Source organism: Sus scrofa, chromosome X (assembly GCF_000003025.6).
Source record: "Sus scrofa isolate TJ Tabasco breed Duroc chromosome X, Sscrofa11.1, whole genome shotgun sequence".
NCBI lineage: Eukaryota > Metazoa > Chordata > Mammalia > Artiodactyla > Suidae > Sus > Sus scrofa.
In genome coordinates, this window is record NC_010461.5 from 12884882 (window position 1) to 12938637 (window position 53756).

The window sequence follows — 53756 nt, forward strand, 5'->3', positions numbered from 1 at the left end:
TGGAAGTATCAAGGATTTACAATGTTGGGCTATCACCTGCTGTACAACAAAGTGGTTCAGTTATACATATACACACGTGCTTTCTCTTTCAGATTCTTTTCCCATATAGATTCTTGCAGAATACTGAGTAGAGTTCCTGGTGCTCTGCAGCAGGTCCCTGTACTTTCCTTTGTTCCTTTACAGTGTATACACCAGCTCCAGCCATGGCCACACCCTATTGCCATCTTCACGTCTGGGGTATGAGTTCCCTAGGAACACAGATGTCATGTCAAGCATCTTTGAATTCCCAGAGTCTTCCCCATAGCCACTGCCCAATGCATGCTGGGTAAAGAAACTCAAGTGTAATTACGGCTGTTGATGCCTTGCCATAGCCCCTTGGCTCTTACTTTTCAGTGCACACAGGCTCAAACGCCACCAGTGAATGCCTATAGCCTTTTGCTCAGGGACTTTCTCTAGCTGCTGAAGCTTGCTCTGCCCATGCCCAGGCTGAAGGTATGGCAGGCTAGAGATACAGGAGCAGCCTTCAACCATTGACTCACATGAGCTGGTGGACAAGGACTTGTCCTCTTGTTCCCTGGGTGGGATGACTCTTGAGTTGCATGATCTACATTGGCGACCAGAAGCCCCTAGACTGAGATAAGCTCCAATTGCCCTTAGTTTAATGTCTTGCTAACACATTGCTCTCTGCAATGACTACCCTCCCTTTCCTGTCTTACTTCCCCATTCCCCTCATGGGTGTTTCCTGGGACCCCCTCACACATCAGCCACTAGCACTCAATCCTTGTCTCTGGGTCTACTTGCTGGGGAACCCAAATTTAAAAAAACAAAATACTGAATTGAATGTGGCACAAAGTTTCAAGGGCATATCAGTCAAGGTGAGTATCCCTTTAGACACTGCTTGCTTTAACTTGCCTTTAGATCAAATGCACCCTTTCAGAGATCACCTGCCTGAACAGTGGAAATCTTGAGGTATTCCTTGAAGCAAGAGAAAGTTTTTACAGTTTTTTGAGCACAAGGAGAACATAATATATGCAGTATTTTAGGAAAGTTATTCTGGCAGTGGTAGGTGGGTGTGTAGATGGATGATGGATAAATAGACGAATGGATGAATGGATGGATGGATAATTAAGAGAAGACATCAAGAAAGCTAAATAAACAGCTGAAATGTGGCAGAGGGCCTTCACCCAAACCTGACTATGCTGGCACTCTAATCTCAGACTTCCACCCTCCAGAGCTATCAGAAATAAATTTTTGTTTATAAGCCATACATACCGCAGCCTGGAAGGACTAAGACATGCAAGATGTGATCGTGGGAAGAAAAGGGTTTTTTAAAGGGGTTACCACAAGGGGTAAAAAAAAAAAAGGTAACCCCTTTTTTTTTTTGTCTTTTTGCTATTTCTTGGGCCGCTCCCGCGGCATATGGAGGTTCCCAGGCTAGGGGTCGAATCGGAGCTGTAGCCACCGGCCTACGCCAGACCCACAGCAACGAGGGATCCAAGCTGCGTCTGAGATCTACACCACAGCTCACGGCAACGGCGGATCGTTAACCCACTGAGCAAGGGCAGGGACCGAACCCTCAACCTCATGGTTCCTAGTCTGATTCGTTAACCACTGTGCCACGACGGGAACTCCGAAATTACTTTTTAAATCCGTTGTTGTACACTAGAACTTGACGAACCATTGTAAATCAACTATACTTTAGTAATAAGAATTATACAAAAAAAAAGAAAACAAATAAATAACTCATTTGGAGCAAGGTCTGGACCCCTTTACCAAGTGGGTAAATCCCAACCACTATGTCCCTTTACTCAGGGATCTAAAACTTTCAAGTCCAGTCTGTGTCATCTGCTGACAGTTCCCCATACAACCTTCCTTTCCCCTGCGCTTCTTGTCTACCCTCTGCCATTTGGCTTCTGCAGCAAAATCATTTTCCATTTGAGCCCCAATCCCTTCTACTTGGATCACATCGCTGTAAAAGCCCACCCACCACAGAGCTCGGGGTTGTCTCCCCAACTCTGCCCACCAGCCTCCAAGTCCTGTGTGCTAACCCTGGTCAGGGGACTCTCCCGCCACCCTACACACTGGATCAGCCACTCCTGCAGCCGTCTTACCTTCCCAGGTAAGGTGAGAAGGGGGTTCCCATTTTGCGTCCTCTCATTGCCTCCCACATGGATCGACCCCGTAGCCAGTCTGGAGGGGAGCTTCCCTCCTTTATGCAGGCTTTTCCTTTTCCTAAGGATGTGTGCTAGCACTTCAACTACAATCATTCTTAACCCACATTTCCCCTTCACATTGGGCACCCACGGCCAGCAGCCCAAAGCCAGGGTACCCGGTTGACTTTGGCTGATGTGCTTCCCTCCCCCACTCAGCATACGAGCATGGCTCAGAGCAAGAGCGCTCAGGTAATAGACAAATCATACTCTTCCTTTCCAACAGTAAAGCACATAACACCCAAATTCTACTTTTAATCTCACTGTTCTCTTCCCCCTCTCTAGAGTTAGCCCTTAACTCACAATTTTATTTTCAGAGGCACTTTAGCAAAAGCTGGCATTGCTTAGGCTTTGAAAAACCAACATGGCGCCATCACGCATACAGTAAAATTAGTGGAAGTGGACGTGACCATCGAGAGCCAAGGTTCTGGTTAGTCAAGCCAATTGCTATAATGTCCATCTAGAAACTGTCATCAGGTGCAGGATGGAGCATTTCAGAGGCACAGACATTGGAAACTGGTCTATCAAGGTCCAAAGGTTTGTGGTGTCAGAATACTGTAGCATCAGTTTGACAGCAGGGTTACAAATACCTACAGGCATTCATGTTATGCTGATGTTTTTTTCTGGCCCCAGGCCTTCCTGCTGCCATCAGGCATCAAGATGTTTTCTGGCTGGGATTCTCTGTAATGTGACACTCCCTGGTGCTGTCACTGGAACTTCAGAGAGTTCTACTTCCTTTTTTTTTTTTTTTCCAGTCTTTTTAGGGCCACACCCACAGCATATGGAGGTTCCCAGGCTAGGGGTCTAATCAGAGCCATAGCTGCTGGCCTACAGAACAGCCACAGCAGCGCCGGATTCAAGCCACATCCTCAACCGACTCTGTAGCTTGTGGCAACACCGAATCCTTAACCCAGTGAGTAAGGCCAGGGATCAAACCTGCATCCTCATGGACACTATGTTGGGTTCTTAACTACTGAGCCACAATAGGGACTCCACCTACTTCTTTTGATGAGCAACTTTGACTCCAAGTCCCTAGAGCTGTTAGGATTATTTTTATTTTCTGTATTTACATATTTATATATTTACACATTTTAAATATTTATACTTTATTTATTTATTTTTTGGTCTTTTTAGGGCCTCACCCTCAGCATATGGAGGTTCCCAGGCTAGGGATCTAATCAGAGATACAGACACTGGCCTACACCACAGCTCACGGCAACGCCAGATCCTTAACCCACTGAGCGAGGCCAGGGATCGAACTCACAACCCCATGGTTCCTAGTCGGATTCGTTTCCGCTGCGACATGACAGGAACTCCAAAATATTTATATTTTATATTATGCATATTTGGCTTCAGCAGCAACAATCTCAGAGTAAATTTTTTCCTTAAATCTCAAATTTCCAGTAAGTAGATAGCCTTTTTATGCTTAAATCTAAGTTTTGTAGAGCAAGTTCTCTCCTGAAATGTGAAATAGGAGTAAATAAAATCAGTTTCTATAATCCAACTATAACTTATGTTAAGCCAAACAGTAAGAAATCTAAATTCTGCTACTAATTCTCTCCCATCTCAGTTCTTAAGATAAATTGGAACATGGTTAGAGTAATTTTGTCACCCAGATCAGCTACCTAATTTGTGAGGCCCAGTGAAAATGAACCCTTTGTTCAAGAATTAAGAATTCTGAAGTTCCGATTGTGTCTCAGCGGGTTAAGGACCTGACGCTATCTCTGTGAGGATTCAAGTCTGATCCCTGCCTCACTCAGTGGGTTAAGGATCCAGAGTTGTTGTGAGCTGCAGTGTAGGTCACAGACACGGCTCAGATCTGGCGTTGCTGTGGCTGTGACATAGGCTGGCAGCTGCAGCTCTGATTCAACCCCTAGCCTGGGACCTTCCATATGCCACAAGTGCAGCCCTAAAAAAAAAATAAAGTATATTTTAAGATAGCAACAGCAGAACATTCGACCAAACATAAAGCCCTCCTGAGCCTGGGAGCCTGCACAACTGCACTGGTTTGCTTCTCACCACTAAGCCCCACTGCTTCTTTGGAAATGGCTTGGAGCCTCAAGGCTAAAAGCCAGCCCGGTTTATTTTCTGAGTTAAGAAACAAATTTTGGAGTTCCCATCATGGCACAGCGCAAGCGAATCCAACTAATATCCCTGAGGATCCGAGTTCAATCCCTGGCCTTGCTTAGTGGGTCAGGGATCTGGCATTGCCCTGAGCTACAGTGTAGATTGCAGACTCAGTCGGATCCTGCATTGCTATAGCTGCGGTGTAGGCCAGTGGCTAAAACTCTGATTAGACCCCTAGCCTGGGAACCTCCACATGCCATGAGTGTGGCCCTAAAAAGCAAAGGAAGAAAGAAAGCAAGAAAGAAACAAAGAAACTGAAGTTTCAACATGTTTCAGAAGGGCTTTGCTACTTAATCAGATAACCTGAAGAAGCCATGCCTGGGAAGCCACTGGCTGTACTTCACCCAAATAGAGATGTGTTTATTTCAGGTACCGAAAATTCTGGGAGTTGGAGCCAGGGCTGGTTCAGCAGCTCATAGATGGCAAGGGAAACAAGGCTCCTTCTGTTTCTCTCATTCTTAGCAAGCGGGCTGACACCCTAAGCATCAGAGGTGTTCCCAGTAGGAAGGAGGAGACAGAAGCAGCAGCAGAGCAGATTCTGTGTGTGTCTCACTCAGCCAAGACTGAAGCATGCGTCCAACATGAGTTGGAAACGAGGCTGCAGATAGGAGTTCTTAGCTTTCCAGCCTCCCGAAGTAGACTCTAAGGTTGGAACAGTTGATGCAGAGCTTAGCAGACATAGGTTGGAATGTAAATAGGCTGCATACAAGATCTGCCAAGCCCTAACTTATGTGCTCCTTTAGAGCAGTGCTTCTCAAAGTGCAGATAAATCACCTGAGGTTTTTGTTAAACTGTAGATTCTGAGCAAGTAGATCTGGAGTGAGGCCCGAGAGGCTGCCTTTCCCAGGTGATGCCAATGCTTCTGATTCATGTACCACACTTGAAGCCTTGAGTCCCCAGGATCCTCAGAGCCGAGATAAAAAGCAATAATCCTAAAAGTAGAGGAATAGACATTGCCATGCCCTCAGGGGAAAGAGGAACCTCCATTCTCTGTAACTCAGGCAGGGCCATATGGAAGCTTCCCGACCAGGATGCCCAGATGAACTTGCCAACCAAAGGGATACCTTGCACCTGGTACAGTACTTGCATCCTGCAGCAAATAATGGGACACGTAGGAAAGATTCAGTTCTTTGATAACACTGATGGTTTGGAAAAGAAAGCTCAGCCTACCTGTGAATTGATAACCACAGTGAGTTTCAAGGCCTGAGTCCATACGTAGAGGCATAAAACTAAAAGAGAGAGAATGGAAGAAGCCAGAAAGTAGAGGTTAATTCTCCAAGCTGAGACTGTCTGAGCAATTATCTTAAGAGTATAAAATTAAATTGACAGCGTGAAATGAACAGCGTGCTTCCAGAGAAGTAGAGTTTTGTTTTGTTAATTTCAGGTGATGATGTCACAGTTACCCAGGGTCAGCAGTAATAATGAACCATCCAGGATGGTCTATCAGGATTCTATATGTGCAAGCAACAGAAACCAACTCTGGCTGGCTTAAACCTAAGGCAACTTACTGGGTGACTACTAATGCTTACAGAAATGACGGGTCTTAGGGATGGACAGGAACCTTAATAATACTGGAGGATTAGGAAGCAGAAACCACAGCCATAGTCCTAGATCAAAGTCGGTTTAGCACACCATTCCTTCCCGCCCTTGAGTTAAAGTCCCAGGAGAGAGCTTCCAATCAGCCAAGCTTAGGTTATACACTGGTGTGGCCTCTTGACTTCTGAAAAAGTTATTGGCACCTGGAATTGCTCTCCTACCATGACTAAACTGCATGAAAAAGTACCCTCCAAAAGAAATCCAAACGACAGCAGACAGGGTGAGACAGATGCTGAGAAATAAAAAACAGTAACTAATGCTTGCTCTAAGTGGAAAATATGGTTTAGCTCAAGTATAAATTCCAATTAATTGGTGGTGGCTGCCTGGAGTGTATGTTGAGAAAGTTTCGGCAACCATGTCCAGGCATGATGGGAAAAGATGCCCTGATTGATGAGTGGAGTTTGCTATTGCCACATAAAGAGTAAGTAGTGGAATCTATGCCAGCTCTTTGCCATGTTTTGCACAGCATCAATCCCCCTCCTTCATAAAAGTTTTGTCTTGCCCTTCCTGAGAAAAATAAACCCTCCTTCTTTGGCTCAAATTATTTTCCACCCTTGAATAGCTGAGCAACCATAAGCAACCATCGGAACCCCGCTATGCCTCCATTTTTCTTGGTTAATGAAATATGAGTACCCAATTTATAGAGTAGTTTTGAATGTTCTCACATTAAAGAATGGCAAACTGCTTGCATAATGCCTGGCAAAAAATCAGCACTCAATAAATGGGTACCAATGTCCCCGGTATGTACTGCTTTATGACCAACAAGACATTCTTCTTTGTGTCCCGGCTATTTGTGTGTACGGGCACAGAGGTGGAATCAAGGACCCTGGACTTGGAAACCTCATACCTTTTCCACTCACTCGCTGTGTAGCCTGGTCCCATTTATCACCGTATTTCTACAACCCAGTGCAAGATGTAATGCTTAAAGCAAGAGCTCAAGGAACAGTCATTGAAAGAATGGAAAAGTTACCCTCTCCGAGCCTCGGTGCTCTCGGCTATAAATTGGAACCCAAGCTGCTTCACTAGATCAAGATGTTTCTAACTGAAAACATATGAACATCGCCTGGTACTGTCCCTAACACTGTATTTGCTGTTCCAGAAATGTTAGTCTCCTTCCTTTCTCAGAAACTGGTATTCTCAATGAATTTTAAAATGGTGCTACTAACAAGGACCTACTGTATAGCGCAGGGAGGTCTGCCTAATGTTCTGTGATATGTTATATGAGAAAAAAAGAGTGGATACATGTCTATGTATACCTGATTCACTCTGCTGTAAACCTGAAGATGATAACAACACTGTAAATCAACTATACCCCCAGAAAAAGCAGTTTGTAATGGCCCTGGAATGTGATCCATTTTGTATGCTCAGATTAAACCAAATCAATAGTTGTATTCAATTAGATTTGAACACGTGTTTGAAAAACATAAATATGAGCCATAAAACAACCTATTTCAATTTTAACAGCAGGTAATTGAAATATACATTTCTACAAGGACAAAAAGGCCAGGCCAAAAATACCTTTTCTTTGTTCCTTCCCGCTTTGCTATTCTAAGAGGTGTCAAATTATTGACAGACACCTAGCAAGTGGCTTTGATGGGCTTCAGAGGAAGAGGCACAAAAGGACACTATTAAAACAAAGCAAAGGCTTGCTCTGATTTTTAGCTCCAAAACTAGAATGGATAAAAAATGAACACTGCTTATTTCTGCAAGCTCTAAAAGACTGGACGTTCTGAAAACAAATTTATACTTCAAGACACACTTGGAAAATGGAATCGCTATAATAAGTTGGAATTCAACATGGGCTCCTTTCGCAATAGGACTTAACTAGAGCAAGCAATTTCCTACCAATCTGTGTTTCTGTACAGACACAGCACATGAAAGAATAGCTTAGGAACCTGGTTTGCTCCACAGTAAAAAATAAAAGCTGCTCTTTTCATTTAAAAATGTTTCAATTACCTTTTGCTTCACTCCTTCTATCTTAGAGATGATTTCTTTTCTTCTTTCATGTTTTCCATCTCACTTATGGAAGAGGAAGCCGACTGCATAATTCTTACGGTGGATCTATACCCTGTTGATGACACAGCTCTCTTAATTTTCCAACTGTGGGTTTTAGCTACATTAGGCCAGAACTCTGTGGGTTTTGTCCTCCCTAAAGAATACTGATGGAAATTGAACCATAGTAAAACACCTCTGTGAGAGTGTGTGTGTGTGTGTGTGTGTGTCAATATGTCTGTATGGGCATATACAAAACAAAGAGGAAGCTATGGGTTAATTTAAATATTTAAATGATGATTGTTTTTAACAAAACTTTCTTTTCATTCATTGTTAGTTCTTTTTTTTTTTTTTTTTTTTTTGCTTTTTAGGGATGCATCTGCAGCATATGGAAGTTCCCAGGCTAGGGGCTGAATCAGAGCTGCAGCTGGCGGCCTACACCACAGCAACAACAGATCTGAGCTGCGTCTGCGACCTACAACCTACAGCACAGCTCATCGCAACATGGGATCCTTAACCCACAGAACAAGGCCAGGGATCGAACCTGAGTCCTCATGGATACTAGTCAGGTTCGTTACCACTGTGCCACAATGGGAACTCCCCTAACTTTTAAAACAATACAAAAAATGAACAGTGTCACATGGATTACCAGTTGATCATCAGATAAGCTAGGCTTTCAGTTCCCATTTCATTGCTAAAGAGCTCTGTGAGTGTGGTAGGCAGCCTCCAAGGTGGAGTTCGATGACCTCTTCCTTCTGGTATTCCTGCCCTTGTGTAGTCCCCGCCCACGTGCTATCAGGGTAGCTCTTCATAACTGATAGAATATGGTGGAAGGAATGTTCATCACTGCTGGGGCTAGATTATAAAAGACATGGCAGCTTCTCTACCTGGCTCTCTCTTGCATCACTCATTCTAAAGGAAGTCAGTTGCTCTGTCCTAATAACACTCAAACAGCCCAATGGCAGGGCTCTGAGGAGTTTCAGCAGAAGCCACCCCAGGACGTGCCACTTTGGCCTATGTATTGTCTTGAACTGAAGACGGTCAAGGTCCAACAGACTAAAGGAGAGCTTTTTAGCTCCCCCTTAACTGCATTTAAGAATTCAGATAGAGGGCCTGGTCTGGGAACAGCGTTCTCATCAGTGCTAACTACCAAGAGTACAGCCTGGGTGTGGTGAGCTGGGAGGAGGTGAGCAGGCCAGGTTTGCTCAAAGCCCTCTGCATGTCCCATTGTCACTGCACAGCATGACTAACATTTTTTTATCAATCATCTTCTCTTTTCATCTTCCTGTGTTTTCAGCCCCAAACCCCTACCTACTTCTCCTTAGCTCAGGATGGCCTATCAGTTTTATTTACCTGTCTTTGACCCGCCTCATGTCTATATGAGGCTCACATACAAAGATAAATTTGTTTTTCTCCTATTCATGTGTCTTAGGTCAATGTAATTATTATACCAGTCAGAGAACCTAGGAAGGAAGATGGGAAAAGTTTGTCTCCCCTTTGGCCCATGTGGTGAGGAACAGAGGTCTGTGACCAACAATCATTTCAGTGAGTCTGGAAGGAGATCTTCCAGCCCCAGTCAAGCCTTCTGATGTCTGGTGTCAGCAGACAATTTGACTGCAACCTCATAAGAGATCCTGAGCCAGAACCACCGCTTAAGTAGTTCTTAAATTCCTGACCCACAAAAACTAGGATATAATACAGTCATCCTTTGGTAGCCAGTGGGGATTGGATTCAGGATCCACCATAAATAATAAAAATCCATGGATGCTCAAGACCCATAGTCGGTCCTCCATATTCATGGGTTCTGCATCTGCACATTCAACCAACCACAGATAACACAAATGTACTATATGATCTGCGGTTGGGTGAATCGCCCCTAGGTGCAAAAGGCCAAATATATTGAAAAAACTCTGTATCTTAGTGGACCCGTGCAGTTCAAACCTGTGTTATTCAAAGGTCAACTGCTTTCAAATGTACTATATGCCAAACACAACACCTTACAGACTAACAATGCAAAAATATGTCACCAGTTTAACTTCTGCATAGTCCTTTGAATAAAATCTGCTATTCTTTTGCATATTAAAGAAGTCAACTCTACGTATTTATTCTCTGAAGCCACTAAATTGTGGGATAACTTGCTACGCAGTAATAGATAACTAATGCAATTACCTAGTAGGAAGAACCATTTTACGTTTCCATTTCTCAGGTTATTTTTAGTCAATAAATATTTACTGCCTAATGTGCCAGATATTATTAAAATGAGAGTTGGAATAAGTGCTCCTCCTAGAAATAACGTTGTGGTTTTCAATCATCAGAGAATCTGTCAGACTATTCTTACAATAGAATCCGTAGTTTTCTAGATCAAATGTTCACTTTTAGAAAGGTCCAAACACTACCCGAAACCAACACCATTACTCGGATGACCCAACAATCAAACCCATATCACTTCTTGCTTTCCCAGCTCTCCTTGCCACCAATGGTGGCATGTAACGTAATGCTGGTCAATGAGACAGAATAGCCATTTGTTTAAAGGGTTTCCATAAAAGGTTTTAATTTCCTGATAAAATAGGCAAATAAGGCCAGTACCACTCTTCCCTCCTGTCTGCCCTCACTAGAGCCCAATGCCTGGAGCTATGGCAACCACCTTGTGGCCATGAGGGAAAGGCTAGAGGATTAAGACATATCAGGCCTTGATATAGTTGAGCTGCCAAACCAATGCCAGGAGCTTCCTGCCTGCAGAGATATAGAACGTTATTTAAGACATAAACGTTGCACCTTCCATCCTAACAGCCAAATTCAATCTTAATTAACACAATACCACAGGAAGTGATGAATTTCAAAAGAAATAAGCAAGTTTCCCCACTATCTCCTTTGCTCTGAATTCAGTGAATTGTTGGGATATATTTTTGTTAACGTCAACACTACCAATGACAAAGCCACGCTCCTGCCTTCCTAAGCCATAGTCAACAGTATAGTCATAAGACAACATTTCTTGAATGCTCACCATGAAAAAAGCACTTTTAAAAGCACTAATTCACTTAATCTTCACTATCATATCTTGAGGTCAATGCTATTGTTTTCTACATTTTGTAGATAAGAAAACACAGAGGTCGGAGTTCCCATGGTGGCGCAGCAGAAACGAATCCAACTAGGAACCATGAGGTTGAGGGTTCGATCCCTGGCCTCACTCAGTGGGTTAAGGATCCAACATTGCCATGAGCTGTGGTGTAGGTCACAGACATGGCTCGGATCTGACATTGCTGTGGCGTAGGCCGGTGGCTACAGCTCCAATTAGACCCTTAGCCTGGGAACATCCATAAGCTATAGAAGTGGCCCAAAGAAAGATAGAAAGAAAGAAGGAAAGAAGGAAAGAAGGAAAGAAAGAAAGAAAGAAAGAGAGAAAGAAAGAAAGAAAGAAAGAAAGAAAGAAAGAAAGAAAGAAAGAGAAAAAAGAAAGAACGAATATAGAGGTTAAGGAAACTTGCAAGGTTCCATAATGAATTAAATAGTAAACCTGATTATTTAGTCTTTATCTTCTTCACCATTTTGCTTGCTCATCTGACAGAATCAGATAAAGCAATAAACACAAGAAAAAATGGCATCCGTGCCACCCGCCAAATGCATAAGATGTTCCATGTTTTGAACGTTTAAAGCTCCTTTAATATTTTCTAATTCTGTAACTTTAAACTCTATGTATTGTCAGCTGGTAGAGATGAGCTGGACTAAGTAAGAGCATAAGATGTTAGATACATGAGTTTGGATGAAGGAAAAACAACACTAACAGCCGTTATCATTGCCTTGTACTATGCACTACACTGGTAGGTACGAAATCATCTCTATATTTAAAACATTTAGGGATGTTTCCCCAAGGGTCAGTTAGGGCTGATTTTCCAATGACCACTCAGATCAATGGAGACGCAAGCATCCACCAACTGGGAGAAAACCAAAGCCATACTCAGATGAACCTTGGGGGAAATGAGAGGGGAGTGAGGGGAGGGGACGCAAAGGTTGGGGATAACTAGACAAAATCTCTCAGGCACCAGCCCCATCCGCTATGTCAGTAACATCAATTGCACTGGGACCCCAGGCCCCAATTCCCACATGGTAATTCAATGAGGGCCAGGTGATGCCAAAACATGCAGTGAGCAACTCTGAGCCTTAGAAACACTCATCTTTCCTCTCTTTTTTGGCCACCCCACAGCATATGGAGTTCCCAGGCCAGGGATCAGATCCAAGCCACAGTTGTGACTTATGCCACAACTGGGGCAACTCAGGAAACTTTAACCCTCTGTGCCAGGCCGGGGATAGAACCTGCATCCTGGTGCTGCAGAGACACCGTTGATTCAGGTGCACCATAGCGGGAACTCCGGAAATGCCCAGCTTTAATAAGAGGGCGGCTACAAAATCTACTCTGGAAAGAGACAGTTTCATTACTATCTTGGAAAGCAAGCCAGTCTGCCCTCTGCTTTGGAGGAAGACACTCTTATCTTGTAAGGCTTTTCAATATACAAGCATCCTTTGAAAAGACAGTCTGGAATGCAAGTCTGCTGACACCTCTGCTCAAAAGATGTGCAGACATGTGACACCCATGGAGAATTATCTCCCAACAAACAAATGATCCAGAAAGGTTTTCATAGTGTCACTCCAGCATTCCTAGGGAAGTAGAAATGTAGGAACTGAAATTAGACTTGTATACATTTCTAAGCATCTGTTTACTTAATCATGTGGAAAGCAGTTACAGTCCATCCATAGCCTAAAATGTCAAGAGATCTCTTCATCTATTCTGAAGAAAATACAGCACAGAATAACATTTTGAAGTATTGTGTATCCTTCAGGGCCTGGCACATAGACAGGCTTTTCGCAGAACCCACTTATACCCACCACAATCTATATTTAGTCATTAACATCCTATCACTGCACTCTCGAACATTCAGTCATTAAACCCATCAAGTATGCTTTCTGAGAATAACATTATTGATGATATTAATGACAAAGTTTATGAATACATGTGTCAAAACTTTAACTACTAAGAACTGTTAGAAGCACATCAGGAGTTCCCGCCATGGCTCAGTGGTTCACGAATCCGACTAGGAACCATGAGGTTGCGGGTTTGATCCCTGGCCTCGCTCAGTGGGTTAAGGATATGGCATTGCCATGAGCTGTGGTGTAGGTCACAGACGCGGCTCAGACGGATCTGGTGTTGTTGTGGCTGTGGCGTAGGCTGGTGGCTACAGCTCCTATTAAACCCCTAGCTTGGGAACCTCCATATGCCGCTGGTGCAGCCCTAGAAAAGACAAAAAAAAAAAAAAAAAAAAAAAAAAAGCAGCACATCATAGACCAGGTGCAACTGGTTTAGTTCATTCATCAACCTGTTAGATTAACGCCTAATTAACCCCATTAGGTTCCTCTTTACATATGATTAAGTTGGGACTCCCATGGATTAAGTAGACCTCAGAACATACAGCCGGTTTGGGGCAAAAATCACATCTGTTTCATTCCTCGAGTAACCCCAAAATGTAGAAACAGAATTCTTTTGATCACATGTCAACATTTTAAAGTATTTTTGGGAGTTCCCATCATGGCGCAGTGGAAACGAATCCAAGTAGGAACCATGAGGTTGCAGGTTCGATCCCTGGCCTCGCTCAGTGGGTTAAGGATCTGGAGTTGCTGTAAGCTGTGGTGTAGGTCACAGACATAGCTCGGATCCCACATTGCTGTGGCTGTGGTGTAGGCCAGCAGCTGTAGTTCTGATTGGACCCCTAGCCTGGGAACCTCCATATGCCGCGGGAGGAGCCCTAAAAAGCAAAAAAATAAATATTTTTGGAAACCAGGAACTTTCATAGGTTCTTAGTTAAAAGACTTGGATTTAAGATCTAAGCCAATAAAATGATAACACTCTTTTTTTTCTAAAATACTCTCCAGCCAGGAATTAAAACCTGAAAATAACTTTTCCCAAATGGAATGGGAAATTATAAGCTGTGGTACTTGTAAAATCTATTCGATCATGAATTAGCCTCTGGGTAGCCGTAAAACTATTTTGGTAGTTCCCTGAATGCTACGAGGTTAATAATAACTTGGCAATGACACCTATAATCCTCAGTCATTTATCTAACACCAATAATAGCTCCGAAAAATTATTTCAGTCACCACACATATGTTAAGAAACAAAACTTGGAGTTCCCACTGTGGCACAGTGGGTTAAGAACCTGACTGCAGCAGCTCTGGTCACTGCCAAGGTGCTGGCTTGATCCATAAGGGAAATCTCCATATGCAAGGGTCAGGTCTTGATCTTTAGAAACTGTTATTGATGTTAGGCTTGGACTTAAATCTGTTAATATTCTTACCTTTGTTTACTGGGCTTTGCCTTGGAAACCTGGCTCTCCCCTTGCTCAACATCTTTTGTCTTTCGCTGGAGAGAGTGTTGAAGGTGGGTGGCTTGGGAGTTTTCTTGGGTCTCTCTCATGTATACAGGGGGCACACATGATATTAAACTTCTGTTTGGTTTTCTCCCATTAATCTGTCTTTTATTACGGGGGGGGGGGGGGCTCAGCCACAAACCTAGAAGGATGAAGGGAAAGTCCTTTTTCCTCCCCTACAAGTGGCTGCAATTCCAGAAATATTAGAAAAATATTAGAAAAACTCAAAATACATCAATCATTTTGACACTCTCTGATAATCTATTTTCAGCATTTTGGAGATATTGCTTATTTTTATTCATTTTCGTCACAATGAACTTAGTCTACATGTCTAAGTCTGATACGCACCCCAGTAAAGTTAAGGATTATCAGCTTTCAATATGTTTAAGGAGCTATATTGCATTTGGGATCTAGGCTTCTCTCACTGACATTTTTATAAAATAATCAAGGCAAAATGTAATAAAACATTCAAATAATAGCTCAAGCACTGCTGTGCAAAGATAGAGATGCTTCCAAACCTGACTGTTAATGTTACTCAACCAAACTTGGGTCTGCTAACCCGCATGCGCAGGCACAGTAAAGCCAATCTGCCAACACTGGGTTGTAGCGGAGAAAAGTCCAGTGTTCATTGCGGGGCGCCAGGCAAGGAGTGAAAAGCAGCTAGTGCCGAAAGAGCAAGGAAGGGGTGGGGGGTGCAGCCCAGAGTGCATGACTTCCTCGTGCACAATTCTCTGATTGACTGATGGTGAGGTAACAGGGCAGGGTCACAGGGGCTAACGATATCAATCTTTAGGCTCCAGTAGGTCTGGGGGATACATGCTCACACTCAGCCGGTAGTTAATTCCTTCCATTTGGTGGTGAAAACAGCTCAGGAGATACCCATCAGACACTCTCATCTAGGTACTTCAGAGTGGAGCTGCGGCAGAGGAAGCAGGGGAGGGGTCTGTCCCAGGACGCCCCAGAGGGTCCTGCTCCATTACGTTGAATGACAGGTAGCCCCAATAGGAGATGGCTTGAAATACTCATTCATCACCTGTTGTATGAAAATTCAATTTGGCTTAGCAAAGACAGTTTAAGGATTTCTCAATGAATAGTGGATTAATGTGTGGGATAGATAAAGGTCAAATTACAAAGGTCAGCACAGCCCCAATGAAAAATACGTTTGTATTCCCAAGTATGATTGCAGCTAGCTAGCACTGTGATTTGGTTGGTTGGTTGGTTTGTATGTGCATGTGATTCTCTATCTCCATTGCTCCTGCAGAGTGCCCACTGGTGCATGGGGCATTTCACTTGAAGCAACCTTGGAAGCTGAGCAAAGCCATCAACGACTTGCCGTGCTCTGGCAAAAATTCTGAGGGTTCTAGGGATGATGAGCCTGACTATAAAACTGAGCCCTTCCTAGTCCTTTGCCAACAGGACAAAGAGGAAGCAGGTGGCAGTGGGATGTAACTGGCCCCAATATCTACTCCTACATCAGAAAGAACAGGTCTGAGCCACACGTTTTCTGCAGGACAAGGCATCTAAGATTATAGATACCAGAAATTTGGCTAGGATCTCTGTACCCATCAACACATCCCCCAAGTTAAAATCAGAGTCAGAAATTAAGACACCCTCTAGTTGGTCCATAAACATAACCAGGGGCCGTAACATTGCTTTCACTTTTAGAGGCAGAGGTGAGCAAAATTTACCATCCCAAAACGAGCCTTTGGCATGAGGATTAATTTAGTGTCAGGAGACATGTTTCTACAATATTTCCTTAGCCTCTTTGCTTCTATTTTCTATGCTGAAAACTCCATCTTGGCCTGCTTTACTTTACCCCATATTCCTGCTTGAAAAACAGCTGCAGTGCTGGCAAATGACTTAAGCTTAAGAACAAAGACCTAAAGGCATAAGTTATTCATGTGGTCAGCTGAATGAGGACATAATGCGTTGGTCTAGGCACAATGGCCCTGTGCAGATAGGCACGTTTGCACAGCATGAGATGTCCTCTCAAGAATAAGAGGAAGATGAGCCTCATGGCCCCAAGGGGTTTACGAGGGGTCATTAGCAGGATATGCATTAGCAAGGAGAACAGAGGTGCAAACCTAGGCACACTGGGGTTGCTGCAGATAGGCAGGCCGTCTGCAGGTCTGCAGAAGCACAACGGGTGATTCTCTAGAATTCTATGCATAGAGAGCTGACTCCAAGCTTCCTCAACGCTAATGATTATTAAACGCCTAAAGGTCAGAATAAAAGCTTAACCAGCTACTGGCTATGTGACTTTTAAAATAATTTAAAAAAACCTACATCCTGCACCTACAACCCCCTCCTCACTTGACGTCATCCTCAAGAGCACAATAAAAGCAGTGCGGTTTCTTGAGGCAGCACCCTTAGTCCCTGAGACCTTGAGTCCCCCAGTTCCCACCTTTAATTAAGATAAATGTTTCTGTGTCTTGTCTCATGTTAACTTTTCCCCTTAAGTTTCACAGCACCTGTCCTTCAGCCCTCACCTGCTGAGCTGGTCTCGGCAATTTAGGTTGCTTATTTTTAAGAAACAAAAGACTCAGTAAGTCTTTCTACCTCCCCCTTAGCTGCCTCAAGAATTTAATGTGCTTGTTCCTGGAATAGACCTATCACCAGAGACACCTTCAAAGAATAGGTGCTAGATGTGATGGAGGAAGTGCTTAGAGATCAGAATCCATCTGTATCCCCTTGTCTCTGCCCAGCCCAGCCAACATTTATTTACAGAACCTGTGCTTTTCTCCCTGTCAACTGCCTGTCTCCCTGTCAACTGCCTCCCCCGCCCCAAAGTTCCAGATTGTTACCATGGATTATTCTCTTTTGTCTTTAGCTGACAATGGGATTTAAGATAAGGGTTTTGGCCCTGTTGGCAAGTGACTAGTTTTCCTGGGTCTCTCTCATATGTATCTGTCATTAAACATTTGTTTGATTTTCTCCTGTTAATGTGTCTCATGTCAAGACCAGCCTAGAAGGGTAAAGGGAAGTTTCTTCCCCAACACAGGCTGGGTCTCTTTCTTTCAAGGATGAACTGTTTGGGGGCAGGGGGGGTGGGGAGGAGAATTTAACATGGAAAGACCAATAAAAATATTTTGCAACATTAAAAATTGATCATATAGCAGCTGTTTTTCAAATGATCATGGTCCAAGCTCTCTGCTCGGCACTTTATGTTCTTAGCTAATTTAATTTTCAGACTCTCTTCATAAAATAGAAATGAATGTTCCCATTCTGGAGGTGAGGAGGCTCAAGTTTGGAAAGAACAGTTAAATCTCCCCAAGTCCTGCGCCTGGTGGGTGGCAAGGCTGAGATTCAAATGCAATTCAATCTCTGCGCCTAATCACTGCCCCAAACCATCTGACAGAGCACTACAGATTGTGATTCTCAACACTTCTTCAACCCCTCACACCGTTCATTATACAAACAAATCAAGGGGGGCGGGGGGGTGGCGCTATTAAAACACAGCTTCTAATTCAGTACATTTAGAGTGAAGGCTGGAGATCTACATTTTTAACAAGCTCCCCAGGGATGCGGATGCTGCTGGTGCTCAAACCACAGTATGAGTACCGTACTGCAAAACATGTGATTGCGAGAAAACAGAAGAAAATTGGGCTCTCAAAAAAATAGAAAAAAAAAACAACCCTGTGAACCCTGTGAAGTAGGCAATGAGATGAAATGAAAGCACAAAAGGCCGGTATGAAAATAGAAGGTGCTGAGAAGCCAAAGGTGAAGTAAGAGCCAGAAACAATTGCAAAGACTCTAGGGAAACTACAAACAAAGGCCCAAGTGTCCACTGGAGCTAACAAATAAAAAATGTGTAAGGCCAAGTTGAAAAGCACCCCAAAAATAACAAGGGAAAAGAACAAAAGGATGAAAATGATAGAAGAGAAGATTACAGCTATGGGGACAAAGATGCAAGCTTCTGCAAAAAGACATTGCAAAGAGGAATCAGGTCAACAGGGGCAGACAGTAAATTTGAAGATACAATAGAAGAAAACAAGACTACTTAAGATATAAGACAGCACTGGCTCTGAATGATTAAGGGTCAGACCTCTCCCGTGGCAGATACTGCTGGTATCCTGCCTGGTTTCATCTCCACTTCCTTCAGAGGCCACCTGTAGTGGATGGTCCTGGGCTCTCTGGCAGCTCCCTGCCTCAAGAACCTTTGTCCATCTGCTACCAAGAAGGGCATTCAGCCTGTGTACCAGGCAAACCAGACTCAACGCCCCCAGGTTAAATCAACAAAGGAGGGACAGGAGTCAGTGGCTGAATGCCCCAGCTTCCCCTTCACAGGCTGGGACAATCCTGAGATGTCTTCGGCCATCGTCTTCCAATAGGCCCAGCAAGATCAAGTCCCAGTTGCCCACCATTGTATGTAACACACACATGAACTCACCTTTCTCAGGCTTTCTCTCTTCCTTGCCTCATTCCCCACTCCCTCACTCATGTATTCTAGGGTCACCTCCCAATTAGGCGATCTGTTCTCAAGCCCTTGTATCAGGGTATGCTTTTGGAGAACCACGCCACCCAAAGATGTCAGAGGGAAATGCCTAATTATAGTCAAAAGGAGAGAAATTCCACATTTCTTTTGTGTTGTTTAAGGTTTTAAGTGCTCCTCGCTGTCTGCCAGTTTGAATTCAGAAACTAGGAGGCACTGATGTAGGTGACACACAAGCCTTCCCACACCCCATCCCTTACACCACTTACCCCTCTTTGGACTCCACTGTACAAGGCTTATAATACCCAGAATGCTCTAGGTCATGGTTGCTATTCCTTGTCTCCCACTTTTATCTGTCAACTCCTCTTAACTAGAATTGTGTCTTATTAGCTTTGTATCCTAAGCACCTAACACGGTACCTTGCACAGAGAAGGCTCTTGATAACTTCGTTAAGTAATACATGAATCACTGGGTCCTAGTACTGTTCTGCCACTTACTGGACCTGTGACCTTGGACAACTTACTTAACCAGTCTGAATTATAGCTACCTCCATCTGTATGTTCTCTGAGGTCAAGTTATTATATGAAACCAGAGAAGCAAAATTTCTCCCCACTCTCCATCTCTTAAGCCTACTTAATGAACATAAAATTGGCCATACGATTAAGAGATCAGTCAAGTCCTTTTTTTTTTGTCTTTTTGCCATTTCTAGGGCCGCTCCCGCGGCATATGGAGGTTCCCAGGCTAGGGGTCTAATCGGAACTGTAGCCGCCAGCCTACGCCAGAGCCACAGCAATGGGGGATCCAAGCCGCGTCTGCGACCTACACCACAGCTCACGGCAATGCTGGATCTTTAACCCACTGAGCAAGGGCAGGGATCGAACCCGCAACCTCATGGTTCCTAGTCGGATTTGTTAACCACTGAGCCACGACGGGAACTCCCAAGAGATCAGTCAGGTCTTTGTAAACCATTTTAGTCTATAAGACACCTCCCAAAATCCTAGCATTTAACAATCTCTTTAGGAGCCTAAGTAAGACTGTACTGGTAATTATGATGTACTCTCACTGCCCAAGGCATTGTCTAGACCTATGCTGTCCAATATGGCAGCCTTCAGTCCTAAGTGGCTATTAGGCTCTTGAAATGCACCCAGTCGAAAATGAGATGTCAAGTAAGTATAAGAAACACACTGGCTTTTAAACATTTAATACCAAAAAAAGCAAGAACAAAAAACATAAACTACCTCAACAATTATGTTACATTGACTATGTGTTAAAATGATATTTTGGATAGATTGGGCTAAATATATTCTTAAAATTAACTATCTATTGCTTTTTACTTATACCTTTCCATGCGGCTACAAGACCATTTAGCGTAAAGAAAATTTAGTGACTCATTCTATTTCTACTGTGCAGTAGAGAAATAGAAGACAGAGCGACTGTGAGACCAAAGAACAGAGGGACACCGTGCTGCCCAAATGAAGGGGAGGAAGGCATCCTTTCACTGGGTTTTCTTTGGAGGGGTTTTTTTGGTGGAGGGGTGGATTTCCCACACAGGAAATCACCCTGCTGTGTTTTGCCATTTTTCTCACAGCATATTATTACAATATTTGTGTATTATCACAATAGGCTTTTGTTAACAGTTGCAGAGGAACCAGAGAAAACCAACACAAACCTGGTCTCAAAGATATTACCAGCCTTCAAATGCTCCGCGAAGAAGAAAAAATCTTGTTTTTATTTCCTGCCTGTGGTGTTAAAATCTATCCAGGGATGGCATGATACAAATTCTCGAAATAGAGCACTATGGCTTGACTGTCCCCAGACTCCTCTGAGAAGACGAATTGTTCACAATGCAATCTCTTGAATTGGCTAAATGGTCTTTCAAATAAACACTGTGAGAGCTGGGTCTCCCAGGTACTTATACATTCCTCCAGTCCCTTAATGAATGTATCAGCGTGACTTCAAGACAACTGGATGAAAAAGGAAAAATGTGATATGGAGCAGAGTCAGCTGGGGTGGGTTTATTAGACATCCGCTTTGTAATTCTAGCCTCACAAAGACCTGGCACCACAGCAAGTGAGACCTAAAGGCAACAAAAAGCATCCTACCTTTAACAATCCAATAGCTAGCCCCCCTTTTTCCTTCCTCACTGAATTCTGCTTTTTCTGAAAGAGACAATATGCCCAGCTAAAAACTTCATTCCCCAGCTGCCCTCGCATAAGAGTTGACCAGATGACCCACTTCAGGCCAGTGAAGTGTAGCAGGAGGGTGTGTGGGGCTTCTAAGGAGCTCCGGCACCAGGGTGGACCCAGAATACAGCATCCTCCACCATGTATTCTCTGCCGTTCTTTGTGCTGGCAATGTGGGCACAGTGTAGGGAGAGAAGCAGCCACCTTTGGCCTGAGCAGCAATGTGATGGAGCCTGAAGCCTTGGAGTCAATATGAAGCCACCGGCCCTAGACTGTCCAACCTCAGATTCTTTGATAGGTGAAAAATACTAATTACGAGTTCCCGTCGTGGCGCAGTGGTTAACGAATCTGACTAGGAACCATGAGGTTGCGGGTTCGGTCCCTGCCCTTGCTCAGTGGGTTGACGATCCGGCGTTGCTGTGAGCTGTAGTGTAGGTGGCAGACGCGGCTCGGATCCCGCGTTGCTGTGGCTCTGGTGTAGGCCGGTGGCTACAGCTCTGATTCGACCCCTAGCCTGGGAACCTCTATATGCCGCGGGAGCGGCCCAAGAAATGGCAAAAAGCCAAAAAAAAAAAAAGAAAAAAAAAAAAAAAAACTAATTAACTATTTGCTTAAACCACATTGGTTGTATACCTGACTAGTGATTATAGATTCTGTGTTTGGTTGGCTATTTTCACCAAATGTGTTGATATGTATGATCTACCGACCCAAAATTAATGGCAGGGCCCAGCATGACCGCTTAATGGATGATATAACCTAAAAAAATAAAACACATAAGCTACGAGAAGTTATGCTGGATGTGTCCTGTGGTTTTTCCAGTCCAGTGCTGTCACAGATTATTTTCAATAACACTTACCTCAAGAGCTTGAGGACAAGATATAGTTTCCTGAGGCACTAGAAATAAAAACAAAAATAAACAAATGGGACCTAATCAAACTTACAAACTTTTGTACAGCAAAGGAAACCATAATATCTACAGAATGGAAGAAAATATTTACAAATGATGTGACTGACAAGTGCTTAATTTACAAAATAACACAAACAGCTCATACAGCTCCACAGCAAAAAAAAAAAAAAAAAAAAACACAATCAAAAAAACAGACAGAAGACCTAGACATTTCTCCAAAGAAGACACGTGAATGGCTAACAGGCACATGAAAAGATGCTCAATATCACTAATTAGTAGAGAAATGCAAATCAAAACCACAATGAGGTACCACCTAACACCAGTCAGAATGGCCATTGTTAAAATATCTATAAATAACAAATGCTGGAGAGGGTGCAGAGAAAAGGGAACCCTCTAGCTGCACTGATGGTGGGAATGTAAATTGGTGCAGCTACTATGGAAAACACTATGGAGGTTCCTCATGAAACTAATAGAGTTACCCTATGACCCAGCAATCCCACTCCTGGGCATCTATCTGGACAAAAGTCTAATTCAACAAGATGGCAATTCCCATTGTGCCACAGCGGAAACAAATCCGACTAGTATCCATGAGGATGCAGCTTCAATTCCTAGCCTTGCTCAGTGGGTCGGGGATCCAGTGTTGCCATGAGCTGTGGTGTCGGTCACAGACGTGGCTCAGAGCCTGTGTTGCCGTGTCTATGGCATAGGCCAGCAGCTGTAGCTCCGATGTGACCCCCCAGCCTGGGAACCTCCATATGCTGTAGGTGCAGCCCTAAAAAAAAAAAAAGATACATGCACCACTATGTTCATAGCAGCACTCATTCCAATAGCCAAGACATGGGAACAACCTAAATGTGAATCAACAGATGAATGAATACAGAAGATGTGGTATGTGGTATTTGTGTGTGTGTGTGTGTGTGTGTGCGTGTACACACGCACACAGAGGAATATTACTCAGCCATCAAAAAGAATGAAATAATATTATTTGCAACAACCTGGACAGACCTGGAGATTATCATACTAAGTGAAGTAAGAGAGAAAGGCAAATATCATGTGATGTCACTTCCGTGTGGACTGTAAAATACAATACAAATCAACATACCTCGGGAAAAATCACCACATGGAGCTAATTAACATATCCATCGTCTCTGCATAGTGACCATGTGTGTGTATGTGTATGTGAGTTGAGAATATTTAAGATCTATGCTTTTAGCGAATTTCAAGTATACAAAAAGGTATTGTTAACTATCCTCACCATTCTGTACATTAGATCTCCAGAATTTATTCCCCTTGCATAAGTGAAACTTTCTATCTTTTGACCAATATCACCCCATTTCTCCCTCCATTCATCTCCCAGCAACCACCACTCTACACTCTGCTTCTGAGTGCGACTATTTTAGAAGGAATACTATTAAAAGATGTATTTATATAAGCTGAATGAATTTAAGTTAATTGGAACAGGAAATAGACTCTCCAACAACTGATTAAATATTAAACATCATTACAATAGCTTCTTTTCTAATCTTTTCCATACAGATTTATCACCACCACCCTTTCAAGAACAGCATGCAGACCACCAACTGATAAAACGAAGTGCTCTCCAACTTGAGCACCTAAGGACAGGGGATCTGTTAACTATGACTGCCTAACAAACCACCCCAAAATTTAGCGGCTTAACCATTTTGTTTGCTCGTGAGTCTGTGGATCAGCAATTGTGGCTGGGCTCAGCTGAATGGTTCATCAGCTGGGCTAGTCTGGGGTCACCGGTATGGGTGCTGTCATGTGGCAGCTCAAATAACACTAGATGATCTAGACACTGGTCACCAAACATTGTGGTCTTGGGATGTCTTTACACACTTAATTGTCGGTCTACAAAGAGCTTTCATTTAACTGAATTCTAGCTATTGATGTTCACCATGTTAGGAAATAGCTAAAAACTTGTTAAACAAGAACATATAAGCATACATGTTCTACTAACCATCAGAGCAATGATATCATCACATATCACAAAGCCTCTGGAAAGTTATAATACGCACTTGTGGGTGAACAAGAGCAAAGAAGGCATGTCTTAATACTACTATGAAAACTGTTTTGACCTCATGGCCCCATGCAAGATCCTCAGGGACCATCAAGAGTCATCAGACCACACTTTGAGAACTGCTGGCCTAAGATGATCTAGTTCACAGGTCTGAAAATTGTTCTTTGCTGACAGCCGGGTACCCCCCTCATTATATGGCCCCTCGCCCACCTGGCCATCAGGGCACCAAAGAGAGCAAAAGAAGCTGTGAGGAGTGCCCGTCGTGGCGCAGTGGTTAACGAATCCGACTAGGAACCATGAGGTTGCGGGTTCGATCCCTGCCCTTGCTCAGTGGGTTAACGATCTGGCGTTGCCGTGAGCTGTGGTGTAGGTCGCAGATGCGGCTCGGATCCCGAGTTGCTGTGGCTCTGGCATAGGCAGGTGGCTACGGCTCCGATTGGACCCCTAGCCTGGGAACCTCTATATGCCGCGGGAGCAGCCCAAGAAATAGCAAAAAGACAAAAAAAAAAAAAAAAAAAAGAAGCTGTGAAAGGTCTTGACGCCTTGATCAGAAATCCCTCAGGGATGCTTCCACTACTTTCTATTGGTCACAACAAATCACAGAGCTCTCCCAGATTCAAAGGGAGAGGAAGCAGCCTCCACCTCTTGATGGGCAAAGTGCAAAGATACGGCCTTCTTGGCAAACAATCTCCTTTAGACAGCTAACCCCTTCTTGAACAGGGTGGTAAGAGGATGAATATTTGACACTGCTAACCCAGCTAGTCACATGGTGAGCCATTTGGGAGTACATGGTCTGTTATCAGCCCAAGAAATACACAAACGAGTCAGCGTACCAGTTAGTGGTGCTGGAAGAGACCCAGGACAACAGGTTAAGACTATGTGAAATACATGTGGGAAATAAAGACTGGACAATAATCCTTCCATAGAGTATGTGGCGCATATTCTCAATTTTCTTTTTATAGTGCACTTGCATGTATGATATGGGGTAAATTGCAATCATTTATTAATTTTGTTTTTTGGCAAAGCTTTTTTTTTCCTCAACCTTGCAGCAGTAAGCTTATACTAAGCACATGTTTGATGAAAATCGACTGAATTTCCTTTCAGCAAAAAAGGTTATTGATGAACTTGTAATTTTCACAAAATATTTAACATTTACCACCTACGATGACGTCATTCTCCACCTGCAAACTAGAAGACCAAACCTCCTAAAGAGGCAGCTCGTTGTGGTGCAGAGGAAACGAACCCGACTAGAAACCATAAGGCTTTGGGTTCGATCCCGGGCCTCTCTCAGTGGGTTAAGGATCCAGCATTGCCATGAGCTGTGGTGGAGGTCGCAGATGCGGCTCGGATCCTGTGTGGCTGTGGCTCTGGTGTAGGCCAGCAGCTATAGCTCTGAGGAGACCCCTAGCCTGGGAACCTCCATATGCCGTGGGGGCAGCCCTAGAAAAGGCAAAAATAAATAAATAAATAGAGACACAGATAAACTAATAAAAATGTATAAATTACAAATACTGAATCACTATCTTATATACCTGAAAGTAATATAATGTGATATGTCAGTTACATCTGTTTTTGTATGTGTAAATATATACAATACTTATATAAATATATACAAAAATGTGTCATTTTTTAATGTCAAAATTATCAATGTAAAAATGTTTTCATTTTGCTATAATGTATATACACACACATTACTTATACCTTGGAAAGAATTTCTTTTCTTTTTTTGGCTTTTTAGGGCCACACTCACGGCCTATCGAAGTTACCAGGCCAGGGATCAAATCGGAGCTGCAGGCCTACACCACAGCCACACTAGATCCAAGCCGTGTCTGCGACCTACAGCACAGCTCATGGCGACACGGGATCCTTAACCCACTGAGCGAGGTCAGGAATCGGATCTGCACCCTCAGGGATCCTAGTCTGGTTTGTTACCACTGAGCCACAGCAGGAACTCAAAGATTTTATTTCTAAGAAAGCTATTTTTAGGTCCATCAGTATAACAAAACCAAATGATTGGTCAATAAAGAAATATTCCTTGGAGTTCCCATTGCGGCACAGTGGAAGCAATCTGACTAGGAACCATGAGGTTTTGGGTTCGATCCCTGCCCTCGCTCAGTGGGTTAAGGATCTGTCGTGGTGGTGACCTGTGGTGTAGGTCACAGATGTGTCGGATCTGGAGTGGCTGGGGCTGTGGCCGTCAGCTGTAGCTCGATGAGACCTCCTAGCCTGGGAACCTCCATATGCAGCAGGTGCAGCCCTAAAAAGCACCAAAAAAGAACTATTTCTTTTGTTATACCATAAGTAAGTATTTATTTTACACCGTTCCCCTTTCACTTTGGAAGTGTCCTGGTCTGGACTGCAGTTCCATGGCTACCCTAGTTCTAACCGTATGATTTACGTTCCCACAGGGCGACCTGGTACAATTGTATTAAAAGAGGAGAAGCTTGGATGCTATCAGAAGAAGGGTTGAAGAGATGCTGAATTTTCATTCAACACAAAAGATTCTTTTTTTCTGTCTTTTTTGCCTAATAGCTTCTAGAAGCAGGATTTGATGTCATGCCACTCTGTTGATTATACTTCTCATTCCTTCCCACTACATTCCATTTTCACGATGCTCAAAGGCAGGTTTCTCACTCCAGAGTCCCCAGGGGCTCTTCTTGCAAAGGTTAGAATATTTGCCCTCGGCCAGCACCGTGCCCTTTCCCAAGTGGTCACACCCCGCACAAGCCACTCAGCCTTATTTGGATCAAGTCCTGAACCAGAAAAGGCGGTTGGAGAAAGCCAAGAGCTATTCCCTTACAGCTTCGCCTTCTCTCTCCCCCCTCTCCCCACACCCACCTCTTTTAATAAGTTACCAGAGCAAGGCAAAAAAAGCACTAAAACTTTTCTGTCATTGAATTATAAATAAGGCAGTGTCCTTCTTCATTAATGAATGGGTTCTGAACTGAAAAATTTTTTACATTGTTTGGTTATTATTTTTGTTGGTTCTTAATGAGGCCCCACTTCAATTATTTCCCAGCATGTGGGCAGCTGCTGCATAATATTTTGAAAATGGACTGGCTCAGATCACTACAATGGGAGAGGTCAAGCATGCCTTTATACTTCGGTCGTTTCTATTTTTACAATTGTAATGATCATCACAATTTGTGTTTCTGTTGTTTGTTCCATGTTTCTGTTGCTTCTGTTCTAGAATGTTTCCATTCTCTATCCTGTACGTGAGTCAGGATAATGCTAGTTGCCCAGAAATCTCAGTGGCTTAAACAATCAAAGTTGATTGCTCTCTCGAATAAAGCCCAGTCAGCTGGAGGCTGGGGATGCGGGTTGGGTCTCTGCTCCTGAGTATCACAGAGACTCAGGTTGACTCAGGCTTTGCTACCTTAGACGAAGTAGAAGATCCCAGGGGAAGTGGTAACAAGTCAGACCTGGAAGTGACCCACATAGCTCTCACTTCCATTCCAGGGACCAGCCCTCAGTGGTATCTAACGTTCCCTAACTGCAAGGGATGCTGGGAAATGTAGTCCAGCTGTGTCTAGGCGGAGAGAAAACAAGTGTGGTCAACAGCCCACTTGCATCTATGACTATTAGACAGAGTCATTGTAGTTGTTAGAACCTCCAAACAGCCTGAAGGAAAGCTTTCAGAAGAAAAAATAAAGTATAAGCTCACTGCCAAACGCGCATTAATTAAGAGTGCTTATTATATGATGAAAATTGCCCTTGATTACCAGGGGAGTTGCTAATTCGCTTTAAAAAGGAGTAGCACAACTTGTTGAGGGACTAAAAAGGTTGGACTCAAATCGTTCCTTCTTTGGTTTACTTGGTGTAACTACTTTTGAGTACTTATTTGACGGCCCATATACCCGGACTGCCCATTGGAAAACAACTAGCAAAGTGATGGCCCAAGGCCTAGGCCTTGCCAAACTTCTGCAACGAATTTTACATGTAACTCCATAGTGTTGAAATCTGGTGTGCTTTGGAATTGCCTGTCTACAACTTCACAGCAAAATGGAGTTCTCTCACATAAGTTTGAAAGTGCTTGCTATTGCAATGATAATTTCACAAAATCTATTTGTATTTTGCAAATGCCGTGCAATCATTGCAATCAGAGCTGTTCCTTCCCCGTCTGTGACAGAATTTCCATTCTCATTTTCTAAGTGAGGCAGCAAATGGCACTCAAAAGTTCTCATCATTTTGCATTCCCCAACTAGGCTCCCTCTCCTGCCTATCTATGGATGGCTGGATGGATGGACGGACGGAGAGACAGACAGACATAGACAGGTAGGTAGATAGATAGACAACCGGCATCTGCAGTTTCATCATCCTTCTTGTTAATGTATTTGTGAACATGTATTCATCTACATCCTAAGTGATTAAAAAAAATTGACAGCATCTGCTTTCAAGCATCTCTGTCCTAATAAATGGTAATCATACTGGTAGAACTTATTTCCAAAATGGTCTTCATAAAAGCATTTAAATGATGGCAAAGGAAAGTTGTATAATCCAAACTAAATTATGTTTTCAGCCAAGTCCATTTTACTTGTGTGTTAGCTGATTTGTTCCTTCATTTGTTTCTCTCTCCGTTCATGTCTTCAGTCCATCATTCACAAATGTGAATGGTTCCATCATTATAGCTAGCTGGAAAATAGTTGCATCCATGAGAGTTCTTTTCAAAGGACATTTTGAGGAACATGATTAGGGTTCACGCTCCATAGACACACAACTACAAGCAGAGAGCTCTTGTGACTAAGATGTATTCATGAGTTTTATTTGTACGTGGTGCGCAAATATCCAGCTCATTCATGCATTTATGTTTTCCAGCTATACTGAAGTATAATTAACAAAAAATTGTAATGTTTATAGTATACAATGGATGATGACTTGATATACATGTATATGGTGAAATGATCAATACAATCAAGTTAATCGGCACATTTATCACCTTTCATGGTTACTCCCCCCATCTCCCCGTTTTTTTCAAGAAAGCTTAAGATATACTCTCTTAGATTTCAAGTATATAATAAAGAATTATTAACTATAATAACTATGCTGTTCATGAGACCCTCAGAATTCATTTGTTTTAAGATTTAAAGTTTTTACCGTTTGACCACTATCTCCCCATTTCCCCCAACCCCCAGCCTCTGGCAACCACAATTATAAACTCTCTTTGTATGAGTATTTTTTTTTTTGATTCCACATACAAGTGGTACTATACAGTGTTTGTCTTTCTGTCTAATGTATTTCACTGAGGATAATGCCCTTCAGTTTCATCGTTGTTGTTACAAGTGGCAGAATTTCCTTCTTTTTCATGGATTAATAATATTCCATTGTATATATACATCACATTTTCTTTATCCACTTATCCTTTGATGGACATACAGGTTGATTCCATAGCTTAGCTACTGTAAATAATGCTGCAATGAACATAGGGTTGCAGGTATCTCTTTGAGATAGTGCTTTCCTTCGTATTTATGCCCATTTGGGATTACTGGATCACGTGGTAGTTCCATTTTTAATTTTTTTTATTTATTTATTTTTTGTCTTTTTGCCATTTCTTAGGGCTGCTCTCGCAGCATATGGAGGTTCCCAAGCTAGGGGTCGAATTGGAGCTGTAGCCATCAGCCTACGCCAGAGCCACAGCAACGCAGGATCTGAGCCGAGTCTACAACCTACACCACAGCTCACGGCAACGCCGGATCTTTCACCCGCTGAGCAAGGCCAGGGATCAAACCCGCAACCTCATGGTTCCTAGTCGGATTCGTTAACCACTGCGCCATGACGGGAACTCCCCATTTTTAATTTTTTAAGAGCCTCCATATTGCTTTCCATAGAGGCTACACTGGTTTACACTTCCAGCAACAGTGCACAAGGGGTCCCTTTTCTCTATATCCTCATCAATATTTAATTCTTGTTTTTGTGATTGGAAACATTCTTATTTATTCATTTATGCCTCCATTTGTCACTTACCTATGGAGCAGGTACCAGTGATAGGCACTGTCTTAGGAGCTGAGGACCCGTGATGGACGAGGTAGACTCTCCCCTCACAGAACTTCCATTCCTGTGGAGAAGACACTCCATAAGCAGATATGTGGATGGGTGGACTTTATTATATATGATATTTATAGGTGTATTACATATATCTTAATTGTAACATCTATAGAGAACAATGATATAAATTCTACCACTGGCAAAGCCAATTTTGTGACTTTTCCTATCTCAGCACCAGCCCTATATAAACCTTCCCACATTCTACCTCTGCCTTTTTAGCTTTCAGGCCTTCTGGAAAATTCTCTCCATTGGTGAATGAAAGGGCTGCAGCATAACAAAGGTAACAAAGTCCATTCATGATTAGAATACAAGTACGAGTGCTGTAGTCTGCCATTTTTTAAATATTATATTAGAATGCCATCCTTCCTCCCTCATCATTCCAAACAAGACTCTGGGGTGCCAGATTGTTGCTGGTTGAGTTATTTCTCTTCTTCCTGTCACATGAACACAAATATGTAGAATTCTCAAGGCCCCAAGACAATGTCTTCTTTCGCCGTTTTACAAATGAGGAGACTTAAGTTCAGAAATATGAAGCAACTTGCCCAAGATTACAGACTTGGATGGGGGAAGAGCTAGACTGGATTCCAGTTCTAGTTTTACATCCCCAGGAGAGCACAACAGTGAGTAACAATCGACTTTATAGTACGAACATGAAAAGAGTGGCAGACAAGACCACATACAGCGCAGTGTTGAGTTGTAAACTAGAAAATGCAAGTCTATTGAAAGTCGCATTCTTTTCTTTCTTTCTCGCCAAGCCTCTTTTAAGGAAAGAGACAGAGTTTCTTCGCTAAGTTGAATGACTTTCTCACCTGATCGGGAAACTCAGTCTGAGCTGAAAATTGAGGAAACAGGACATTTGAGGAAAAGAAGTTAAAACTAGTATCATCCCCCTAAACACAAGCCAGCTGGTGTTTTTCTAAACTCTGCCCTCATAATGATTAAAACACTCCGCACTTTACAAGAGAGTTAAGAGGAAGCCAATAAATTTTAAACCTAAGCAAATAAAAAGTTAACAAGTTAGGTAAGAGAAAGTCAACAGATGTCTAAGCAACACACGAGGAGATTTTACCAAAGATCAAGAAGTGCAAATTAAAGTATTAGGATATTAATATTTTTAACCTGTAAACGTACCAGGAGTGTTTCTAAGGATAATCTTCAGTGATTATGAGGGTTGGTAAGATGAGAACACTCATGCACCACAGGTTAGTGGGTGAGTCTATCGGTACAACCACGCTGGAAGGCACTTGTTCAGAAAAATAGACCAGGAGGCTTGAAATGTTCATGCCCTTTGAGTCTGAAATGCAGGACCAGGAAGTGGTCCTAAGGACATAATCTGAGATTCAACTCAAGACTTATATGCAAGGACACGCATCACTGTGCTGTTCGTCATGGCAATATATACATATTTCAATATATATTTATATAACAGACTAAACATCCAACACAAAAAGCCATGAGTAAATAAAGTACGGTATATCCACCACAAGGATTCATCTATGATTATTAACAATATGGGAGAAAATGATCAGAATATAAAATTAGAACAGAGATTCTCAACCGGAAATGATTCTGTCTACCCAAGGTCATCCCAACGGGGGTCACCACAACTGGGGGTAGAGACACTACTGGCACCTATTGCCTAGAGGCCAAGGATGCTGCTAAACATTCTCTAATACACAGGCAACCTCCTCCCCTTATGACTGAGAATGATTCTGGCAACAGTGGCGCAGTTGAAAAACTCTGTCAGACGAATAAAACTACAAATGTTGATCCATCTCAACTTTTACGAGGAAAAAAACAAGGACGTCACTTGGTGATAAAATTATGGGTAAAGTTTCCTTTCTTCTTTATGCTCTACTTTCCTAACTATTCTCCCATGAACATGTATTATTCATAGAGTCAATTAAAACATTTTAAATAGTCCTTCAAAAGCTCTCTGCAGCCTCTTACATCAAATCCAGCTCCTCACCTCCACCCTCAGGACCGTGCATAATTTGGCCCTGCCTGACCTATAGAAAGCTTCTTCTTCCCGACTTTTCATCAACAACGCTCCACTTTAATTAGACAGCTTGCACCAGCATCCCCCAGCACACCCTGCTCATTTGCTCATCTCCTTCATCATCTGTGACACGGGATAATTGCCCACCTCAAGGGATTGTTGAGAGGATCAAATGAGAGAAAGCGTGCAGAAGGATTTTCTAATTGTCAACACCACAAATGTTAGTTTTCACTCTGTCACTATGCCCAGTGGAACTTATCCATGATTCAACTCCTAACCCATGAATGAATCTCTTTTTCCATGAAGTCTGTCCTGACCCCTCTACGGCTGCTGTGGGAAGCAAGGAACACTACAACATTGCCACCCTAATAGGAGAAAGGTTGACGTTGAAGAAGAGTTTCCCAAAGAATGTCCCTCAGAACATTTGGTCTAGGTTAAGCTGGGAAACATATGGCACTTCAACTGGATGACTTGAGGGGAGTTGAAAATGGGCTCTTCAGGAGTTCCCGTCGTGGCGCAGTGGTTAACGAATCCGACTAGGAACCATAAGGTTGCGGGTTCGGTCCCTGCCCTTGCTCAGTGGGTTAACGATCCGGCGTTGCCATGAGCTGTGGTGTAGGTTGCAGACGCGGCTCGGATCCCGCGTTGCTGTGGCTCTGGCGTAGGCTGGCAGCTGCAGCTCCGATTCGACCCCTAGCCTGGGAACCTCCATATGCCGTAGGAGCGGCCCAAGAAATAGCAAAAAGACAAAAAAAAAAAAAAAAGAAAAAAGAAAATGGGCTCTTCATGAAATGAGGGCACAATGTAGCAAAACCACAAGAGATAGTGCAGGACCCCTAAACCTAGTAACAGCAGAGAGCTGTGACCATCCCTAGGGGAAAGAGGGTGAAATGACTTACACAGCTAAGAAGGAAGGAGTCACAGGGAGAAGGTTCCAGATAGGAGCTGGGATTTCCGATCACAAACATAGCCAACTGTAAGTGAGCCAGCAGTGTGACCCAGAGCACACCCTAATCCCACTCTCCCTCCTCCCTCTCATCACATGCAGATTAGCCTCATGGCCAAACCAACCCAGAAGTTAGAGCATTCATCAGTCAGGGGTTTCCAAAGAAACAAAGCCAATATTGATAAAGAGAAAAAAATATACAGAGGTTAATTTTAAAGAATTGGCTCATAGGGTGGGGGTGTTTGAGACTGAAACCTTGAACTAGAATTGCTTCCTCAGGAAACATCACTGTTTACTCTTAGGGCCTTCAACTGATTAGATCAGGCCCACCCACATTATGAAGCATAATCCACTTTTCTTTAAGGGCACTGACTTTAACCACATCTACAAAATACCTGCACAGCAACTGCGATGATGACAAAAGTCAATGGGGACCTGTTGATATGTTCATACAGGTCACCTTCCCCAGTGAGCACACAGCAGAGTGAGAGGGGGTTGAGGGTGGACCTGGAGGGGCAAAGACGAGACAGGAGTGATCCAGCACAATTTTAACAGCCGTCTTGTGAGCACAAGTGTCCCATGGTAAAATGGAGAAATGCTGGGTTAAACAAAGTTAAACCAATTATATTCCTGGCAAAATGAAGCAAGAGGCAGTGTAAACAGGAGAGATGAGATGCTCAAAGGCGCAGGGGTTAATGGATTGGTGGAAACGTGTCAATGGGCTTATGTAGCTGGAGTACTGAATGTCCCAGTGCAGAAGGGCAGGCCAGGGGACATTAAGTGGGGGAGTTTACAGGCTGAGGACTTCAGAGTATATCATTAGGAGGTTTAATTTTATTCAAGAGGTTATTGAGTTATTCTGGGCTTCTTAGAATGGGAGTGACCTAATGCAAATAGAAGTCACAGGATGCAATGGCATAACAACAAGAAACTAAGATATCAGAAAGGAGGCAGAGGATGAACTGGGGATCGAAGACGCCCACTGATTTATTATGAAATTATGGTGGGAATGAAAATGAAGTGGGAGAGCCAGGAAGGTTTCTAGAGGAAAAATTGCTAAGCGGCAGGCTTAAAGCAGAAAGGAGGTCGATACTTCTAAAGTTGGAAAAGAATTGCAATATTATCGCATCATAATTTAAGATTTAGGATACTCAGGCAGTCCATCCAACTTCAATTAACAACCAGCACTTTCATCCCAAACAAAAATTGGAGGATGCTTTATGTGAGAGGCTGAAATGGCACAACCCCCATTCATTCCATTGTGCCCCTGGAGAACCACTTCTTAATATAATATTTGGGACTAAAATTGCAGAAGCTTCTTAAGGAAAAAAAGCTCAGAAAAGAATCAAGTCATAATAAGAAATAATCAGTGTCATAGAAGGAAACTGCAGCAGGCTTGTGTTAAGAGATGCAATAAGAGGGTGTCTTTCAGGACTGCAATGGATGAGAACCTTCACACTCCAGCAGGCAAGGAATCAGGAACCATGAAAGAAAGGCAATGTGCATTTCTTCAGAGTATTGGTCTCCTATTACAGCACCTGAGCCTGTCATGGAAACACGCAAAGCTGTGTCCCATCCTCCATCACAGCCCAGCCTCCAATGAGGACACAGCCAAAGCTTCACTCTCTCCCACCTCGCAACCCGCCACAGTGCACAGAGAAGACCCTGGGAAGGAGGTTTTGGCAGCTCCCGTGGCCCAAAGGAATGGACATCGTTCTTGGAGTTGGCTGATCCAGACCGTGGCTCTGTCACGTGACTTCAGCAGACCACCTCACCTTTCTGAACCTGCTTCCTCAACTTCAGAATGGAGGGCACTTACTTTGGATTCCATGAAACACGATTACATAAAACAATGTAAATAAAAATGTTTTCTGGGCTGAAAAATACAACCCAGTGCATGACGCTGTAATTCATGGGGATCCTTTTGCTACGAGGAATCACCCCAACCTCCACTGACCTCCCCTTGAGCAGAGAGGGGGCACTTGGAGCTATAGACCTGGGTGCACCGAGAGCCACAGCCCAGAGCCAACCACCAACAGATTCTCTAGGGTCCCCCATGACTGGGAGACAAGTACCTATGGTCCAGAACTTGGTGTCCTCCCTTAGTCCTACCTGGTTGCCATGGAAACCCCAGTCATACCTTCAAAGATTCATTTGACCTGCCATTTTGACTATAAGAGAGACAGAAAAATAGGCTTCTAATAAAGTTAAAATTAAATACTTCCATTAATTGCTTTTACAGAATTTTTCTGCCATTTAATTAAAAAAAAAAAAAAGGAGGGGAGGGGGGAGCAAACAGCAATAACTTTCCCAAAAGGTCAGGGAATGAGAACATACAGGAAAATTTTTCCCCTCTCACAATAGTTTGATCTTGCCTCGTAAAATATCATCTCTCCTGAGTAAGGAGTGGCTATTTTCCCAGATGTGGCAGAAAATGAGAAAATGTCAACTGCAATGGCAGTTCCCTTTACAGGGGGTCCAAGATTAAGAAGGCATCATTGCCTATGTCCTCCTGTCACAGCAATCATTACAGATTAAGATGGATCCATGACCCAGAAGTTACCAGTGATATCAAGATAGGGTGGTCAGCAAGCCATGTTAGCAACTCCAAAGGTTCTATGAAATTGACAACGTTGCTTCAAGACTGTGGATGTGGTCAGCACACAGTGACCGCTCCTGTTTACTGAGCACTGACAATGCAGGCTAGGCGCCGTGCTAAGCTCTTTCCCTGCATCAGCTCATTGAATCCTCACAAAATTCTCATAAAGCAAGTGCTACTATTTGCCTCTGTTCTACAAGCAGGGTATCAGAGGTTTAGGAGTACAGTAAGTAACTGAAGCCCACAAAGAGAATAAGGGGCAAAGCCACCACACCAGTGTGTACATGTATCATAAGAATCCCAAGGTTAATGCAGCCTGTCCATAAATCCAGGTTATTGTCAGCATCTCAAAGGTCTTGTATTTGAATCTTCTTGCTCACACGGACCTTTCAGAAAAAAGGTCTTCCCACCCCAAAATATCAGTAAAAGCCTGCAAAAGATGCTTCTCCTGTGTCCATGGACCAGCTTGTCAGCCACAGTCAGCACCTGTGGGTTTTCACTGCCCTCTCCTATAGTTCCCCTCATGGATGTCTTTACTAATGCAGCCACTAGGGGGAGACTCAAGGCTGACACAGCTGGTGGCCATCTTGGAACAATCTTGCTCCTATCTGCTTCCTGTCCCAGGGCTGCCAGTTTTGAAAACGCCAGAGTGGTCCTTGGGTGCCATGGAGAAGTGGGGACACTAGCTTCTGTCCTTTCACAGTAATGTCCCTTGTTACCTGGACCGTGAAGCAGCTCATCCAGTGACTGGTTCTTCCCTTCCTTATGAGAATTCAAAATTCGGCCCTCCCTTCCCAATTTTCCCCCATCGCCTTCCTTTCACCTCAGGCACAAAAGCAAAAGCAACAGGACAGAACATCGAAAACAGTTTACACTAGGGTGTTTAATTAACTTTCACAATTAAAACTCCTATAATTGTGGAGTGCCTGCTGTGGCACCAAAGGATGGGCAGCATCTTGGGAGCACTGGGACACAGGTCAGATCCCAGCCCAGCACAGTGGGTTAAGGATCCAGGCATTGACACAGCTGCAGCTTAGGTCGCAACTGTAGCTTGGATCTGGTTCCTCGCCTGGGAACTCCATATGCCATGAGGCAGACAGAAAAGAAAAAGAAAAAAACTTCTATAATTCAAGGCTTATCTTCCTATAGGACTGACCAAGAATAGCATAATGTGGTTTGGTTTATTAGCTACTGTAGCAATGGCATAAATAGAGTGTTCAATTTACTCAGCCCACTAGCTTTAAACACATGTGACTACTCAGACATAGAGAATAGACTTGTGATTGCCAAGGAAGGGGGAGGAGGCTGGATGGGGAGTTTGGGGTTAGTAGATGCAAACCGTTACATTTAGGATGGATAAGCAATGAGGTCCTACTTACAGCACAGGGAACTACACCCAATCCCTTAGGATAGACCATGATGGAAGAGAATATAAGGAAGGGAATGTGTGTGTGTGTGTGTGTGCATGTGTGTGTGCATGTGCGTGTACACACACACAAACATGACTGTTTCACTTTGCTGTACAGCGGAAATTGGCACAACATTGTAAATCAACTACAATTTTTTTAAAAAGGGAAAAAAACAGTTAAAAAATAAGAAGGCATAAGAATCCTGAGCTTAATTCTTAGGATACTTTTTTGGCTTGTTTGTTTTTTGGGTTTTTTGTGGTTTTTTTTCGCTTGGTTTTTTTTAGGGCTGCACCCACAGCATATGGAGGTTCCCAAATTGGAGCTGTAGCTGCCAGCCTACACCACAGCCACAGCAATGCAGGATCTGAGCCCCATCTGCAATCTACACCACAGCTCACGGCAACGCCAGATCCTTAACCCACTGAGCGAGGCCAGGGATCGAATCCGCAACCTCGTGGTTCCTAGTTGGATTTGTTTCCACTGCACCACAATGGGAACTCCCTAGGATGCTTTTATGTTGGTTTAATTACAAAATAAAAATGATTAAATACAGTTGATCTGTTTTTTAAAACAATATGTGATTATTGATTTTTTTTCTCATTTGGGGAGGTACACACTATTTCAAATTATGTTCTAGGAATGAGACTAAGTATATTTTAATCACATTATTTCATATTTACATAATCCAAATTCCCATAAGGCTGTATCAATATATGAATATTTCAGCCCTTCCCACTTGCCCTCCATTTCTAAAGGGGAAGGAATCTTCAGAGTTAAGCACCAAGTTTCTCCTGTGGAGTATGGAATCTGGGAAATAAGATGATTCTCAGACAAATCAAAACAGATTACCCACCCCTGAGGCCCAAAGGTATCACAGAGGGTCAGATGTGGGGAGCACTAGCTTTAGGAAGGTGTCACTCTGCATGAACAACATAGGGAGGGAAAAGAAAGAGAGAGGAAGTCAATGAGGGAGCATCACAGTGGTGAGGGGAAAGTCTAGATGACAGGACAAGAGAAAGATTTTAGCTTATATAACTGAACAGGGACTCATAGTAAAGAGACCAAAAAGCCATGCCTTTTGGTTTCAGGGAAGAGTTTTCAAAGACTAAAGAGAAAACGGGAAGAGAACATTTTATGTTTTCATGAGCCACTTTCAGAAACAGAGTTCTTAGGCGTGCTTTACAAGGCATTATAGAAAGATGGCAAACAATAAAGATGTCTAAAGAAGATGCTCTTTTAAGCTTCGCTAGCATCAAGAATAAACTCCCCACTTTGGCATTTTTCTTCTCAAGAGACTAAGATGCAAATCACTGTCAATTGTGTTTTTCTGCCACAAAACTGTTTCTTTGAAGGCAACATTGCTCAGAGACTGAGCCACCTGGGGCCCCAATTGCACTCAGGTTATACAAAGTAACAAAGAACTCCCTCTCTTTTCAGGGGAAAAACATGGCTGTCAGGCATATCGCACATATAAACAGGTTCCAACCAACTTGTGAATTTCAGTTTTATCTTAACAAGGACATATGCCATAAATAATGGGTACCACCTAGAATCAGGGCTCTCTTCCTTCATACCTAGGTGTGTGTAAGCCGCTCAGACCCATTCAAATACTCTGGATTTCTCCGAGCAAATGCTGGCAATAGATTTGTGCTGTCCGCCGGGTAGTTGTAGATAGATGTGTGTTCATATCCTTTTCTCTTTCCCTTATTGTCCCCTTTAGACCACAAAGTTGAATTTTAGAGATCTCACTCCACTCTGCTGCTGAATCCATCAATTCTCTCCATTTAAAACATGGGATCAAGGAATTCCCATTGTGGCTTAGCGGGTTACAAACCCAACTAGCATCCATGAAGATGTGGGTTCTATCCCTGGCCTCACTGAGTGGGTTAAGGATCTGGCATTGCCATGAGCTGTGGTGTAGGTCGCAAGCGAGGCTCAGATTCTGCATTGCTGGGGCTGTGATGTAGGCTGGCAGCTGCAGCTCCGATTCGACGCCTAGCCTGGGAACATCCATATGCTGTGGGTGGAGCCCTAAAAAGCAGGGGGAAAAAATTTAATAGAAAAAAGAAAATAAATTAAAAATGGGATCAAAACCATCTCCTATGACTGCTCATATCAGTTCCTAGTGGATTAAAACAACTACCATTTATTTAGCTCATGGTCCTGGGTGTTAGCTAGTTGTTCTTCTGATTGGGGCTGGCTCAGTAGATCCCTCCTGGGCTTCAGTGTGCTTCTGGGGTCAGCCTGCAGACACCTGATAGCTGGATGATTGAGGTGGGATCACTCTGGACTGACAGAGCCATGTGTTTTTCATCATTCAGCAGGATGGCCCTGGTTCCTTCATACAGTGCTCACAAGGTCCCAAGACATATGAAAGGAGAAGCCACATGACCTCTTGATGCCTTGGTTTGGAACTCACTTTATGTCACTAATCAAAGCAAGTCCCACGGCCAGCCTCAGTTTCAAGGATAGAGAAATAGAGTCCAGCTCTTGATGAGAGGAACTGAAAGGCATGGAAGCCATTCTTTGCAACCTGATCTGAATTCAGTGTCCCCTACCACAGTGAGGCTTGTAGCAAAAGCTTCATGCATGCTTCCTGCTAGCCACAGTAGCAGAACTTGGGCAAGAACCATTTACTGGCTGTTCCTAACTGGGAGCAGTTATTTTGGAAAAGCTTCTCTTAAGACTACCGAAAAGTAACCACCTACCTGTGGTGCGTGTTTGGTGGTGAAAGCCGTGCCTCTCTGCTCCATTCCATGAGAGCCACTAGCATTGCTGTATGGCCTCCAGGGAGAATGTCCCCTTTTATATATCTTCATCAGCTGGCTAATCAAGCAGAAGCTGGCCCGTAGAAGAAGTCTCTGGCATAACAGAGTGGGACCTAAGACATGTAGTGGAGACAGATCAAAAAGGTTGAATCCAGAGATTGGAGACAGAAAACAGCCATGGTCCTTCAGGGGAGAATGGGAGTGGGCTTGGGAGGGAAGGGGCCCCTCACTAGTTACCGAGCAATAAAATGTCCTAGAAATTTGAGGGGGCCGCTACTAACAGAGAGTCGGCACACGAAGCAGTGATGGACAATCTCAGCCACCTCACAACTTTGTCTTCTCCCCAGCCTCCCCCACCATCACGCCAATTGATGGAGCCCCATTTGCAACTTGCTAGTTGGTGTCTGCTTTGTCTTAATGCCAGGCCAGGGCCTGACACGAATGAATGTTGGCAGGACCCAGACCCTGGAAATGAGTGAGTGGATTGATTACACTTTTTCCCGGAAGTTTTCCCCCTATCGGAGAGATGAGGTAATGCAGATTGATATCATTCCCAACGTCATCAATTCTTCTATAATTAACTTCTTACAAGGTGGCACTCCACACAAGGCTATTAGATAGAAGGCTGGATGCACACATCAGCACCAAGGAAGGAATTCTGAGGGGCAAATACAGCAGGAGTCAGAGGCGTTTGTTGAAGAACAGAAATGGAGAGTATGAAAACATTCCCCAGCTACTCTGGACCAGCAAACTCACACAACAGCAAACCTGCTACTTCTTTTTTTTTTTTTTGGCTGCACTTGCAGCATATAAAAATTCCCAGGCCAGATCCTTGACCCACTGAGCCACCAGGGAACTCCCAAAGCTGATACTTTTATCCCCATGATATCTCTAAAAAGACGGGACTTATGATCTTGGGTTGTTTTCATTTTTAATTGTGACTCCGCAAGGTAACGTTTTAAAATACAAGCTTCTTTTGAACAATGTTTTGCCCAGCACTTGGACTACTCACGGAGTTCTCTCCAAAAACTGGATCCTCATCTCAACATCTGTCTCATCCACAACATCAAGAATAATAACACCGTGTAGCTTATAGCCATCTGCAGCTTGTGGTGTTTTAGAAACGCAGATCTGCAGTATCACAATTTTAACAGAGAAATCCAGTGGCCATCATTTTATTTCTCTGCTTCTGCAATCCAACAACATAAAAAAAAAAAAACCATTATACTACATACACGGTGGCATCAAAAGATACGTTCAATAAATGAAATATTGTTCTGCACGTTGTGTGTTTAATTATGTACTCCCAAATCTGATTCTGGATTGAAAGCCATTTGATTGATTCAGAAATTGTATGCACGTCCGGAATAGTTCCTTCAAAATCATATCCAAGTAAAGAAGTTCATGAAATTGACTTTTGAAGAAAAAAAAAAAAAAAGGCAAAACCTGCACATATCTGGGAACTTCCTTCCATAGACTCTGACATTTGATAGTGTTTTTTATTATTTCCTTTCAATTCAGGATTCAGGGAAAACTTCTGGGACCATTTAGATTACCCTGACAGCTGAAAGGGGATTTTTACAAGAACAGTATATTTGGAGCCAAAGATCTGGGTGATGCAATAAATTCAATGATGAAAATAATGTTTTAGCAATCTAGCTTAGCATGTTGGCTTTATTTGAATTGTATATCACACAGGTTTATAAAAAAAAAAATTCCCTCTAGAAGCAAACAGTAGCTTTCAATTCTGTAGGCCAAGTAGAGTCCTAAAGCTTTGCAGATTTCAATAGCTCTGAGTCCCAAAGACCATGGCCCAGTATTCTGTCTTTTTTCAGAGGTTTTAGAAAGGGAAGATATCCCGGAAGCTACACAATTAAGAAATTAGTCAATTTTTAGAATATCGGTAGGCTACTGTACAGACTTAATAAATTGTTCTTGAATATACAAAAATCTTCCAAGTAAAAATTCGCCCTCTTGGGAGTTCCCATTGTGGCTCGGCGGTTAACAAACCGAACTAGGATCCATGAGGCCGTGGGTTCGATCCCTGGTCTCGCTCAGTGAGTTAAGGATCTGGTGTTGCCGTGAGCTGTGGTGTAGGTCATAGACGCGGCTCGGATCTGGCGTGGCTGTGGCTGTGGTGTAGACAGGCAGCTGTGGCTCCAATTACACCCCTTGCCTGGGAACCTCCCTAAGCCGCAGGTGCAGCCCTAAAAAGACAAATAAGATAAATTTGCCCTCTCAAAATTGTGCTCTAATGGGCACTGACATAGCAAGGGGTGCAGTTTTAAACTGGCAATCACACTGTAAATCAACTATAATAAAAAAAAGGTTTTATAAAAAAATTAATTGGCAACTAGATTCGAGATCTGTTGCGGGTTTCCATCTCCGTTTACCTGGCTTGGTCAAAGGCTAGAGAACAGCAAAGACCATCTTCATTTAGGAGGAACATGTGAGAGCAGACTCACACCCCAGCCCCCACCCAAGATGTCCACATCCGAATCCCAAACCTTGTCAATATCTTATGTTAAATGGGGGGGAGAGGTGCAGGGGGAGCTGCCGGGAGCCCCGGGCTGGACGGTCATGATGCTGCTCTTCTGCCCAGGCTGCGGGAACGGGCTGGTCATGGAGGAGGGGCAGCACTGCCATCGCGTCGCCTGCAACACCTGCTCCTACACGCACAGCGTCACCCGCAAGGTAACACACGGGAAGCACCCAAAGCTGAAAGAAGTGGATGCTGTGCTTGGTGGAGCAGCTACCTGGGAGAATGTTGACTCTACGGCAGAGCCGTGTCCCAGATGTGGGCATCCTCCTGCCTATTTCCTGCAGCTTCAGACCCGCTCTGCAGAGGAGCCCAGGACCACCTTCTACCAGGGCTGCAATGCTCAGTGTGGACACAGATGAAGGGACTAGGGCCAGGCTGGCCCAGCTGCGCCAGCATCTGCTCAGATGTCCCTAAGTATTTAACTGGTACTTGCAACCTTATTTGATCAAGATTTATTCTGAATATTTAATTAAAATTAAGTCTAATATCACCTTCTCATGTTTTAAATGCCTTAAGGAGACATCAAACCCCCAGACAGGATTCCAAAACTATTCTACTTGGGGCCAAACTTGTTATAAAACTGCTAATAACATGGATTTTAGTTTATGATGGTTGTTCTCGATTCCTGAGATCGCAATAACCTTGCGGTTAAAAGAAAAAAAGAGAGAGGAAAAGGGAATTAAAGCTGTAGATGCAGTTAAGGCTGATCATCAGCTGACCTTAAAAGAGAGAGATTAAAAAAAAAAAATAGGGCAATTATTCTGGATTGTCCAGATGGGCCCAAAGCAATCACAGGAGTCCTGTCAAATGCAAGACGGCGGTGCGAGAGATCGGAAGTAGATGTGAGAAGGACTCAATCCACCACTGTTGACTTGAAAGATGGAAGGAGGGGCCACCAGTCAAGGAATGCAGGTGGCCTCTAGATTCTGGAAAAGACCAGGAGATGGACTCGCCCTTAGAAAAGAACGCAGACCTGCTAACGCCTTGACCCTAGCCCCAAGGCATCCCTGTCAGACTTCTAGCCTACAAAACCATCAAGTAACATGTTTATGTTGTTTTACGTCACCAAGTTTGCGGCCATTTGTTACAGCACGGTTTCTTTCGTCCCTACAGCCACACGGGAAATGCAAGGCTACCCCGGAACGACATCCAAGGTGTGGCTAGGTCACCTGGACACAGAGAAGCTGCAGCTTCAGCTTCTCGACCATCTTTCATACGGTGCCAGTGATACGGACCCCACACCTGCATGCCAGTCTGGATCCAGGAGCTGTCCCACAGACCCAGACCTCATGACAAACACAACAGACACAATATGCCACACTCACTGCAGTCTGCACAGACAAAGGACTCTGCACTTCATTCTCACAAGCAGGCCTGGACTCGCCTGGGGCTCACATGAACCCTTTTCTCACACTTTAATCCCAATGCCATTCTACATTTGAAGAATGTGTCATTGTTCGAACTGTGGACACAAGGAGGGCCCGTCCCACAGGCCAAGTACTTGCTTTCCCTGGACCGTGGCAGCTATGAAGGACGCCACCACCAGTAATGAGACTCGACTGTATTTCCATCACCAAGAACAGCAGACAGCCTGAAGATACACTTTGTCAAGGAAGAAGAGTGACCCGCGCCTCCAGGGATGACCGCAACAAGAGCGGAGAAGGCCATAACGTCGGATGCCATGAGATGCCAATCTGGAGGCTTAGAGTCGAGAGGAAGAAAATTCTACAAGAATCAGTGAAGAGCAACTCAACACAAGGAATGGGCTGAGGTCAGAAATGTGAGACATCAGAGCCAGGTGTGTGACAGAAATTTTCGTAGTTGACTAGCTCTCACCTTCATCATTGCCTGTGGTCACCGCCTCCGCCAAACAAGAGCAGGTCAACCCTCGTCTCACCCTCCACACAGGGAAAAAGGAAAGAACAGCTGTTGAGGGAAGCCTAATTCTATTTCACGACTCGGTATGTCACAAAATAGAATCCATTTCCCTTTGCCATTTCTATATAAACACCTCGATCATGTCCGGAGAATACAAAGGTTGCCTTTTGAGAGAAATTATTCATGGGAGAAAAAAAAATGAAAATTGCGAACAAGGCTTTTAGGTGACCTATACAGACACATGAAAATAGGACTTCAATCTATATTAGATGACTAATCCAAAAAGATGAAAACACAATCCAATGGCAGTAGCATTTCTCAATTTAATATATTCTTTGAGGGGCCTGGTCAATGGTCTCTTAAAATTAATTTCACCCAGTGATTCTCGAGGGAACAAAGAAAATAGAACTTATACTTAAATCTATGCATATGCATTTATAAACACACCGTGGTTTATTTACCTTTATGGTTTTTCTCTCAACAGAGTTTCTAGATTGCTTATTAAGGCTTCTCAGCTTAAAAAAAAAAAAAAAAATCAATCTTTGGAAAAGAGGCCCCTTTTGAAAAACTCCAGGATTAATGTCAAATCTTGACGTACTTCTGAAAAAGCTTTCACCAAAAAATGTAGTATTTACTCTGCCCTCATTATTAAGCCAACTTGAAATGGGTTTTCTTTAGGGTTTTAGCAATTATGAGATTCTTGATTAAAAATTCGTCAAAAGTTTAATATCCAACAGTAAGTTTAAAAAACTACCCAGACTTCCTTTTCTAAAGTTATATTGGGTTTGTCATTTAATTACTTTAAAAATATGAAAGTGGAAATCAAATAATGTACCAATTTGACAAGGTTCTTCCACCTTTAGAAACAAGAAAAATTTAATACATTGTCAGCACTCACCAGAAAAGATTGACTATACAATTTATCCAAAGTTTAATGGAATGGCTGAACTAGGACACATGGGGGAGAGGTGTTTCCTAAGATAAAAAAAAATAACAAATTTATATAAGAGTTATTAAAGGCATACTTGGAGCTCTTGTTTGATTAAGAAAGAGTAATACTGCCGAGGGCTAGCACAAGTAGAGGGAAGCAGACGCTCTTATACACAGCTGGCAGCATTATAAATTGGGTCCAACTTTATGGAAGGCAATTTGGCAATATATAGCAAAAACCCCAACAAGAGATGTCCTCATTGACCACAACTTCCATTTCTTCAAATTTGTCTTAATAAAGGAAGGATATAATACAACTACACTATTCCTTTTATTTTATCTTAATTTTGTTATTGCACATGAATTACTCTGTTGTTTAAAATCAGAGAAAATCAGAAACTATGTGAATGCTTATCAATAAAGAATTGTTTAAATGGTCTTTCTTCTCCTACACTTGTCCCCTTCAGTCAATTCCCAACACAGCAGCCAACATCATCTTAAAACTAAAATGCAATGACTGTTTTGCTTTTTTTTTTTGCTTTTTAGGGCTGCACTGGCAGCATATGGAAGTTCCCAGGCTAAGGCTCACATCAGAGCTGCAGCATGGACACTAGTCAGGTTTGTTTCCACTGAGCCACAACAGGAACCCTAAAATGCAATGACTTGAACATTCATGTGACTTACTGTGGCAATCATTTCACAGTATATACAAATATTGAACCACTATGTTGTACACCTGAAACTAATAAAATGCTATATGTTAATTATACCTCAACAACAACAAGAACAATTTTTTTTTCTTTTTTTCTTATGGCCACACCTACAGCATGTAGAAGTTCCCAGGCTACAGGTCAAATTGGAGCTGCAGCTGCAGTCTACACCACTGCCACAACAATACCAGATCCAAGCCGCATCTGTGACCTATGCCACAGCTTGCAGCAGCACTGGATCCTTAACCCACTGAGCGAGGCCAGGGATCAAATCCTCATCCTCACAGACACAATGTTGGGTTCTCAACCTACTGAGCCACAACAGGAACTTCACAACAAAAAAATTTTTAGGGAGTTCCCGTCGTGGCGCAGAGGTTAACGAATCCGACTAGGAACCATGAGGTTGCGGGTTCGGTCCCTGCCCTTGCTCAGTGGGGTAACGATCTGGTGTTGCCGTGAGCTGTGGTGTAGGTTGCAGACGCGGCTCGGATCCCGAGTTGCTGTGGCTCTGGCGTAGGCCGGTGGCTACAGCTCCGATTCAACCCCTAGCCTGGGAACCTCCATATGCCGCGGGAGCGGCCCAAGAAATAGCAACAACAACAAAAGACAAAAAAAAAAAAAAAAAAAAAAAAAAAATTTTTTAAAGCAATGACTTGATGGTCATGTCATTCCTGTGCTCAAAACACTCCATTGTTTCCTCTCAGTCAGCGTCAAAACCAAATCTCTATCACACTCTAGTACACATTTTGCATAGTCTTGAGTTGCCATTTAACCGACTCTTCCCTGAACAAGTGTACGTGCTCCAAGGAACCTGTGGTCTTCGCTTGAGACACAGAAGAACCTAGGGTCTTAGCTCCCTTCTGAAGAACATTCCCTTTGATATTTGCCTAGAAAGACACCCTCCTACATGCTTTTTGAAGCTATTTTCTCCAAAATTGTAACTATATTAGAGATACTGTGCAGAAAGCTGATTTTCCCAACTGCGATCAAGCCACGATCGTCTCTCACCTGGACTATTGCAAAGTTGACCACCCTAATTATTCTGCCCACCTAATTTATTCCCCACACTACACCCATTCTTTTTCAAAAAAAAAAAAAAAAAAAAAAAAAAAACAGTCATAATTTCCCTGTGCTTAAAATCTATCAACACATTCCCATTTCTCTACAAATGAAGATCCAAATTCCTCATGGTCAATGCTCTAAAACAGTGCTATACAATGAAAATGCACCGGGAACCACGTGTTGAATTTTCAATTTTTCTACTTCTTTTTACAACTGCACCTGCAGCATGTGGAAACTCCAGGGCTAGGGATCGAACCAGAGCTGCGGCTTTGGCATACACCACAGTGATGGCAACACCAGATCCAAGCTGCATCTGCGACCTACACTGCAGCCTGTGGCAATGCCAGATCCCTAACCCACTGAGCAAGGCCAGGGACTGAAGCCACATCCTCACAGAGATGACATCAGGTCCTTAACCCTCTGATCCACAATGGGAGCTCCTGAATTTTAAATTTTATAGCAGTCATTTTTTTCAAAAAGTTTCAAAACGGTAACAATAATTTTACTACTATATTTAATTTTAGTCAATCTATCCAAAATATTACCTCAAAATGTAATCAGTAATTCAAGTAGATCTTAAATGTTATCATTACAAAAATACATAGTCATGTGAGGTGATGCATGTGTTAATGAACCTTATTGTGGGTTATTATTTTGCTACATGTTATATATCAAACCATCACAATGTATACCTTCAACTTACACCATGTTCTATGCATCAGGTCTACCTCAATAAAGCTCAGGAAAACATGAAACAATTGCTGAAACACATGACATTTCGTTTTTCCTACTCAACATTTGAACTCTGGTGTGTATTTCACGCTCACAGCGCATCTTGAATTGGACAAGAGGCATTTCATGTGCTCCACAGCCCCATGTGGCTAGGAGCCACAGTATCAGAAAATGCAGCTCCTCAAGGTCAGGACTTTGCCCACCTCTGCAGCCTTCTCAGGCTATAGACCTATTTCACCTTCAGGTACTCAAAATCCAACACTTTGAACTTTCCCCGTCCTTTATACATGTTGAGCTTCATCCAACAAATAGCTTGAAAGAAGACAAATAACCAGATTTTTTAATGGGCGAAAGATTTGAATGATGATCCCCAGAGGAGATATACAATTGGCCAATAAGCAGATGAAAGATACTCAACAGTCTTTAGGAGAATGCAAATGAAAACCAAAATGAGATACCACTTCACACCCACTAGAATAATTATAATTAAAAAACAGACAATAACCAGTGTAGAGGAGAATGTGAAGAAACTGGGACTCTCATACTCTGCTGGACGACTGTCAAATGGTGCACCTGCTTTGGAAAACAGCCTGAGGGTTTCTTAAAATGTTGACCACGGAGTCGCCGTCAGACTCTACAATTCCACTTCCAGGTATTGACTCAAGAGCAATGTCTACACAAGACACATGTCCATAACAGACTCATAGAAGCAACCCACATGTGCATCGACTGGTAAAAGGATAAACAAAATGAGGTCCATCCATACCAGGCAATACCATTCAGCAATAAAAAGAACGAAGGACGGATCCATGCGACAGCCGTGGATGAACCTCAGAAACATCACACTAAGGGAAAAAAGCCAGACACGGAAGGGCACATATTGTTTAATTCCATTTTTATGAAATGTCTGGAAAAGGAAAATCTATAGAGACAGAAAGTCAATAAGCGGTTACCTTGCGCGAGGCATGGGGATGAACAATGACTGCAAATGGTCACAGGGACCTTTTAGGAGCAATGGAAATAGTCTCAAATTGGGTCATTGTGGTGATGGCATAACTGTATAAAATTACTGAATTGTACACATAAAATGAGTGAATTTTATGGCATAAAATACATATCTACATAAAATTATTTTTATGAAAAATTAAATGTTCACAAGAATTAAAACCTACGCTTGGGGCAGTGTGCTCTGTGGTCCCACAGATGAGTCCCTTACTTCCCAATGTTTGGACGGAACAGACTCGGGGATGCCCCTTCCTGCGACCTCCGACCACCCTGCATCCTTTTTTCCAGTTGCAAACTTTGGGACCAACCACTCAGCCATCTTCAGCCTGGGACCAGCCAATACCCACTTTCTGAGCTTAGCTCCTCATTGCCTGTCAACCACGAACTCCCAGATTCATCAGAATTATTCCGCCCAGGTGGAAGCCATCGTCAGCCACCTGGGCAACCTGCACCTTCGGCCCCCAACACCCACCTCTCTCTGGGCTTCTATTTCCACTGCGATGACATGACTCGGGAGCGCCTGGGCCGCTTCTCCAGCAAATTGGCCAAGGAGAAGCGTGAGGGCGCCCAGCGACTCTTGAAAATGCAAAACTAGTTCGCCAGCCGTGCCCTCTTCCAGGATGTGTAGAGCCATCTCAGGATGCATGGGTGAAACCCAGGACGCCCTGGAAGCTGCCTGCTTCTGGACTCACACGCCCGGTTCCGCCAGCACAGACCCCCAGCTGTCCGCTTCCCGGGGAAGCAAAGCGGCTTCCTGGGTGAGCAGGTGAAGCTCATGGAGAAGATGGGTGACCACCTGACTGACCTCCACAGCCCGCCTGGTCCCTGGGTGGAGCCAGGCGGGTGTCTCTTCCAAAGGCTACCCTCAAGCAGGACTAGGAGCCTCCCAAGCCCAGTGGCCTTAGAGGTCTGAGGTCAGGGCTTTTGCCTGAAGCCCCTCTCTGCAGCCACTAAGCAGCCTTTTAACCACCACGGGGCCCTCTCCCAAGATGCAAAACAAGAAAGCTTTTTGCAGCCAAAACACCAAACCAACACACAAAAACCACCAGCCTGAATGTTTACAGCCTGCTGTAAATGTTTCAAACTTTTCATATTCCCAGCCTCCTCCCACCATATCATAAATTCCACGCAGGGGGACCCCTTAACGCCCTCGCTCCCTGTGTAGCCCCAATATCCTCGTTACGCCTTTCACATAGCAGGGGCTCAAACAGCTGTTGAAGATATTGTGAACGAATTGCTTGAGCAATTTTCTAAAAATCAAAGACACTTAAAACTTGTAAAAAATCCTACTCAGAACTGTATGGGAAGTGTAACTATAATAATATAATAAGCATTATTTCAGTTTAAAAAATCCTATTCAGATAGTCAAGATCCTGTAATCAATCATAATGGAAAAGAATCAAAAAGAATGTGTACGTGTGTATTATACAACATTGTAAATCAACTATACTTCAATAAAAAATAAAAATTTAAAGGAGAAAAAATCCTACTCGGCAATAAAAGACACTCAACATCATGGAAGAACATTATGCAAGAAGCCAGAAACCACTGAGTACACACTAAATAATTCCATTTATAAAGTTCTAGAACAGTTGAAACAGTGGTTCCTGGGGGAGCAGCGGGCAAGCAGTGACTGGGAAGGGGTAGAAAGAAACTCTCAAGGGTGATGAAAATGTGCTAACCGAAAGGGCATTTATAGGTGTCCATGTGGCAAAATTCATCAAACTGTACACTTAAAATCAATGTATGTTGTATACAAATTATATCTCAATTTTAAAAAGTATATACCTCTGGTAAAAAATTAAAAAATTATTTCATAGGCGTTCCCTTGGGGCACAGCAGGTTAAGGATCCAGCATTGTCACTGCAGCAGCTCATGTTGCTGCTGTAGTGTGGGTTGGCTCCCTGGCCCAGGAACTTCCATGTGCTGCAGGGACAGTAAAAAAAAAAAAAAAAAAAAGTATCTAATAAAGAAAGCCTCCTAGGATCTCCCGTCATGGCGCAGTAGAGACGAATCCGACTAGGAACCATGAGGTTGCGGGTTCCATCCCTGGCCTGGCTCAGTGGTTAAGGATCCGGCATTGCCATGAGCTGTGGTGTAGGTCGCAGACGCAGCTCAGATGGGATGTTGCTGTGGCTCTGGTGTAGGCTGGTGGCTAAGCTCCAATTCGACCCCTAGAGCCTGAGAATCTCCATATGCTGCAGGTGCAGCCCTAAAAAGCAAAAAAAAAAAAAAAAAAAGAGAGAGAGAGAGAGAGAAATGAAAAAATCTCCTAGTTCTTTAGTAGGAAATGCAAGGCTTCCCATGGTCTGGTCCCTACATGGCACTCCAGCTCTCCCTTCTCAGAAAGGTGCCCCACTGCCTTCCCCAACTGCCCTCCACATCATCCCCACACACTCTGGGGTCCAGTCCTATCAAACGGTGGCACTGCCCCAAGCACCTCATGTCCAGTGTCCATTCGTGCCTCTGCACCCTCCCTTCCTGAACCTCCTTGCCCCTCCCTGACAGCTGGGCACCTACTGATTTTGCAGAACCTCAGAGAGTCGAGTCATGGTTGCCTGGGGCTGTGACACCAACGGGCACTAGCGATGGAGCCATTGTGAAATGGCACGGTGGTGATGATGGCACAGTGCTGTCAACTCATTACAATGCACTGAACTGTACACTTCAGGGGATTCTGGAGCACGGTATGGACATTAAACCCCCATAAAGTGGCTTCTTAAAAAACAATCTCACAATGTATGTCAATCAAACACAGCCTTGTCAATCAACAACACTTCAATACGATTTTTCAAAAGAAACCATCACTCTGTATGCCTTAACCTTACAAAGCAATGCCTATATGTCAATTTCTCAGGAAAACTGGGGGGAAAACCTTTAGCTCCCAGATAACCCATCTGGAGTTCCCATCGTGGCACAGTGGTTAACGAATCCGACTAGGAACCATGAGATTCCGGGTTCAATCCCTGCCCTTGCTCAGTGGGTTAAGGACCCGGCGTTGCCATGAGCTGTGGTGTAGGTTGCAGACCGGCTCAGATCTGATGTGGCTCTGGCACAGGCCGGTGGCTACAGCTCCGATTCAACCCCTAGCCTGGGAACCTCCACATGCCGCGGGAGCGGCCCCAGAAAGGGCAAAAAGAAAAGAAAAAAAAAAAAAAAAACATAACCTTTCTGTGATGGTCTTATTCCTCCCAAATCCCCAAACCAGTTTTCTCTGTCACCACTTCCCACCCCCCACCGCCAAACACACACGCTCTGGACCTGCTCCATCTCTAGAGGTCTTTCCCTCCTTTGACTCCTAAGTCCCTGAGGGCACCGCCTCATCCAAGCTTTTGCCACTCATGTCCAGACGCACACCTGGCATGTGAGGCAATTTAACTGCAGCTTAGTGGATCAACGTGTCGCACTGTAACTCCCTAATTCCTTAAGCTATTGCAAAAGGAAGCCCAAGCGTTGGGTCCTGGTTTAAAATGCTTGTTTCCTTATTTGGAAAGGCACGGCTCTGGGTCTTTGGAATGCTTGAGTGTTGCTGGTGCAAACACAACAAACACCCACAGGGTGTTGAGCCGGGATTCCTGCCCTTGGATTCCCACTGCACCCCAAATGAACTGCCCCCACCCGTGCCTGCACTTAGAATAGCCAGTTCATCTACAAGGCCTTAAAAGCCTGTCTGGAAGAGAATTTGGAGAACCCCTCCCAGATTCCCTGGTGCAGTGGCCCAGTTTGGTTAGCAGGAGCCCTGTAGGCGTCCGAATGTCTTAGAAACCACACCGTGTTCTGATCTTAACTTTCCTGCCCTAACAAAATCATACTAACTTCATAAGCAACCCCTGAAACGAGTGCTGGCCCCCACGTCCTCTGCACTCAGCAGGCCATGCTTCCAGACTGTATGAGGTATTTCAACAAAGCGAGGAAGGCGCTGGAGCCCAGCCTCACCTATCACTTCCCATGTGACCACATTATAAGATGCACCTTCTGCTTCTGCAAAAGCAGGTTTCCTGATACGTGCCCAGAGTTCCCGTTGTGGCTCAACGGGGTACGAACCTGACTACTATCCATGAGGATGCCGGTTCGATCCCTGGCCTCAATCAGTGGGTTAAGGATCCGGCGTTGCCACAAGCTGCAGCATAGGTCACGGATGCGGCTCGGATCTGGCGTTGCTGTGAACTGTGGGGTAGGCCGGCAGCTGCAGCTCTGATTCGACCCCTAGCTTGCCAACGTCCATATGTTGCAGGTGTAGCCTTAAAAAGAGAGAGGAAAAAAAAAAAAAAAAAAAAAAAAAAACAACTGCCCACTGGAACTTACCGAGCAGGCCTGCCCATCAAGAGAGGCAGCGTATGAGAATGTGGTCGAGTTAAAAATGGGTCCAGAGTTGCTTAGCAGTACCTTCCTTGCTGGTTTCCTCTTGCACTTTGCCCTACGTTTCAGTTAGGCCACTGGGATCTGCCAATTATCCCCCCGTTGCTGCAGAACCAAGAAGCTCTTGATCTCCTTCAATCCAGGAGATGTGGGTACAGAGTAAGTCTGTATAAAGGGCACCATCTGACTCAGAGTTCTGTTTTCCCTCAGTGTCTCGAATGATCTTTCTCCAACAGCTGATCACAGCAGCCTAATTTAAAATGAAGCGTGTCATGGGAATTTCCAATGTGGCGAATTTCCAATGTGGCACAACGGAAAAGAATCTGTCTAGGATCCATGAGGATGAGGATGTGGGTTCGATTCCTGGCCCCACTCTCTGGGCTGGTGATCCACCGTTGCCTTGAGCTGTGGTGTAGGTCGCAGACACAGCTTGAATGGGGTGTTGCTATGGTGTAGGCCGGCAGCTGTAGCTCCAATTCGGGCCCTAGCCTGGGAACTTCTATATGCCATGGGTATGGCCCTAAAAAGACAAAAACTGTGTTATTGGTAAGTCAGCACACAATCTAAGGGATGACATTTGTCCCCGTCATTATACTTTTCCTATACTTTTTTTTTTTTTTTCCAATTTTCCCCAAAGAACATATCGTGCTATTACATTTAGGGGGAGTGTTGTTTAAAAAAAACAAAGAGGAGTTCCCGTCGTGGCTCAGTGGTTAACCTATCCAACTAGGAACCACGAGGTTGCAGGTTCGATCCCTGGCCTCGCTCAGTGCGTTAAGGATCCAGCGTTGCCGTGAGCTGTGGTATAGGTCACAGACGCGGTTCGATCCTGAGTTGTTGTGGCTGTGGCATAGGCCAGCAGCTACAGCTCCGA

The 53756-nt window shown here is 43.7% G+C and overlaps 1 long non-coding RNA gene, 1 other non-coding gene and 1 pseudogene across 3 annotated transcripts; 1 reads left to right on the forward strand and 2 right to left on the reverse strand.

Annotated features, from left to right (window-relative positions):
* On the reverse strand, window positions 19719–40849 carry LOC110257753. 2 transcript variants are annotated; one of them, XR_002340703.1, is made up of 5 exons: window positions 40677–40849; window positions 39605–39777; window positions 29863–29953; window positions 21813–21850; window positions 19719–20737 (listed from the first exon to the last, which is right to left on the reverse strand). It is a non-coding gene; the product is annotated as an uncharacterized LOC110257753 (long non-coding RNA). The 2 variants fall into 2 exon arrangements; XR_002340704.1 differs by lacking the exon at window positions 40677–40849 and adding an exon at window positions 40157–40382.
* LOC100156040 lies at window positions 42195–42565 on the forward strand (annotated as a pseudogene).
* Window positions 46486–46580, reverse strand: MIR9794 (microRNA 9794). Its single transcript, NR_128476.1, has one exon. It is a non-coding gene; the product is annotated as a microRNA 9794 (primary transcript).